At 36.9% G+C, this 72,089-nt stretch overlaps 1 pseudogene across 1 annotated transcript; it reads right to left on the bottom strand.

Moving 5' to 3' along the window:
* Nucleotides 1–36,359: 36,359 nt before the first annotated feature.
* On the bottom strand, nt 36,360–37,754 carry LOC308264335 (heterogeneous nuclear ribonucleoprotein K-like; annotated as a pseudogene). The gene has a single exon. The product of its transcript is annotated as a heterogeneous nuclear ribonucleoprotein K-like (transcript).
* Between the last annotated feature and the right edge of the window lie 34,335 nt (nt 37,755–72,089).

Raw genomic sequence — 72,089 nt, 5'->3', positions numbered from 1 at the left:
TTTCTAGTTCATCCACTCCTGAGACACTAAATTGAAATACTTCAATACCATTCCCTACCAACTTTTAGTTAGAGTGGTTATTGCCCAATTTTTCTAACAGCAGTTATAGTCACTTCATCAGCAGGAAAGAGGACATGGAAATAAAAAAAAAAGCTACCTGCATAAACCTTGAAAAACCTATTCCCCTCAATAGCCCTCATAATTTATATCTTTTCACTCTTTATTGCTTTATCTGATATTTACATTTTTTTAGTCCATACTCTCCATTGCAGATAAAACTGGTTGCTCTAACTCTTTCAGTCTTGAATTGGATACTTTCAATTTTTTTTTTAGCCTATCATTTCTTCTAAAAGCAAGCATATACAGACAGACTAACCATTCGTGCAAAAAATGTTGATTATTTCTAGGATCAAATTTATTCTGCATAAAAATCTATACTTTTTCTCCATGATAGATCAGGAAGCCCTAGGCCCACCCTATTCTGGTTTCTTGTTATCCTAGGTATTCAGCTCATTAAGCTAGAACAGCTTATGTAGAATTGTTTTATGTTTCCTGGTTGAAATTAGATGGAAAATTGCTAGAGCCCATATGCTATAGCCAGTTGCAGGATTTTGATAAATGTAAAGAAGATACTCTCAGACATTATACCTCTAAACCTATAGATTTAAAGCTTCTCAAATAATCCATACTGAGACATCAGATAAGTAATGGGCTTAATCTCATTAAATTTTTCCCTATTATGGGCCTGATAGCTAGGAGCTAACTCCTAACAATGCCCAACTATAGTGGCACCATGATAACTCTTGGTGCTACATTGGTATTGCACTGTTGGACTAACTATAGCTTTTCTGAAGATGCTTTTATATGGACAGATAAGTCTGCTACAGTGTATCAAATGCCAGATTTAAAAACCTAATAAATAAAACCAGAGGAAAAATTACACTTTTTAATCATCTTACCACAGGATACTCTACTAGACACTGATACCTATATATATGTGTAAAATATCAGTGGAAAAAATAACAGTCTACCTAAACAGTATAAATCTCTTGGTCTGATACTTTTACAATATACAAAAACAAAAAACAACAACAAATTTGTCCAAGTTATTCCAAATTTCACTTAGGCTCTCTGTAGTACTAATTTCTGGACATACATGACAGAAAATGTATCAAATATATCTTTCTTCTATATGTTCCAAACAATTCTGCTGAACAGGTGCCAACCTTTTATCTAATTTTTCTTTGACTGACATAATAAGGAGTCCAAAAGCAGATGATTTTTAATCTAACGACCCTCCTAAGTTTTGGGCATACTAATAACAGAGTAAGACAAAGGTTTTTAGAAAGCCACATTTAAATCTCAGTAATTATTTATATAAAGCACTAGTTATGTTTATATAAAGCACTAGAGCAATGTTATCTTAAATTGTGATCACAATGTAAATAATTCAATCTCAACAAAAGAGATGAGCCTACCTTCAGTCTTTTGTTTTAATTTATCTTATTTCACCATTCTCAAGGGATTTCAGTGTTGTTATTATGTTGGAAAACTTGGAATGATTGCAGGTTTTTCATTGTCAACAACTATTTCATCAGTAATAACTCTCTACCCTATGACTGTGGTAGCAATTTACTTCTCTGGTCTACAGCTCTTGTTGCAAAATGGTCAGCCACTTTATTGGCCATTCTTGAATTGATGGTAGTACTTATATTTGAATAAGTCAGCTGGGCTGCCTAATTGTCAAAACTGTTACTGACAGCCATAGAGTTTGTCAACCATTAATAACTAGGTGAGATATATCAAGTAACTCTTGAAAGTTGAAAAATAATCGATTACCTACACTTACTTTATCATTTGGAATGTCAGAAATTTTCTGGGAGGTGTTATTTTAATATTCCCGATAATTAAAAAAAACTAATAACTGATATTTAAAAACCTGACAATATTTACCAATAAAAGGAATATATGGCTATAGTTTCTCTTGGATAACATGGCCCCTACCATTTCTAACTTCTTCACTCATTTTCCAACTCATTCTACTCTTTTGTCATGCATAAACAACCTGATTATTCAAATTCAAAAATTAATAATTCTTCTGTTAAGCTTCTTCTCTTACAGACCACATGCTAATATATCCTCCTCTCCCAAAAGTGTACCCCTAAGATTTTCAGTTTCCGCACCAAAGCTCCTAACGTTAGATCTACCCTCACCTCATTATCAAGAAAGGGATAGAATAATTGAAAACAGTGCCTGACTTCCAAAGTAAATATAATAAAACACCTGAAATTTGGCACTTTGAGGTTTTGTTGGAAAAACAAAGAAACCACAAAAATGTCATGAAATCAGGAAGAAACAGCACTAATTATTTTCTTTTTTCCCCAGCCCATAAATCAACAAAAATCTGGCCCAGTATTATTCCCACCAATTGTTGTGATACATGACTATTCCTGCTCTCCCTTCCTTCCTAAACTTCATAAAAAGCAACAAGTATCTAAGGAATCAGGCTTTTGCTTCTCATGGAAAGTGGTTTCCACTTATCTTTTATCCCTGAATAAAGTTTGATTCTTGCTATCAAGTCATGTTTCTTTTTAATCTTATAATTCCTAAAAACTTTAAACTCCTGAAGGATCTGAATCCTATTTAATAGTCTACAGACAAAAAATACCTTCTTAAGCTAGGTTAAAAACAACATGGTTGGTTGGGTGCCTGGAGAACAAAGCCCAACAGCTCACATGATAACAACTCAAATTATGAATTGAAATTGTTAAAAAGGCATTAGCTTTAAACAACTCAATTTGACCAATTATAAAATATCAGGTAGGAAAACTAAGTCATGAATTAAAGCATAGTGCCCAAGAGTTTTTGTGGCTACCATCTTTCAGCCACCCTCATATGTGTAAGGGGAGAAGTTAATGTCTTTTAATTTTTTCTGACTTAAAATAAGCTATTATGTTTCTATACCTTTTGCTAGCTCTTGAAATTTATTCAACAAAATCCATTGAACAAGAACTCTATAAGGAGAGAATTCCTATTTTATTGGTTTGAGTCACATACTGACATGTCAAAAAATTCTGTTTAATTTTTTGAAATTGTTTGTGCCACATGCTGCCATGTCCAATCAAGTATTTTATGTGTTTCTCAATTTGTTTTATGCCTTATTCACTATATAAGGCCAATTGCCTGATGAACATACATAAACACACTTAGTCAAGAGAGAAAATAAATCTTATTTAGAAATAAAAAAGTAATCTCTGCAGATGATATAATTTTATTAATAGAGAATCTTAAAAAGCTTACAAAATAAATTTAACAAACTTGCAAGATACAAAGACAGCAAACAAAAATCAATAGTAAGCCAAGTGTGGTGGTGAATGCTTGTAATCCCTGTATTTGGGAGGCTAAGACAGGAGAGTCAGGTTCATGGGCAGCCTCAAATACTTAGTGAGGCCCTTTGAAACTCAATGGGATACTGTTTAAAAATAAAGAATAAAAAATAAGGCTGAGGGTGTAGTTTGGAGGTAAAATGCTCTTGTGATTCACCCCCAGTACTGCATAAATAAATAAATAATAGTAATTTTATATGATAATTAATAATCAAAAATCAAGAAAATAATCTTATTTACAAAAGCATAAAACATAAAATTCCTATGAATACATTTTAGCCAAAGAGGTAAATAATCTTTACCTTAAAATTTATAAAACATTGGTAAAATAAGATAAAAACACAAAAAAGAGAAAAATATCTATATTCACAAACTAAAACATTAATGCTGTTTTAATGTTCAAACCAACCAAAGAAATCCAGATTACACAAAACCTGTCAAAATTTCAGTATTTCTCACTGAATTTTTGAAAGCACTCCAGTAAATCCCCAATATACAAAGTAATCTTCAGAAAAAAAAGTAAAGAAAGCACACTATTTAATTATAAACTGTACTATAAAACTATTGTAGCTGAGGATGGTGGCGCATGCTTGTAATCTCTGCATTTGGGAGGCTGAGAAAGGAGGATCACGGTTCATGGACAGCCTCAGCTACTTAGTGAGGGTCTCCACAACTTAGTGAGACCCTGTTTCAAAATAAAGAATAAAGCCGGGCGTGGTGGCACACGCTTGTAATCCCAGCATTCAGGATGCTGAGACTGGAGGACCAAGGTTTGCAGACAGCTTCAGCTACTTAGTGAGGCCCTCTGCAACTCAGTGAGACCCGGTTTCAAAATAAAAAATAAAAAAATAGGGCAGGGAGTGTAGCTTGGAGGTCAAATGCCTCTTGGTTCCTTCTCCAGACCTGCAAAAACCAAACCAAAACAAAAACTATTGTAATCAAAGCAGTTTGACATTAAAAATGAGTTTGGCATTAAAAGTAACCATATAAACCAAAATGAATTAAATAGCTCAGAAATAAATCCATAAATTTAAAGTTAGCTATTCAACAAACACATCAGTAATATCGAATCAGGAAAAGTATGTCTCTTTAATAAGAAGTGTTGCAAAACAGAGTATTTATATGCAGAACAAAAAACTGTATACTTACCTCACAATAAATACAAAAATGAACTCAATATAAATAATAAGAAACCTATAATTGTGCATCACTAAAAGAAAACTCAGATAAAGCTTCCTAAAATTAGTCTGGTCAATGATTTTGTGAAAATGATTTCCAAAATACAGGTTTAAAAAGCAAGAATAAAACAATAGTATAATATAAAATTAAAAATGTCATGCTTAGCAAAATATATAAAAATTTGTGTTCATTTTAATATATTTAATTATATATTTAATTAGTAAACACACACAAAGCTTATGTATATAAAAACAAAGAAAGAATGTGTAGAACTGAGAAAAATATTTGCCTATTATACATTTGATAACTATTTAAATATATGTATACATGTATATATATGTATATATGTATATACTATTTAATATATATATAATGTCAAACAACTAAGTTTCAAGAAAAAAAAACATGATTCAAAATAAGGAAAAGAACTGAATAATAATTTCTACAAAAAGATAAATACTTGGGCAATAAAGATACAAAAATATTATACCATGAATTTTCAGAAAAAAATGCATATTGAAATAACGAGTTATAAACTTACACTTTAAAATGACTATTATTTTATTTTATTTTTTTAATTTTTAATTTTTATACAAATTTTTTATTGAAAATAAATAGTATACATTTACACTGTACTTGGAGCCCTCTGCCCCCTCCCTTGTTTTCCCTTCCCCCCATCCCACCAATGATTGTCTAGGGTAACCATGCCATATTCATACTTTTATACATATTCGGGTGTAGACCCTCATTAATCAAGTTCAGCCTTCCTTCTCCTATCTTTTCATTCAAACTTTGTTGAGATTTCCCCTTCATTATCTGGTATCCCCTATGTTCCCTAGTTTGGGGCATATTAGAGGAAACATATGTCCCTTCTTCTGTGCTTGGCTGATCTCAACATAATGCTCTCCAGAACTTTCCATCTTCTTGCAAATGACATGCTTTTGTTTTTCTTTATAGCTAAATAGAATCCAATTGTGTGTATTTCCTATAATTTTGCAATCTATTTATCTGTTGTTGGGGACCTAGGCTGGTTCAATATTTTGGCTATTACGAATTGTGCTGCTATGAATATAGGTATGCATATGTTGCTGTAGTTCTCTGATTTCAACACCTTTGGAAAAATAAAAAGGAGTGGTAGAGCTGAGTCATATGGTGGATCTATTCCCAGTTTTCTTAGGAAACTTCACACAGAACTCCATAGTAGCTGAACTAATTTGCACTCTTGTACCTTCTATTCTAATACACTGGTCAGTATACCTGTTATTGTGCCAGTACTATGTTGTTTTTACTACTATTGCTCTATATTATAATTTGAAGTCTGGGACTGTGATGCTTCCTGCATGGTTCTTATTGTTGAGAATTGCTTTGGCTATTCTGGGTCTTTTCTTTCTCCATATAAAGTTCAGATTGATTTTTCTAGGTCTATGAAGAATGTTGCTGGTATTTTAATGGGAATTGCATTGAATCTATAGATCACTTTTGGCAGAATGGCCATTTTGATGATATTTATTCTGCCTATCCATCAGCATTGGAGATCTTCCCATCTTCCGAGGTGTTCTTCAATTTATTTCATTATGTTTTATAGTTTTATTTATTTTTTTTAATTAATTTATTTTTTAAATTGGTGCATTGTAGTCATATATCAATCACATTGGAGTACAAGACTTGAGAGGATATACAAGCACACATCATCCAATTAGCCCTCCTCCAGCCCCCGTCCCATTCCCTCCCCCTCCCTCCATCCCACACTTCTTTGGTGATTTACTTTGATACATTTGTTTATGTACCTCCTGCGTTTTAAAGAGGCTCCGTCCTCCAGTATTACATACCCTCTGATTGGTCACATTAGTTGCTTCACTATAGGGCCCTTTCTATAGCTCAACCTCTTCCTGTTGCCCTTTTCCTCCTAGTTATTGCTGATTAAGAGAAGCGTCTGATTTATATTTTCTGCGATATTTCTCTGTGCATGCTGCGTTGCAAGTACCAATCCCACTCTTGATGGTCCCAGTAGTGGCCTGGCTACTCAGTGGACTGATCCAGACCTTGCTGGCTCAAGCAGCGGCCTTGCCTCATGTGAGGACCCAGTTCTGGTCTCGCTGGCCCCTGAACCGGTCAAACCCCTAAGCTGGCTTTGGTCCCGACCTTGGAGGCCCCAACACTGGTAATGTCTCACAGCAGGCTCCGATGACGGCCTCACTGGCCCCAGCACCGGCTTAACCCCTTGGCAGGCGCTTATCCTGGCCTCAGAGGCCCCAGTACCGGCCTTGCCTCAAGGCAGGCTCCGATGCCGGCCTAGCTGGCCCCAGCACCGGCCTAATCCCTCGGCAGGCTCCGATCCCGGCCTCGGAGACCCCAGCACTGGTCATGCCTCAAGGCAGGCTCCGATGCCGTCCTCGCTGGCCCCAGCACCGGCCTAACCCCTAGGCAGGCTCATATCCTGGCCTCGGAGGCCCCAGTACCGGCCAGGCATCATGGCAGGCTCCGATGCCGGCCTCGCTGGCCCCAGCACCGGCCTAACCCCTCGGCATGCTCCGATCCCGGCCTCGGAGGCCCCAGCACTGGTCATGCCTCACGGCAGGCTCCGCTGCCGGCCTCGCTGGCCCCAGCACCGGCCTAACCCCTCGGCAGGCTCTTATCCTGGCCTAGAGGCCCCAGTACCAGCCTTGCCTCAAGGCAGGCTCCGATGCCGGCCTCACTGGCCCCAGCACTGGCCTAACCCCTCGGCAGGCTCTTATCATGGCCTCGGAGGCCCCAGTACCGGCCTTGCCTCAAGGCAGGCTCCGATGCCGGCCTCGCTGGCCCCAGCACCGGCCTAACCCCTTGGCAGGCTCCGATCCTGGCCTCGGAGGCCCCAGCACTGGTCATGCCTCAAGGCAGGCTCCGATGCCGGCCTCGCTGGCCCCAGCACCGGCCTAACCCCTCGGCAGGCTCTTATCCTGGCCTCGAGGCGCCAGTACCGGCCTTGCCTCAAGGCAGGCTCCGATGCCGGCCTCACTGGCCCCAGTACCGGCCTTGCCTCACGGCAGGCTCCGATGCCGGCCTCGCTGGCCCCAGCACCGGCCTAACCCCTTGACAGGCTCCGATCCCGGCCTCGGAGGCCCCAGCACTGGTCATGCCTCAAGGCAGGCTCCGATGCCGGCCTCGCTGGCCCAAGCACCGGCCTAACCCCTCAGCAGGCTCTTATCCTGGCCTCGGAGGCTCCAGTACCGGCCTTGCCTCACGAAAGGCTCCGATGCCGGCCTCGCTGGCCCCAGCAGCGGCCTAACCCCTCGGCAGGCTCTTATCCTGGCCTCGAGGCCCCAGTACCGGCCTTGCCTCAAGGCAGGCTCCGATGCCGGCCTCGCTGGCCCCAGCACCGGCCTAACCCCTCAGCAGGCTCTTATCCTGGCCTCGGAGGCCCCAGTACCGGCCTTGCCTCACGGCAGGCTCCGATGCCGGCCTCGCTGGCCCCAGCACCGGCCTAACCCCTCGGCATGCTCCGATCCCGGCCTCGGAGGCCCCAGCACTGGTCATGCCTCACGGCAGGCTCCGCTGCCGGCCTCGTTGGCCCCAGCACTGGCCTAACCCCTCGGCAAGCTGTTATCCTGGCCTTGGAGGCCCCAGTACTGGCCTTGCCTCACGGCAGGCTCCGATGCCGGACTCGCTGGCCCCAGCACCGGCCTAACCCCTCGGCAGGCTCTTATCCTGGCCTCGAGGCCCCAGTACCGGCCTTGCCTCACGGCAGGCTCCGATGCCGGACTCGCTGGCCCCAGCACCGGCCTAACCCCTCGGCAGGCTCTTATCCTGGCCTCGAGGAGCCAGTACCGGCCTTGCCTCAAGGCAGGCTCCGATGCCGGCCTCGCTGGCCCCAGCACCGGCCTAACCCCTCGGCAGGCTCCGATCCCGGCCTCGGAGGCCCCAGCACTGGTCATGCCTCAAGGCAGGCTCCGATGCCGGCCTCTCTGGCCCCAGCACCGGCCTAACCCCTCGGCAGGCTCTTATCCTGGCCTCGGAGGCCCCAGTACCGGCCTTGCCTCACAGCAGGCTCCGATGCCGGCCTCACTGGCCCCAGCAGCGGCCTAACCCCTCAGCAGGCTCTTATCCTGGCCTCGGAGGCCCCAGTACCAGCCTTGCCTCACGGCAGGCTCCGATGCCGGCCTCGCTGGCCCCAGCACCGGCCTAACCCCTCGGCAGGCTCCGATCCCGGCCTCGGAGGCCCCAGCACTGGTCATGCCTCAAGGCAGGCTCCGATGCCGGCCTCTCTGGCCCCAGCACCGGCCTAACCCCTCGGCAGGCTCTTATCCTGGCCTCGGAGGCCCCAGTACCGGCCTTGCCTCAAGGCAGGCTCCGATGCCGGCCTCGCTGGCCCCAGCACCGGCCTAACCCCTCGGCAGGCTCCGATCCCGGCCTCGGAGGCCCCAGCACTGGTCATGCCTCAAGGCAGGCTCCGATGCCGGCCTCGCTGGCCCCAGCACCGGCCTAACCCCTCAGCAGGCTCTTATCCTGGCCTCGGAGGCCCCAGTACCGGCCTTGCCTCACGGCAGGCTCCGATCCTGGCCTCGAAGGCCCCAGCACTGGTCATGCCTCACGGCAGGCTCCGCTGCCGGCCTCGTTGGCCCCAGCACCGGCCTAACCCCTCGGCAAGCTCTTATCCTGGCCTTGGAAGCCCCAGTACCGGCCTTGCCTCACGGTAGGCTCCGATGCCGGCCTCGCTGGCCCCAGCACCGGCCTAACCCCTCGGCAGGCTCTTATCCTGGCCTCGAGGCCCCAGTACCGGCCTTGCCTCAAGGCAGGCTCCGATGCCGGCCTCGCTGGCCCCAGCCCCGGCCTAACCCCTCGGCAGGCTCTTATCCTGGCCTCGGAGGCCCCAGTACCGGCCTTGCCTCACGGCAGGCTCCGATGCCGGCCTCACTGGCCCCAGCAGCGGCCTAACCCCTCTGCAGGCTCCGATCCCGGCCTCAGAGGCCCCAGTACGGCCTTGCCTCAAGGCAGGCTCCGATGCCGGCCTCGCTGGCCCCAGAACCAGCCTAACCCCTCAGCAGGCTCCGATCCCGGATTTGGAGGCCCCAGCACTGGCTTTGCATCAAGGCAGGCTCCGATGCCGGCCTCGCTGGCCCCAGCACCGGCCTAACCCCTCGGCAGGCTCCGATGCCGGCCTCGCTGGCCCCAGCACCGGCCTAACCCCTTGGCAGGCTCTTATCCCGGCCTCGGAGGTCCCAGTACCGGCCTTGCCTCATGGCAGGCTCCGATGCCGGCCTCGCTAGCCCCAGCACCAGCCTAACCCCTCGGCAGGCTCTTATCCTGGCCTCGGAGGCCCCAGTACCGGCCTTGCCTCAAGGCAGGCTCCGATGCCGGCCTTGGTGGCCCCAGCACCGGCCTAACCCCTCGGCAGGCTCTTATCCTGGCCTCGGAGGCCCAAGTACCGGCCTTGCCTCATGGCAGGCTCTGATGCCAGCCTCGCTGGCCCCAGCACCGGCCTAACCCCTCAGCAGGCTCCGGTCCCGTCCTCGGGGGCCCCAACACTGGCCTTGCCTCACGGCAGGCTCCGATGCCGGCCTCGCTGACCCCAGCACCGGCCTAACCCCTCAGCAAGTTCCGGACCCGACCTCGGAGGCCCTAGCACAAGCCTTGCATCATGGCAGGCTCCAATGCCGGCCTCGCTGGCCCCAGCATCGGTCTAACCCCTCTGCAGGTTCCAATCCCGGCCACGGAGGCCTCAGTAGTGGCCTTGCCTCACAGCAAGCTCTGATGTCGGCCACTGGCCCCGGCGCCCGCCTAACCCCTCAGCAGGTTCCGATCACTGTCTCTGTGGTTATTATTTCAAAGGTTCCAGTTGTAATGTATCAGATCTCTGCCTCCCCCGAATATTGGCCACTGGCATTGCCACTGCCTCCACCGTTTCAAATCCTTCTCAGGCTCTTTTTCCACTCTGAATGTTGTCCAGTGTTCCGAAGCATGCGTGATGGTAGCATTCGACATTTGGTGTAATTTCTCCAAAAAAAAATAAAGTTGGTAAGATCCGGTTTCTGCTTCTCCTGAATACAAGTCTCCACCACCATAGCGAAGAACTCTTTCAACACCGCATTTCTCCTTGGTCTCCGCTAAACTCTCTCCTTATATGTGATGTCTGAGATTCTTAACAATATAGAGAAATAGCAGTCCTCTTTCATGGCGAATTTTTCCATAAGTTCCAGTGCATTTAGATAAGTTTTTTCTGCATCTCCAGTGTCCTGGCATCCATGATGGCTTTCTTACCACCTCTCCGATGTTTTTCTTTATCTTTTTCTGTTCTGGGCCCGGTTTCTCCAGGGGTCTGGCGTGCTACTCGCAGTTCTGCCTGGGGCCCAGAGTCCCGCGACCCGGGCCCCATCTGGCGTGCCCAGCCCGCGACCCCCACCCAGAACCCAGCGTCTTACTGGGCCTGGTTTCTCCAGGGGTCTGGCTTGCTATGCACAGTTCGGCCGGGGCCCAGAGTCCTGCGACCTGGGCCCCATCTGGCGTGCCCCGCCCGCGACCCCCGCCCAGAACCCAGCGTCTTACTGGGCCTGGTTTCTCCAGGGGTCTGGCGTGCTACTCGCAGTTCTGCCTGGGGCCCAGAGTCCCGCGACCCGGGCCCCATCTGGCGTGCCCAGCCCGCGACCCCCGCCCAGAACCCAGCGTCTTACTGGGCCTGGTTTCTCCAGGGGTCTGGTGTGCTATGCGCAGTTCGGCCGGGCCGACCCGGGCCCCATCTGGCGTGCCCAGCCCGCGACCCCCGCCCAGAACCCAGCGTCTTACTGGGTCCGGTTTCTCCAGGGGTCTGGCGTGCTACGCGCAGTTCGGCCGGGGCCCAGAGTCCCGCGACCCGGGCCCCATCTGGCGTGCCCCGCCCGCGACCCCTGCCCAGAACCCAGCGTCTTACTGGGCCTGGTTTCTCCAGGGGTCTGGCGTGCTACTCGCAGTTCTGCCTGGGGCCCAGAGTCCCGCGACCCGGGCCCCATCTGGCGTGCCCAGCCCGCGACCCCCGCCCAGAACCCAGCGTCTTACTGGGCCTGGTTTCTCCAGGGGTCTGGCTTGCTATGCACAGTTCGGCCGGGGCCCAGAGTCCCGCGACCTGGGCCCCATCTGGCGTGCCCCGCCCGCGACCCCCGCCCAGAACCCAGCGTCTTACTGGGCCTGGTTTCTCCAGGGGTCTGGCGTGCTACTCGCCTGTTTTATAGTTTTAGTTGTAGAGGTCTTTTACATCTTTGGTTAGGTGTATTCCCAGGTATTTTATTGGGTTTGAGGTTATGGTGAATGGAATTGTTTTCTTTCTTTCTTTCATTGTGGATACATTGTTGGCGTAAAGAAAAGCCACTGATTTCTTTAGGTTGATTTTGTATTCTGCAACGTTACTGTATTTGTCAATAGCTCCAGAAGTCTTTTTGTTGAGTTCTTTGTGTCTTCCTATAAAGTATCATGTCATCTGCAAATAAGGTTAATTTTAATTCCTCTCTTCCTGTCTGAATTACTTTTATTTTTTTATCTTTTCTTATTGCTGCAGCAAGAGTCTCAAGGACTATAATGAAAAGGAGTGGTGATAGTGGACATCCTTGACTTGTTCTTGATTTTAGAAGAAATTCTTGCAGTTTTCCCTCATTAAATAAAATGTGGGCATTGGGTTTACAGTATTTTGCCTTAATGATGTTGAAGTATGTTCCTTTTATCCCAGTTTTCTGCAGTGTTTTCAACATGAATGGGTGTTGGATTTTGTTGAATGCTTTTTCAACATCTATTGCTATGATGATGTGTTTTTTGTTCTTGGTTCTATTTATGTGATAAGTAATATGTATTGACTCTCATATGTTGAACCAGCCTTGTTTTTTGGGATGAAACCAACTTGGTCATGGTGTATTATTCTCTTAATATGGTTTTTAATGTGTATGCCTAGTATTTTGTTTAGAATTTTTGCATCTATGTTCATTAAGAATATTGGTCTGTAGTTTTCTTTTCATGAGATATTTTTATTTGGCTTGGGGATTAATGTGACTCTGGACTCATAGAAGGAATTTGGGAGAGTTCCATCTCTTTCAGTTTCCCAGAACAAGTTTGAAGTATTGGTATCAGTTGTTCACTGAAGGTTTTGTAAAGTTCAGCTGGAAACCCATCTGGGCCTGGGCTTTTCATTGGTCAAAGACTTTTTATTGCCATTTCTACTTCTTTGGTTGCTATTGGTTGGTTTAGGCTTGCTATGTCTTCTTGGTTGAGTTTAGACAGGTTAACTGTGCTTAGAAATTTGTCAATTTCTTTCATGTTTTCTACTCTATTGGAGTATAAAATTTTAAAGTAGTTTCTGATAATCTTTTGGACTTCTTCACTATTATAATACATCTTTTCAATTTGTTGGTGCTTTCTTTGTGTTCCGGGATATGGTCTATTTTGAAGAAGGTTCCATGTGCTTCTGAGAAGAATGTGTATTCTATAATTTCTGGCTGAAATATTCTGTAAATGTCTATTAGGTCCATTTGGTTTATGGTTTTCTTTAGTTCTAAGGAGTCTTTACTCAACTTTTGCCTTGAAGATCAATCCAGTGGTGTAATAGGCATATTAAAGTCTCCGAGAATTATTGTATTTGGGTTTATTTGAGATCTGATGTCCAGAAAGGTTTGTTTTACAAATGTGGCTAAACCCACATTTGGGGCATAAATATTTACTATCATTATATATTCTTGATGTATTGTTCCTTTTAACAAAAGGAAGTGCCCTGATTTGTCTCTTCTGATTTGTTTTAAATGTCTGTTTTGTTGTATATCAGGGTTGTTACCCCTGCTTTTATTTATTTATTTATTTTTTGTCTCCAATAGCATGGTATATCTATTTTCTATCCTTTCACTTTCAGTCTGTGAATATCTTTGGCTGTAAGGTGAGTTTCTTGTAGACAGCCTATATTTGGATTATGTTTTTAATACACATTGCCAGTCGATGTCTTTTGATTGGTGAGTTCAGTCCTTTGACATTAAGAGATATTATTGAAATATGATTTTTATGTCATTTTGTGTTCTGTCTTCTATTAGGTAGTTTGATCTTTCTTCTTTACTCAAATGGCCCACTAAGTAACTTGCTCTCTTCTCTGGTTCTGAATTCTGCTTCTTTTTTTCTTCTTTATGGTTTATTTCTTTAAGAATTTTCTTTAGTGCTGTTTTTGAATTCATGAATTTTTTGAGATTCTGTGTATCTTGAAACACTTTTATGTCTCCATCAATTTTGAATAGTAGTTTTGCTGGATATAGTAGTTTTGGTTGGAAGTTATTTACTCCCAGGGTCTGAATCATGTTGTACCAGTTTCGCCTAGCATTCATAACCTGGGTTTTATAGGCTGGGCTGATTCTTATTGTTTTGCTTCTGTATATGACCCATTCTTTTTTTCTCACTGTTTTTAAGATTCCTTCCTTGGCCTCTATGTTGGTCATTTTGACTATTATGTTGCATGGGGAGGTTTTTCTTTATCTTGTCTTAATGGTGTTCTGTATGTTTCCTAGACATGAAGATCTAAGTCTCTTTCAATTCTCTAAAATTATTTCTTTGAAGAAATTATGGATCCCTTCGTCTGTACCTCTATACCTTCTTCAATGCCTATTATCCGTAAGTTAGGATGCTTCACATTATCCCATATTTGCTGGATGTTTAGGTTTTGTTGCTGTAATGACTTCTGTATACTGCTGACTATGTTTTCAGTTTTGGAGGTACTGTCTTCTAACAGTGATATTCTGTTTTCCATTTTATCTAATCTTCCAGAATTTCTTTCTATTGCTGTCTTCATTTAATTTATTGACTCTTTCATTTCATTCCAAACCTCTTTCTGATTCTTTCTTAGTGTTTCTAATTAATCTTTCATCTCCTCTAGACTTGTTTTTAATCATTTCATCATATTGTAGATCAAGATTCAGAACACCCCTTTTTGCATTTCTTGTAGGTCAGTATTTGTGACTTCTGTCATTTCTCCACTATTCCTCGTTCTCATATTTTCAAAATTCTCAAGCCTGTTTTTCTGATGTCTTCCCATTGTTTGTGCATATTATGTTTAGTCTAGTCTTAGTGTTAGGGATTTAGAAGAGTTAACAAGTAAACAGCACTTTTTCAAGTGGTGAGGGTTGGGTGATGGTGGAGTAGTTAGGGTGATGGGTGCAGGAGTCAGGTAAGGTAGAGAATATAATTAGGTTGTGGAAGAATTTAAGTATAATAGGGTTGAATCAGGTTGAGAATAGAAGAAGTTTAGATAGTAGAACTCTTGTACTTATTTGAATATTTAAGTATGGAGATGTGAGAAACTTTGTGTGTTAAAGAAAGAGATACAGTTAGGGGAAAAGGGAAAGATTTGAAGGAAGCTAGTTGATCATCTAAATTGTAGACTTTTGTAAAGGGAGTGGGGATAAGGACCACACACAAATGGATAAAGTATCAAAATAAAGTAGAAAGACTATTATACATCAAATATAAACAGCAGAATCAACAAAAGAAAAATCGACCACCGGAAGAGAACACAAAGGGTTAAGAGAATAAACAGGATAATCATAAGGTAAAGTAAAACAACCTAACAACCATGTGATATGAAGTGAAAGATCCAAACAATAATCCCAAATAAAAGTAAAAAGAGAGGAAAGAAGAAGGAAAAAAAAAGAACCCCCCAAAAAACTGAAAATTGAAAAAAAGAGCCAGAAACAAAAAAAACAGAATAAAAAAAAATTGGCCAAAATAAGAAGAAAAACAAAAAGGAAACAGTGCTACTATTTTACTAATATAAGGTGTATGTGCCAATGTCTTGTATTTGCTTGGAGCAACCCCTTGTGGCCCTCTCTCATGACTGGGCCTCGGTTCACCTGACTGGGACTGCACGGGTTCGTACTTGGGCTGGGGCTGTGCTGGAGCCAGAGGTGGCAGCGGCTGGGGTCGTGTTCCTGCTGGGGCTGGGCTGGAGCTGGGTTGGGGCTCTGGCTGGGGCTTTGCTGGAGCCAAAGGCAGCAGCAGCTGAGGCGGCCCTTGTGCTGGGGCTGGGCTGGGGTCAGAGGCGGCAGTGGCCTCGGGGCACCAAGTGGAAAGGAGCCTGAGCCTCCTCGGCCCTGTGTGGTTTAAGGCAGCAGGCAGCCTGGCACAGTGTTGGCACAGCTCCCTGTTACCCTGTATTATTTTTATTTTTATTTAGTTAATTTTTTTTAGAGAAAGACATAAGTTTATTTAGAAAAGAGTGTGGACATTACTTCAAGGGAGAATATGGGGCACTTTGAGAATGAGCGAGCCCCTTTAAAAGTACAGGACTCTTTCTGAAAGGCCCCATTTAGAAGAAAAATCACAAGCCCTAGCAGCCAGCTAATAGTTAAAACAGCCAGCTAATAGTTAAAAAGAAAAAGTATATATTACTGCAGCTTGCAGCTTAAGAAGCATAGCTCAAGAATGGAAAAAATGCAATAAGCCCACCCTGTTCCAGGAACGTACCTAGCATCTTATCTACACTGGCCGGGTCAGCGCACCCTGTGCCGGGAACCTGCTGGCTACACCTAGTGTCTTATCTAACACTTGACTACAAAATGTACTTTTTCAAATGATTTTGTAATATTTTGTAAATGCATGTAACTTAGCCCAACCCCCCCTAACTGATGGTCTTTTCCCTATAAATATCTACACTTTCAGTTGCTCGGGGCCGAACTCCTCTGCTCTTAAGTGAGATACGAGTCGGCCCCAGTGCACTGGCCCCCTAATAAAAATTCTTACCTTCTGCTTTTGCATCAAGTAGAGTTTCTCGTGGTTCTTGCCGTCGTCGCTTATCCCGAGGTTGATTGAGGGTCTCCCCTCTGCGGGGGTCTTACATTTGGTGCATTGGCCGGGAAACGCAACCACCCAAGTTCCACGAGACACCCCCTTGGAGGTGAGATTTTTACCTGTCTGTCTCTGTTTGTCTTGTATGTCTCCTGTTGCCTGCTGTGTTAATTTCTGTAATTCTTGGTTTTTACTTTCGGTTTCTGGTAAGCAGCTGCTTTCTGGTATTTGCAGTCGTCTGCACCAGCGGTGCCTGCTGGCGCGGAACTCCTTGTCTGATTGATTGTGGATTTAAGTTTTATACGCAAGGAGGGTTACAACAGACATGTCCGTGATAACCGACTGCTACGCTGGGAGACGTCCCGGGAAGTCTGGGGGACCTCCGAGGACGCTCGGAAACGTTCCATCTGGGTCTGAGGATCGTGGGTTAGAGTCCCACTCTCAGCCGTCTGGGTGCCAAACGATTGTGGGTTCGAGTCCCACATGAAGGGTGCCATCTGAGGTTCGGAAGGGCCACTTGCCAGAGGTGTTCAATTGTGTCTGGTCTTAGGAGTCTCTCGGAGAGAGGAGGGGCTCCACTTTGTGTGCTAATTGTGTTTCTTTAACTGATTTTTGAAAATCTCTTGGTAAGAGGTGAAGTTTCATTCAGAGTTTGTTTAAGGGCCAGGTGTGTCTCTTTTTCTGGTATGTTGGAGTGTTGTTCTTTGTGTTTCTTATCAGGATGCGTGTACCAGCTGGATTGTAAATAGTTTGCTAGATATTTGTTGTAGTTTAAATTTAGTAGATTAAATTACAGTCTATTTCTATTAACTAAGGGAAACAGCCAAGCCTGGGTGGGGTTAAGCAACGACATCTGTTAAAATTAAATAACAGTCTGCCAGGGGAGTGCAAATAAGGGGTGGTCGCCCAGCACTCCGAACTAGCCTACCTCTGCTAGAGAGGTCAGTTTTTTTTTTACCTGAGACCCTGTGGAAGGCAAACGGCATCACAGATAACAACCTGATGAAGTCCCCTCCTAAAGCAGCACACATCTAACACAAAACACTAGAAACTCCACCCCGGACTCCAGTTAAGGTATACGGACTTCTTGCCAGCTGCTTGGGTGGTTTTCCATCCACCTGTGATCCTTAAGGATCGGGGGAAGTGGCCGGCAAGAAAAGGGGCACCTCGCTACCAGCTGCTCAGGTGGCCTCCTACCACCTGTAACCCGTAAGGATTTGGGGAGCTTCCAAAGGTAAGGAGCCTGGGTGGGGGCTCATACCACCCCCCCTTCATTCCAGGCCAAACTGGAGTCCACCACCATCTCCCTAGACTCATAACTCCCCCATCCAGCTCGGCTGAAAATAGTAAAGGGTTTTAGTTATAAAGCTTTAGTGTTAAAAAGTTGGTGTGTGTGTGAATTTGTTTGGTTTGTTTTCTTTTTGTGTTTAATTTTGGCAATGAGGCAAGAAACCCCGGTTGTCCTTGGGGAAAAATAAATATAATGTTCTGTGTTCTGTTTAAGATGGCATGTTTTTTGGTATGGTAAAAGTTTTATGATACTGTTTTATCTTCTATGGTGCTTTTAGTGTTTTGCTTAAAGTGATAGTGTTGAAGTAGTTGCCCCATGATAATAAAATGTGATGTTTGTTATTAGTTGTATAGTGGTTGTAATATGCTGTAAAAAAAAAAAAAAGGTGTGGGTCGAAGAAAGCTTCTGGCCACTGTTCTGCATCAGATTGCATAGAAAAAAAATTTTTAGTACTGTGCATTTATTTTGTGTGTTTAATTTGCCCTTTACTCAGATCTTGAACGGTGAGCTGGAGGGAGGCTGAGCAAACTGCCCTGGGGGCAGCCACTAAAAGATTTCTTCCAGCCCCAAAGAGAAGTTGTCAGCATTCCACTCCTCACTTGTCCAACAAGAAAGGGGGGAGGAAACTACATCTAGCAGGCCTGTGCCGTAAAATCAGGTAATCAAGTTGTCTTGTCTCTCTTATCAGGCTGAGGCTTTTTGAAAAGGGATCCTCCCCTTCCCCCAAGAAAAAATATTTAAAATCACAGTGGCTAAACAGCACAGATTTAAACCTGATATAAAATCTAAAACCAAATATTAAGGATCCTAGTCATATGTAAATATAAAAAGAACCGGTCTGTAAAAATATAAAATAAATAAAAATAAAAAATATATGCTATTGGAATTGCAATTCCCTTGTTTTTATTATATTTTATATTAAAATACTGGTACCAGTAATAGGAATATTTAAATGTTTTATTGTGAATGGCTTATTATTGTTTTTAAAATGTATTTTAAATAATTTTAGCTAAAAAAAAAGGTTTTTTAAAATATAAAAGAGAGCTTTGAAAATTATACAAGTTGTTTATTTTGTTTTTTAGGATATTTGCTTACATGTTTTTATATATGTATAAGGTTTATAAACTCAATTTACTAAAACATAAGATGGAATTTTTGTAACAATGTAGGTTTTTATTCTTAGTCCCCCCTTCCCATCCTGTTTGGCAAATAGTTTTTCTTTTCCCAAATATTATAATAGGAAAACCTACCAATCATTTTTGCTCCTTGTTTTAGATTAATTATAAAAATGTTGTATTTGGTTAACAAGATCAATGAGGTTTGAAATAGCTTATCCTCGGCTGTTCTTAAACTTCAGAAACCATCCAAGTTTTTTAATGATTGCAGTTAGGATAATTTCTGGGGCACTTAAAGTCTGGCCGCTGAACATCCCCGGAGCAGCTTCAGCAGCCTGGGATCCTCAGGGTCTTAGTGCCACCAGATTAGCCTCCAATTAGTTCTGCCCAATACAATAGAGCCGAGGGCCAAATAAATTCTTGACCCTTACACTTAACACGTGCACTGCCCGGAAACAAGAAGGCACCACCTGGCTAAGGAATAAATATGTCAGAACAAAAATCAGATATAATAAGTGTGCAGGTATAAAGTTTTAATGGTTAAAAAAAAAACTAAGATAAAAAACAGGAAGGTTAAAAACAAGTTGCAGGATGTTTGTGATATGTTTATTTGCATATGTGATAAAAATAAATTATTTAAAAAAAAGTAGGTTTCTAGTAAACCTACCACTTGTGTATTCCCAAAGAAAACATTGGGGAAAAATAATTCTTTAAAACTGGCTTCAAGATTATCAGAGAGCAGTTATGAAAATCAATTCACTTTTCTTTCCTTGTCATGTTGCTTTGTGGCCCTGTCTGCTAACTATTTTATAAATGTTATCTCCTGCATCAGATGGTGTTACAAACAAAACCTAACAGACATCTATCAAAGCCCTTTGGACTGCCATATAAACATACTCACCCATCTGACTCCCTCACCACCCACCTGCATGCCTGTACCCTAAAGCCGGGCCCCCAACTTCGTCCCTGTTCAGCTCAAAGCAGTTTATAACTGAGTCTGCGTCCTTATTCCTTTGCTAAGGGGTACAGGTATGTGGTAAAAAATAATAATAATAATAAAAATTGGGCTCATGATTGTTAGCAACAATTATAAAAATCAAAATGTATTTTCTGTGTTTATCTTTGTCCTGATAGGTGTCAGGAAGTGAATAAACAGAGAGGGAAAATGCACCAGTATTGGAAAGAGGCATCAAAATGTATTAATGTAACAGTATTAAAAATGTAGTGAGAGCCTAGGTGCTGTGGATAATAATACAAATAACACAGGGTACATGCCCACTTTGAAATTTGGAACATGTACTGTCCACATGTGTCCTTAAAAAGTTTTGGGCCATTTTTTATCTGTCTGCTAAAAATTGTTTATAAAAATTTTAAGATACAGAGATATATAGTTCTACAAGGTATAAAGGCTTTGAACTAAAATTCCTTTATATAATTAATAATTAATATTGAATTAATACAGCTTGCTTTTTATAACAATTTATATAATAATTTTTCTAAGTACAGGTGTTTGTGTTTTAACACTTGGTGTTAACTAAATTAAGGGTCAGCTTTAACTGACCAAAGTCAATGCTTAAAACCATATTATAACTCTAACCTAATGGCTCAGAAACAAAAAAAGATATTTTATTATTTGGCCTACATGTGAAAACTTATTCTTGCTAATGACTCAATCCCCAGCAGCTTTTTGTTCTTAAAAAAAAAAAACTTTGTTAAATGTTTGCTAAATGAGTAAAACAAACAATAATAAAAAGGTATCTTGGTTCATGTGGCTTAAATTGTTAAAAGTCTAAGGTCGTTACTGAAAGATTAACATACTTTGTTTTCTTCAGGCTGAAACAACTACCATCATATTGTCTTTCTGGTAATAAATATTTAAATCATAATGTCATTCTATATCTAAAGTTATCTAAATGTGCTAAAAAAATTCAAAAATCAAAAGTTGTGAATTAACCAATAAAATGTTTGTCTTTTGATTCAGAGATTTAGCCTTAAAACCTGGGTTAAAAATCTGTTTATCCTGATTAAGTAAGTGTTTTATTATTAATAATAACATATTTATTTTCACTGTTAATGTTGTCATTTAAAAAATAGAGCTATCTGATTTTTATCAATACTGTTAGCTCAAATAAACTTATAGTTACCAATGTAGCCCAATATAAAATTAGGTCAATAAATTACTAGAGTGAGGCCAGTATAAATTTAAAATCTAACTATTATGTTTAATATAACAAAAAATAAGATGCATATCCTACTGTGTCTCTGGGATGAAGGCTCCCATTAATCAGCTTTTAAGTTTAACCTTTGGAGTGTCTCAACAACAGAAATAGGATAAACAAAGTTAAGCATCAAAATGAACAGATGCAAACACAGAAACAAGCCCATTTAACAGCCCTGCATTGGGTAATAAGTCTTTGCCCCCTCAGAGTTACCAAAGGCTTCTTATACAAAAAGAAAAAGAGCTAAAGGCCTTATACCTGCCAGCATGGCAAAGATGCCTGGGTGTCGTGTCAAGAACTGCCCTGAAAGGAGTCCCATCTGCATGAGATGTGCCACCTCTACAAAGCATGTTGCCTTCATTTCCGGAGGGAGGTAAGGTCAGTCTGCTCCTTCATGGCTGAGAACTAAGGATGCCCAAGGCTCAGCAAAACCCTGATCAGCCCTCTGACCAGCTGATAAAAGCCTGGGTAGCTCTTGAGGTAACAGGCAAAATATTGAATTTCTTTAGATATCAGGCTTAGTTCTCTGCTTGCTCTGTCTCTCCTAGAGTTTTATTCAGTAGAAACTTATTTTGTATCTGGGGTTGACAACACTCCAAGGCCAAAGAAATATAATGTCTTGAGTCTATAAAAGATAATTTAGCCTAAATTTATATGCTAGCTGACAGATCCTGCTGATTTGCCTCTAACCCTAATATAAAGTAAGTAACCAAGAAAAACAGCCTCATGAGTAAAGAAACTCAGTAATCAGGTTATATTATTCAAGGTTGTTAAAAACATTACTATTCTAGCCAGTTCTGATTGAAATGTAAGCATCTAAATGACTAACTCTTTGGGGTACAGGCTACTATAAAATTTAAATTGATGATGTTACAGCATATTGTTTAAGCCCTTAAGATACAGAGTCTGAGAAATGCCAGCCTTGTGCCTAGGTCCTTACAGGCTCTCCAAACGGTGAGAGAACAAACTCACGCCATCGAAATAACTGGAAACAACCCACTACCTGGTGTGAGCCACGCAACGGGAGACAAGTGCAGATCAACCAAACACCCCAGTTGCACAGCCAGGTGACCTGGTCTGAATAGCACCCTGGCTGCAGTGAAGGTAAAAAAAAAAAGCCACTGGATTCATCTCTCTTGAGTCAAGCAATAACTGGAGCAGATAATGGGGACATTTGAACCATAAACAAAACTGTTGATGGGATTAAACTTTGAAAGCACTTTTCCCACGTGCGAGAAGCACAAACCAAAGGAGTGGAACTTAGGCGACATCTTACCAACTCATTAAAGCTGCGCCTCATTAGGAAGTCCTGTGATGGCAACAATAACTGTTTATCTACACCTTCTCTTATTAGGAAAAATGCTGTTATGCTAACCATTCTGGGGTAGTTCAGAAATCTATGGCAAAATTTAGAAAGTGGCTAGAAAATAAATAGTGGGAACAAGACCTGCAAAAAGGATGGTTTAAAGAATAGTTCAATAAGGTCTCCCTAAATAACCACATTACTATCTGCCCTTATGAGGACCACTTTTATTATTACTGCTTTTGCTTACCATAGGACCTTGTATAATAAATAAATTAATTGCCTTTGTTAAGGAACGAGTTAGTGCTGTTCAGATTTTAATGCTATACCAGCAGTACCAAAGAGTTAAAACCAAAATCCTTAAATATGAAGATTCAGAAACTTAGTTCTATGATTAGAACTATTTCCTAAAAGGAGTGGGGAATGAAAGGCCCCATTTAGAAGAAAAATCACAAGCCCTAGCAGCCAGCTAATAGTTAAAACAGCCAGCTAATAGTTAAAAAGAAAAAGTATATATTACTGCAGCTTGCAGCTTAAGAAGCATAGCTCAAGAATGGAAAAAATGCAATAAGCCCACCCTGTTCCAGGAACGTACCTAGCATCTTATCTACACTGGCCGGGTCAGCGCACCCTGTGCCGGGAACCTGCTGGCTACACCTAGTGTCTTATCTAACACTTGACTACAAAATGTACTTTTTCAAATGATTTTGTAATATTTTGTAAATGCATGTAACTTAGCCCAACCCCCCCTAACTGATGGTCTTTTCCCTATAAATATCTACACTTTCAGTTGCTCGGGGCCGAACTCCTCTGCTCTTAAGTGAGATACGAGTCGGCCCCAGTGCACTGGCCCCCTAATAAAAATTCTTACCTTCTGCTTTTGCATCAAGTAGAGTTTCTCGTGGTTCTTGCCGTCGTCACTTATCCCGAGGTTGATTGAGGGTCTCCCCTCTGTGGAGGTCTTACATTTCATTTTACGGAGACTTTCATGAGGGATGTATGTCAGATGACCTAGTCCCATAGTCACAAAAAAATTAGGGGGCTTCCTAGTCATTATAAAACAAACATTTTTTTACTGGGTTTTTATCAATGAATTATGAAGAATGACACTCAGAGACAACAGAAAAGTGAGTGAAAATGTTATAAAAAAGAGAACTGCAAAAGGGAAAAAAGAGGAAGATCATTCATTGGGAAAAAGGGGACCCTTGGGACTTGAAGCTGCCTTCTGGACACTACTTGGGAGCAGCCCAAGCCACATACTATCAGATGCAAACTGCTTTTTCCAAATTCCATGCAATCTATTGAAGAGAGTTGCAGGCAATCCCAAGGGACCTTGGTCAGTTTTGATGTCCAGCCGGTTTCTTCTGGTCACTTCCTGGGAGTTGCCTGGGCTGAATGCTACACTAATTAAACCTTGCTTTCTCTCAAAGCCAGCAAGACCTATATGAGAGAAAAGCTCCCCAAATAAACTCATATTTAGAGTGGCTTCTCTAGGTGTTTGTATGTTTCTTTCAGTTCCCTTTTCTAGTTGGGTTTCCTGGCCTTTGATAGTGTTCTTTCAGTGTCTTCTCTCATTTGGGGTCCAAGGTGCTGTTTTTGTTTGTTTGTTTGTTTGTTTGTTTTATTTCTTGGGATTGCTTATTGGTAGAAAAAACTAGAATTTTGTGGACATCTGGTAACTCTTGAATGCTTATGATATTGTTAGCACTTGACTTTCAGGAGTTTTGGAAATTAGTTAGAATCTGTTTCCTCTCTGGGAATTAAGTCTTTTCACCAAGGTTCCCCAGGCCAATTTGCCTATTTTTTTTTTAACTTTTTTACTTACATGCCCTGTCTTAACATCAGGCTATTTTTCTAAAGGATTCAAGAAAAACCAACAATGTTAAGTATTCTTCTTTCTAGAGTAGTACCTACAGAGATTCCTCTTTATGTGATCTTCTGTCTGATAAACAAACACTACCCGAAGGATGGTCAATGGTGTTCAACATATCTTATAAATTCCTCAGGAATTCTTGAGTCAAAAAGGCCATGTCATAGTTTTCCATATTAAAGTTACATTTTTTTGTTCTCCCTTATGTCTTTATTAATTTCTTCTGCCCTACATCATCCACCTCAGAATTTGATTCATTAATTTTAAGTGTTGCTCAGAGACAAAAGTTTATACTCTATTGTTGCTTTAGCCTGGCAAGAAGCTATTAATTTTAAAGTATATGTGAACTTAAATTTTAAAATGGCACATACTGAATAGTTTAAAAATTACACAAAATAGGAAAATTCAAATAACACACAATAAACAAAACTGGACAATGATCATAAGTACAATTTTGGAAACCACAATCAACAATAATCATAGCATATGGAAATACTCAAAACTATATACAGTCTATTTTTTTAAATGCACATTATTGCAAAGACTATTTTATTCAGGTCCATTAAATTGGCAAAGCTATGTATAACATTTTATCTTGGACTAATTATATATGAATAACATATAAATACATTCATAGTTATATAGAAGCATATATAATAATATTAAATATTTCATAATAAGCTCACTCATAAGTATTATTTCAGACTAATTAGATCTGTGAGAAAAGTCATATGAGAGCATATAGATGTTATGTCTGTTTTGGCTAACAAGTATGGTTGTACTGTATAAAATATTATTTTGATAATAATTATATCTTCTGATACACTTTTGACTATTTTCCTATTTTTTACTAAAATAATAATATTTTAATTTTGTGATTCATTTCACTAAAATTATTATGTTCAAAATATATTCTTGCTCTCTAAACATTATATGTTTTATAATGTTCTTTGGTAGTCAAAAGAAAATAAATTATTGTGAAGAATAAATAAAAAAGATAAATGTTAATGAGAAGCAGAAAAATAGACTTTTTATGCATTAGTGTTGAGGAAACAATTAGCATACCAATTTTGGAAACAGAATGAAGATTTCTAAAAAAAAAATTCTCATCATGTGATCAGGAAATTTGATTTTCAGGTATAAAGTCAAATAAAATAAATTCAATATGCTAAAAATATCTGTACTCAAAATTATTTTAAACTTTATATCCATTTATCAAAACCTGAATCTAATCTAAATGTTCATTTATAAATAAATAAATAAATAAGAAAAATGAGATATATACATATATGAGAGCTCTGGTACACAGAGAAGTATACTTAATTCATGCATATATATGTGTATTTATATACCTACATAGCACTAGAGAGACACACACATTATCCATGCCAACCATTTAGCCTTAAAAGACAAAGATTTTCTGCTATCTGCATAGCTGCATTGAAACTGGATCACAATATATTAAGTGAAATAGCCAGGCATAGATGTACAAGTATTACATAATCTCACTTATATATGTGAAATCTATAAAGATAAGCTCAGAGAATTAAAGAGCAATAATTGTCAGGACTGGGGTTGAACTACTGACCTATTAATCAAAATCTACAAATTTCAATTGGATTAGATAATATCCATCTATTAAAACATAGTATAAGTAATAGTACTGTATAATTAAAATTATAAAAACATCTTTTTCTCTTCACTATGAAAAACATAATTGTGTGATACAGTATCGCTTTGATTATCATTGTTATACAATCAAAATGGATAAAAATAAAATGTATAAAAATAAATTGCAAAAAAAGTAACTGCAGGAACTGAAGTGTTGTCTTAAGTGTTTTCAAGCACTATTATGTATAAAAGCAACATTTGTACCCCTTGTATATATATATATATATATATATTACACACACACAATATTATTATTCCATTTTAATAAATAAACCAACAAAAGGCAATTTGATCTATGCAGAAAAATACAAGCGATTAAAATATATAGCTAATTAATTTAGATATAAACTAATGTATTTTATTCTGGTATATTCACATTTTTAAAATATCTGATATTTTACATATTTAATTTCTTTGCGAAGTCATAAAATTATATTAATAAGTTTCATTATAATATTTTAAATACTTTCACATTCAAATAAATATTATTGCTGCTATTATTCAAAAAATAATTATATTAGTGTGTATATATACTTCAAGATTCAACATTAGAAAATAAATTTTAAAGCCAGGCATGGTGACACACACTTGTAATCCCAGCATTTGAGGGACTAAGATGAGAGGATCATAGTTGGCAGAGAGCCCCAGCTACTAGTTACTGAAGCTCTTTGCAACTCAGTGAGACCCTGTTACAAAATAAAGAATAAAAAAGTTGGGCTGGGGTGTAGCTTGGAGATAGAATCTTCCTGGTTTCTTTCTCCAGTACCGCAAAAAAAAAAAAAAAAAAAAATTGTAAACATATCTAAATCTATATAAAATGTTTAATTTTTAAAGCAAAGTTTTATTGAAAATTTATAAAGCCAATTTCTATATTTTAATTGTATTTTTAATGTAATTTTCACAAAATGTTATAGTCACAGAACTCTATAGATTAAAAGTGAGTCTCAATAAAACGGCTAGTATAAGTAGTTTAAATTATTATTAATGAAATATTATTAATGAAAACATGCTTAACATTAATATTTATTTTAGTTAAATATTAATTTAATTATATTGTATTAAAAGAACTCTATAATATATATTTTACACAATCACATAATATAATCAACAGTATCCATGATATTGTAAATACATTAATGATTGATAAACAAAAATAATAGCAAAACTACAAATGTTGTAGTCTATAATAATATGTCAAAAATTTCCAGGATATTTGAGATTTATTTGTATTAAACAAAGACTTTAAAGAATCATTTGCTGTCAATAGATTTTACCACAGTTATATTTTCTCATTGTAGAGGATAAATAGTATTTCCTCAAGAAAGTAATAGTTTATTTCACTTTCTAATGTTTTCTATAAAATTCCATCATGTTTTGAGTGAAATATGTTTTAATTTCAAATAAAATATAGTGTTATAATGTAAATACATTTAAAATATTTATATAACAGAACTGCTTACTCAAAAAATAATCTTAAATAATTTATATGAAAATAATTCTATTCACCTAATTAATTTGATTACTCTTATTCTTAGGTAGGTCATCTAATGTTACTTAATCTTTAAATATCAGAATTTATGGAATTAATTGAACTCATTAAGGTACTTTAATATTACCTAGCCCTTACCCATATAATTATCTCATTGACCTTATTTGATATGATATAATAAATTTACTCAATATAATAACACATTCTTTATATGAGAAAATTCTTAATTACAATTTTTGTACTATTTTACCACTTACGTTAAAAATGCTGGTTAAATTCTTGATAAAAAAAATCATCATTTTTGTTCCAATCAGAAATCAAACAAAATCATATATTTTAATATTAATACACTTTGTCTCATCAAATAAAGTGTATGATAAAGTTACTATTATGTTGTCCATGTCTTTCCAGCATTTACATTTTTGTTCACACCATACTAAACTTCAAACTACCAGTTTTGTGAATCTTTCTAAGGGTGTCCTCTGTCCTCTGCAACCAATTATACCCACAGCACATGAAAGTGCCAGTGAAATATCCTACTTCTGGGAATATCTTTTAACCAGTGATTGATGAAAAATTAGGTGAAAATACCCCAAGTCTTTTTTCTTCAGATGAGAAATTTTAGCACTGTGTGTTCTAAGTGGTCTCTCATGTTTCCAAAAAGAATTCATCTTTAGTTGCACATCATGAAAACGTGCTTAATGAAGCATTCTGAATTGTATTATTCCTTTGTCTTTCATTTGTCCAAACAATGTTTCCTGAGAATATCTTTCAAACAAGTTTATTGTAAATCTTCATATGACAGTCTATTCTTGGGGAAATTAAGAAAAACTCCAAACAGACCAAGAAAAAACATATATGTAGACTTTATAAAATAGACTTGATATTCATTAATCCATTGAAAATTAATTGTTTCTTATAGAAAAGTTTTGGAAAAATTAAGGCCACCAAGAAACTTTCAGTGTCCATGAAGGAAAGTACTAAAAGAGAATCCTGGTTAGAGGGAATTCTCTCAGAGACTTCTTTACTTGACAAATGACAATAAATCCCGCTAAACAGATTTTCTCTTTAAAACAAGTGTCAAAATATGAAGATTGTGCTGTATTAGCTGTTAGTTAGCCTGCTTATGTGACATTTATATTATAGATTTTAATCTAGAAAAAGGAAATGTTCAGATGTCTTCTCTCCAGCCAGATGTGGTGGCATATACCTTTCATGACAATAATTGTAAGGCATAAAACCCTTAGCAAGATTTCAAAAACATTTAGCCAAACCCTGTTTCACAATAAAATAAAAAAGGCTGGGTATGTAGCTCTGTGTTAAAATGCATCTAGTTTTAATATTCAGCACCAAGCAAACAAACAAGCTTGTTACCACCTCTTCTCCAAATATCCTCCAGTTATTTAATTTGATTTAGTGTTGTGTTAAACACAAAGTAGCTGGGTGCAATTCTTAACTTTCATTTCAATGCAAGCATTCTATTTTTGCTCAAATTGAATATTTCTCTGCTGTTGGGTATGGTGGCACATGCTTGTGATCCCAGTACTTAGAAGGCTGAGACAAAGTATCACAGGTTCAAGGCCAAGCTCAGCAACCTGTGAGCCTTCTGCAACTTTGTGAGATCCTGTTTCAAAATATAGAATATAAAATCGGCTCAAAATTTAGCTCAGAGAAAAAATGCTCCTGGATTTCATTCCTAGTACCACAAAAATAATTTTTTCTCTGTCAATAATAAAAGACCTCTAATTAATCAAAGCCATAAATTTTATAATATAAACCATACATACAAAAGACTATTTGGGAAATTGGGAGAAATAGAGAAAAGCCACTTTGTTTTTTAAGCTCATGATTTCTAGGAATGTGTATTCAGACTATAGAAGAAATAGTACATGTTTTTTTTCTAGATCAGAAAGATTGTATTAGTCAATATTTTCTTTGATAAGTGCTTTTAATTTGTACTATGGTTTTGAATGTCACCTAAGCATCTAGGTGTTCAAAGTTTAGTCCTCATACTCACTCTTGGAAATCAGCCAGTTGTTGCCTTTCTCTTTGCTTCTGAGCTGCCATGATATCAACAGGCTTTCTCTGCCAAATGATCTCATTAAGATGTACTTTCTTTACATAAACCAGAAAGAAATAATGACCACAGCTTACGAACTGAAATTTCTAAAATAATGAGCAACAATAAGCCATTCTTTCTTTTAAGCTGGTTGTCAGATATTTTGTCATTGTGGTTAAAAACTATCATACATGGTTTCTGCATACTTCATGAGTAATTCTACTACTCAAACTGGATTATTTATTGTTAGTTGATCATTTTGGCAAAAGAGCCTATCTATGCAATTCATTTGTAGTACTTTTCATACAAGTAATATTGTAGAAAACCATGTTGAGAAAAATTCAGTACATTTAGGGAAGTGCTGGCAGAACCAGTTTGAGCTGTGGAAAAAAATAATTTCAGTAAAAATAAAATCCTCTAATAGCAAGTCCCTGAACAGCATGTTGATCTTGGTTGCCTTACCTAATTTTTACTTATTCCACAAATAAAATATCAAAGAGGCTTGTGAAGGTATTCCATGCCTGAAATTCCAATACTTTGCAGTTTGAGTCAGGAGAATTGTAGGTAACAGATTCAAAATTACAAATAAAAGAGAGATTTGATGCAGCTCAGAGACAGAAAATTCTAGGTTAAATTATCAGTAATGTACACATATATACATACACACACAGGCACATAAACAACACAAACATATACACACACAACACAAACATACAGACAGACACAATGCACACATACACACACAGAAACAAATGAGTTCAAATGAATTTAGTATTTGATTACTCATAGAAGAGCAGAAAGAAGAAAATATTCACATTAATTACTCCTGTCTCTCAAGACACAAGGGTCTAAATTAAAAGGATCTTAGGTAAATGTTCCATAGAAGAGATCAAAACTGATCTACATAAACCTCCAATCTTTAAATGAGGATAATATTAAATTTGTCATTACTCTGGAGGAAGACATTATCTTTATCATATTGGTAAAATATAAAATCTGAACTCTGACACAGTTAAGTTGTTGTGTTTAAATTTCAAACATCTGTGCTACAGAAATATCCTTGTAAATACAGATATGGAGAAAAGTAGAAAAGTTGTCAAAAAACACATGTAAACATAACATGTTTAATGACACCTTACTAGATAAAAGACCAAATGTAATCACCCTATAACCAGATACTGATAAATTATGCTGTTATCTGATTATCTTGTTTCTTTTCAAAAGATAGGGACTCTTTAATAGTAGTAGATAAATATTGAAGTACAAAGCTCAAAATATTAGCATATGAAGTATTATTGCCATAATTAAGCTTCATTAATTATTTCTTTTCTTTTTTAAATATTTTTAGTGGTGCATTGTAGTCATACATCTCAATGGAATAAACCATACATTTCCCTGTAAATGATGTAATTGTGTTTCTCTTTATGGCTGAGTAAAATTCCATTGTGTACATATCCCACAGTTTTGTAATCTATTTATCTGTTGATGGACATCCTCACTAGTTCCATAGTTTGGCAATGGTGAATTGTGCAGCTATGAACATAGATACACATGCATTAGTTTACTAGTTTGGTTTCCTTTCTTTTGGATAGATACCCAGAAGTGGTATTGATGGATAAAATTATAAGTTCATTCCCATTCTTCTGAAGATTCTCCATACTGTTTTCCAAAGTGGTTGCACTAATTTGCAATCCCACCAACAATGTTTTAGAGTTCCCAACTTCACATCCTCACCAGAATTTGTTGTTGTTTGTGTTTTGAATGATTGCCATTCTACTTGGAGTTAGGTGAAACCTCAGGGTAGTTTTGATTTGCATCTTTCTGATTGCCAATGATGTCAAGCATTTTTTTCATGCATTTATTGTTCATTTGAATTACTTCTCTTATGAAGTGTCTATTTAATTCACTTGCCCATTTTTTATTGGGTTATTTGTTTTCTTAGTGCTGATTTTCTTGAGTTCTCTGTATATTCTAGCTATTAGTCCTCTATCAGAACAGTAGGTGGCAAAAATCTTCTCCCATTCTGATGGCTCTTGATTGAGGTTCTTGACAGTTTCCTTTGCTGAACAGAAGAAGCTCTTCAATTTCATGCAATCCCATGTATTGATTAGCCTTTTAGTTTGTTGTACCTTTGGAGTTTTATTGAGAAAGTTTTTATCTGTGCCTATGTGTTGCAGTGTTGAACCTATGCCCTCTTGAAGGAGCCTCAAAATCTCTGGTCTAACTTCCATGTTTTTGATCTATCTTGAACTGACTCTTCTGCAGGGTGAGAGAGTGGGATTAATTTTCAATTTTCTGCATATGGTTAACCAATTTTGCCGACACCATTTGTTGAACAGGCTATCTTTTTTCAGTGTATGTTTTTGGGCCCTTTGTCAAAAATCAATTTGCTGTAGTGTGTGTATACGTTTCTCAGTTCTTCTTCTGCTCCATTGGTCTATGTATTTGGTTTGGGGCCAGTAGCATGCTGTTTTTATTACAATGGCTTTTTTTAAAGTCAGGTATTGTTATTCTTCCTGTATGGTTTTTGATGTTGATAACTACTTTGGCTTTTCTGGTTTTTTCATTGTTCCAAATGAATTTAAGGACTGATATTTCTGTCTGTGAGGCATAATCTTGGTAATATAATGGGTATTGTGTTGAATCTGTAGATCACTTTTGGAAGTATGGCCATTTTGATAATATTATTTCTGCCTATCCTTGAACATGAAAGATCTTTCCATCTTCTAAGTTCTTCTTTGATTTCTTTATTCAATGTTTGATAATTTTTTGTAGAGGTCTTTTACCTCCCTGGTTAAGTTTATTCCTAAGTATTTTATTTTTTTGTGGAAAATCCTGAGTGAAATTGTTTTCTGAATTTCTTTTTCAGTGGACTTATAGTTGGTGTACAGAAAAGCTTCTGATTTTTTGAGATTGATTTTTTTATCCAGACACTTTGCTGAATTTGTTGAGCAGTTTTATAAGTATTTTGGTTGAGTTTGTTGGGTCTTTTAAGTATAGTTATCATGTCATCTGCAAATAGAAAAGTTTGAATTCTTCTTTTGTACTTCTTTGATTTCCTTTTCTTGCCTATTTCTCTGGCTAGAGTCTCAAGAACCATTTTGAAGAGAAGTGGTGATAATGAACATCCTTGTCTTGTTTCTGTTTTTAAGGAAAATTCTCAAAGTTTTTTTCCTTTTAATATGTTGGCTGTGGGCTTATTGTAGATTGCCTTTATAATGTTGAGGTATGTTTGTTACATACCTCAAGGAAGGTTGTAATGATCTAGAAAGTTGTCAGTTTCCTCCAGATTTTCCATTTTGTTGGAATATAGTTTTCAAAGTAGTTACTGATAATTCTCTGGATATTTATACTGTCAGTTGTGATAACTCCTTTTTCTTCTCTTCTCTTTATTATTTGAGTTGATTCTCTCTTTTTTGCTTAAGTTGGCTAGTGGTTTATCTAACTCATTAATTTTTTTTTGAGAAACCATCTTTTAGTTTGTTCCTATATTGTTTTTATTCTGTACTTCATTGATTTATGCTTTGATTTTAACAATTTTCTGTCTTCTACTGGCTTTGGAGTTAGATTATTCCTCTTTTTCAAGGGATTTTAGGTGTGTCGTTATGTTATTTATTTGATGATTTTCTGTTTTTCTATGTGAGCACACAGTGCTATAAATATAGCACTCAGTGCTATAAATTTTTCTCTTAATACTGCCTTCAAAGTGTCCCCAGAGGTTTAGATATGTAGTATCTCTATTTAGTTTGTTTCTAGAAATTTCTTGATTTTACTAAAAGGCACATATCTTTAAGTTTTTCAGTGTCTCTTATCACATTTCTTCATTCTTGTTCTTTAATTAGACTATCTAGGCCAATCTTTAGTGTTCTTTTTATATAATTATATTAATTTATATCTCTGACCATCTCTTAATTATGAACATCCATTCTAGTTCATCTGTTTTATTTCAGGTTTATCAAAATTCTTCTCATTTTATTTTAGGTTATTCCTTAATTAGGGCATAGCATTTCTGAAGTTTGCATATGTGGTCTAAGCATTTCTTATAAAACTGTACATAGGAAAGCCTCTATGAGGCTAGCAAGGTTGAGCTGAGAGAAGAGCCAGGGAAGGTACAGTGGGTATCCTTACTGCTTAAGACCCTTTATTATGCCAACAAGACCTGCTAAAAACCCAATTATTTATATTTAACTTGCTCATAATAGTTTAACAGGCTATACATATTTCACATTTTTTGAACTGGCCAGTTAATTAAAGGCAGCACTGATTTTATGATTTTTTTGTAGTGAAAACTTAGAAGTTTATTTTTTTATATGGCCAATATTAATCTCGAAATTATATCTTAAATGGAGAGTAAATTTTCTAGAATAAAAGATCTAACTTTGCTCCAAAATCTGATTTTGCTTTGTCTTTCTAATGTCATAGCTTGTTACAAACATCTTGTAAAATAACATCTATTAGTGAACTTAAAAATAAAAATGTATATGCTAAGTTATTAAACCAAAGTGACAAAGCTTTTGCATTATAATGTGGACCTACTGAAGACCTTATTCTTATATGTGTCTCAATAGAAACAATGGTAGTCTTTCTCCACGATCCCAAAAGCTTTTCATATGAAGGCTACACTACACGGTTACATAAACCTCAGTAACACCATAAATATCTTTCTTCCAAAAATATTGCTTTTAAATTGCATACTAGGAAGTCTTATTGAGAAGTCTCAAGTAATATTTTTACTGTTGAAAAATCAATAATTAAAATGAACAGAAAAAATGCTCAATTTTGAATATACTCAACCTTTTAAAATCCCATAATGAGCAGAAAATGAGGGAAGTAAACAGTAACCACTGGGAATGTGTAGAAGTAATTATAAAAGAGCTTCTATTAAAAATGTAGAAAAAAATTTCTACATTTAAATCTTTTGAAGTGAATATGCCATGGTACTTTTAATTTAAAAATACTGAATTAAATAAACAATGGAGTTTGAATCATTTTATACTACAATTTTAGTCAATGAATAGTCTACATTAGTATATAAATGAAAAAGTAAAATGAAAATTTTATTGATCAAAAAATGTGGCCAGAATAATATTTCTGTTATTTACTTATTTATTTGTTTATTTCTTTATTTATTTGAGAACTAGGTGTGGAACCCAGGGCATTCTACTTCCAAGCTATACTTCCAGCCCCAATTTTTATTTTATATTTTGAAAAAGGGTCTCACTAAATTTCTGAGAACCTCACTAAGTAGTGAAGCTGATAGCCAACCTATGATCCACCTGTCTTGGTATCCAAGATAATAGGATTACAAGTGTGCATCACTAGCCTGGCGTGGTGGGGCACGCTTGTAATCCCCGTGCTTGGGAGTCAAAGACAGGAGGATCGCATTGGTTCGGAGCCAGCCTCGTTGGCTTAAGAGACCCTGTTTCCACATAAAAAAAGTTAAAAAATACGTCTGGGAGTGTGGCCCGTTGGAGTGTATCCCGGAGGTAGAAGGGCTTCCAGGAACCCCAGTACCACAAGAAAAAAAAAAAAAAGTGTGCAACATTATGCCTGGAAATATTTTTAAAAGCATATTTTATGTTTAGAAACACAAAATTCTTCACACACACACACACACACACACACACACACACACACACACACACACACACATAAATATATGTATGGCATTAACAAGTTTGAATAAAAGTTAAGCCATTTTAGTCTAAAAAGTATCTAAAAACACTACTAAAGAATATTTTTAACACTGTAAATTTTTTGTAAACAGATGCTTTAAAGTTTTTTATTTATTTATTTTTATTTATTTATTTATTATTTTTTTAGCATCATGGGAGTTTTATTTGGAAGTGAATTTTAAACTATCAATACAAAAAGCCAAGACACTACACAAGACATCCACAGGAATTTTTCATTTTTTTGAATTGTTCACAAACATTTCCTACATAATCCAACATACAACAGAGAAATGGTACATCTTTTCTTTTGATTCGCATACAATGGAAAAACAAGTATATATATTTTTACAAAGTTTAACTAATAGACACTAGCAGGTTGACAGTTTTAAGTCTATAGTTGAAATTATCTAATAAAAATAATCAGAATTTATTCAGCATTAGCCACTTCCATAACCAAGTGTTATTCTGATTAATGAAACTTGCTGCCAATCAGGCTTCTGATATATATCATCACCCAGTTTGTAGTATTGCTCCCCACCTTGGTTCTTCACAACTACTAACATATAAAACTGTTGAAAAGTAGGGGCAAGCATTTGCAAAAACAAAAATTCCCCAGCTTATAATAAGCATGGATATGAATATGATGGAATTTCTTCCCAAACAATAGATTTTCAAACCATCAAGAAACCACTAGAATTGAATCTGTCAATATATTTTGCCTGTATCCAAGATATATATGTACTTATATCCAACAGAGGAGCTGAAAACAAACTTAGTGTTTAGTTTAGGGGTGGGTTGGGAAACTCAGCCACCATTTGAAAAATGTCTTAAAAAAAAAGACCACCAAAAATAGGTTCACTAAATTTATTTTAGAAATCATAAAACGTTTCTTACAAAAGAGCATTACATTCTGCACACTGCTCTGAACCGATACCAGGGACATGTGGACTACTGTTACTTTCCTCCCTGTTCCACCCCCAAAATGTTTACAGTGACCACAAAGCAAGGTGCTCACAATAATTACATGGGGGGAATTATTTTTAACCACCAACAATGAACAAAAAATAGAATTCACTCACTCTGCTGCTGTTTCAAAATTTCAATGTTAGTTTTTGCACGCCCTCCCCCCCCAACCCTGTTTGTAAGGAACTAAAACATTACATCTGGTGAACAGCAAAGATTTCACTACACCTCAAATGCAGAACACCTATGAAGCAGAGGAATGTTGGCTTTATAAACAGAAGCAGATTTAAAAAAAAAAAAAGATGCAGGACTCCTTCAGTTCTTCACTAGTGTTAGAAAAACTTTCCAGAATACTGCTTCACACTATAAAAAAGAAAAAAAATATCTTGCATTAGAATCCTTCAACATCTGCATACTGCTTCACACTGTTCTGCAGCAAATACTGTGCATTCTGTATCTGGTCCTGTGTTCCTGTAATGGTAATGATCCGATCTTCGGATCCTTCTAAAGGCTCATCAATTTTGATCGATGCTCCCAACTCATGACAGATTTGCTTAATCCTTTGACCACCTTTGCCAATAATAGATCCAGCCAAATCTTTGGGAATAGTTACTTGTGTAGTGATAATAGGTCCACCAAGATCACCATATGATCCACAACCCCCTGCATAGGAATGATCATATCCAGAGCCACCCTGTGGTTCATAAGCCATCTGCCATTCTGATGGGTTCCATGTATCTATTGCAGAATCCCAAGTTTCATCAGCACTGAAACCAACCATGCCATCATAGCGGTCTCCAGGTCTCCCTCTTCTGTCATATGCCATCAGATCTCCCCCTCTGGGTGGTGGTGGTGGAGGAAGAGGGAGATTCCGAGCTCGGCTACCACCCCGGCCACCTCAACCAGGAGGAGGTGGCGGTGGTCCTCGACGAGGGCTCATGTCATCATAATCTCTTCTAGAGGGAGGCATGGGACGCCCACCCCAACCAGGAGGCATTCTGTCAAAGCCACCTCGTCCCCGCATGGGGAATCCCACAGGACGTCCACAGCGCTCATCAAACATTATTGTAAAACCACCATAATCATACGTCTCATCATAAAAATTAGGATCGTAAGGCTGTGCCCGTCCTTTGATGGGAGACTCAGATATAAGATCAAGGATGATCTTTATGCACTCTACCACTCTGTCAGGCTTTCCTCCAATAAGAACAACTCTGTCAGTGGAATGAGGACAGCATTCCTGGAAAAGCTTGATTGTTGTCTGAGTGTTCTCTCGAAGTTCTTTGATTTTAGCACCTTTGACCCCAATAATTCCTCCTGACAGACTCTGATGAATCAACAGTCTTAACTCACAATCAAAGTCGCTTCCTTTAAAGTGTTGGTAATTTAAGTATTCCACAGCATCAGATTCGAGCGGGAGCTGGCTGGTTGCAGTGGGTGATGGCGACTGCAGGCCCTCCTCCAAGGTAGGGATGGTTTTATTCAGAATTTCTCCAATAGTTTCAATATCAGCACTGATACTCAATATGCGCTCGGGGCCACTGCTGTCTGGGACTGAAACACTGGCATTGTAGTCTGTACGAAGAGCCTTAATATTCTTGCCTCCTTTCCCAATCACTGCCCCAGCATTCTTGCTCTGAAGCAGAATGCGTAATTCAACCATCTCATCAGTGTTTCTAGATCTTTTAAATGCTTGCTTCTTTTCCATATCTTCTGCAGGGCGCTTACCAAATTCACCATTGGTTTCAGTGTTGGGGAAGGTTTCCTCTGGCTGTTCAGTTTCCATTTTCTTGTATTAAATGGACACACCAATCGCACGAGCCGCCGTCCGCCGCGCCACGCTGCCTCATACCCTTATTTATTTATTTTTAATTTTTATTGGTGCATTATATTCATACATCATATTGGGGTAAAAACGTGTGTACAGACATGTACACATCACTGATTTAACCCCTACCCAATTCCCAGCTCATTCCCTCCCCATCCCTCTTTCCCTTGCTTGGCTTAGTGGTTGATTTCGATATGTTTAACTACATTGTATGTTTTAGAGATTTTCCCCTCCCCCCTCATTTCTCCTCCTTTAGGTTGCCTTGTTTGCTCCTCTATAGGATTTCCTTTTTCATCTAGAGTTCCTCCTGTGACCCATGTCTCCCTAACTCTCACATATTAGGAAAAACATCTGATTTCTTATTTTTTGTGACTGATTAATCTCACTTTGCATAATGTCCTCCAGTTCTATCCATTTTCCTGAAAATTATGTAATTGAGGTTTTTTTTTTTTGATGGCAGAGTAAAATTCCATTGTGTACATATGCCACAGTTTTGTAATCCATTCATCTGTTGATGGACATCTTGTCATACATTTTAGTGGGGTACACTATGTTAGAGGCATCCACACTCATTTATCTATTCTCCAATTTCTACCCCATTTCTTCTTCTCACCCCCTTATGTTTGGCTTAGTGATTAATTTTGATATATTTATGAGTGTACACCATATATATTAGAAAATTTTCCTCTCCCTCCTTTCAAATCTTCCTCAGTTAGGTCACCTTATTTGCTCAACACTTTTTTTATTTCTTTATTTTTGTAGCATTCCTCCTATGACCCCTTTTTATCCCTAGGTTCTGCATATTTGGGAGAGCAACATATATTAGGTTTCATTCCATTCTTCTGAAAATAATCTTTACGGTTTTCCAAAGTGATTATGCTAAGTGAGATTAGTCAACCACAAAAAGTGAAAAATCAGATGATCTTTCTAAAATGTGGAAGATAGGGAAAAAAAGAGTCACAGAAGAAACTCTACACGAAGAATGAGAAAACATAAATGAGCAAATAAGGTGACCTAACTGAAAGGATAAGTAGGTAAGTGGAGAAAATTTCCTAATGCACATGATGTACATTCATAAATATATCAAAGTTAATCAGTAAGCCAAACATGGGAAGAAAGAAGGGGGAGGGAATGGGGTATAAATTGGGAAAGAGCTAAATAAGTGATGTATGCATGTATGCCGGTACTAAATATGTACCCCATTAAAATATATAACTACAATAAACTAATTAAAACATTTTTAAAAGAATAGTCCTAGACTTGTAATCCCTGAGCTTGGGAGGCAGGGACAGGAGGATCATGCAGGTTTGAAGCCAGCCAAGCTGGCTTACGAGACCCTGTTTCCAAATAAAAAGTATAAAATAGGTCTGGCAGTGTAGCTCTGAGGTAGAAGGGTTTCCAGGAACCCCAGTACCACCAAAAAAAAAAAAAAAAAAAAGAATTATCTTATAAAAGACTACAAATGATTATGATTAATGTATTCGATACCAATGAATATCAATCTAATGTTTTATTAGAAAACAATTATAGATACTTTATTTATTTTGGTGGTACTGGGGTTCCTGGAAACCCTTCTACCTCTGGGCTATACTCCCAGACCTATTTTATACTTTTTTATTTGGAAACAGGGTCTCTTAAGCCATCGTGGCTGGCTTCGAACCTGAGCGATCCTCCTGTCTCTGCCTCCCAAGCACAAAGATTACAAGCGTGCACCACCACGCCCGGCAATTATAGATACCTTTTGATTACCTCTTCTTATATCCAAGTCCAAATACCTTTCATTGCCACAAATATAAAATATATTATGCTTTTAGTAAATATGCCTATATTTAATTTGTTTTCTAAACTAATATTTATGCAAGTGTATGAGAAATTTTGCACACATATGTAAATTTAAAATTTTAACATTTCTTTCACATGATAAATGCATAATATTTAAATAAAAGTGAAAGATCTAATGTAAATATAAGGTGACTCTTTTTTATGGATGAGAGAAAAACATAATAGCTATTTATGATATTCAAAGGAATAGCTGAGTATTCATATCCATTTGTGTAGTTTGTGGATCATTGAAACACCATATTTAGAGACCTATGAAACTGGCTTAAAAACTGCTCATGACTAGTGCTTCATAATCTTTATGAATATAGAAATCAATTATATAAACAGATGCGACCACCTGTTTTATGCTCACTGGGCTATCACAACATTTAAATTTGATGAATTGAATCTCTTAATATGTGGTTTCATATATAACAATAGTTAATTCTCATGTATTAATATGCAAATGTAGAAATAGTCTTGGAAAGTCATTATTATTATTATTATTTTTTGACAAATTTATAAAATAATTTGGTGTCCATGAAAGATTCTTTTTTCAGGGAAGCAAAAAAATAAGCAGAAAAGCAAAAAGTAAGTGAAAATTTTTCCCCCAAAATATACAGCATTTTTTGGAATAAGATTTGGTTATTCTTTTTAATATAAAATATTTAAGCAAAAGGTAAATTATTGGCTTGTTAGAATCAGGTTCTTAAGTGATTGTGTTATGCAATATAACAAAATTTATGACTCATTGTATAAAATTAAGTAAAGGTTTTTACATTAATGTAATACAGAACATAAAATCACAATGCTGATTATGACAAATATGGTTCAGCTAATTATATATACATTGTAAATTATGTATGTATTATTTAATGAATTATAACACTATAGGACATCTCATTTACCTTAATTTATTTGTGATACTGCATATTATTATATTTTATTCAAATATTTAAGATGACTTATTTTACTATTTAAAATAAAGAATCTATAAATTTATTTTTATTTTTTATAAAAAGAATCAATATATAGAAGTGGCACAAATTTTAACATATTTAATCCATACTATATGGGTATTCTTTTAACTCAGGCTGGTTGTTCATTGTATAAATAATAAATTATTTCACATATTTGTATCATCATTACAATTTATATGTTTTTATTTATATTGAATTATCTAGGAAATGTTTCAAACTTAAAAATTATATAAAGAATATTATCATTTAATGAATGATTTATGCCACTCAACAAAAGATGAGACAGTATACTTAATAAAATCCTGTCTTTTGCCTACATAATATTTTCACTCCTCAATATAAATATTTTAATTTAGATTCTGAGAAAATATTAACTATATATATTCTCATAATAATATTACATTGCATGTCATAAAAATCTTTAATTGTTTCATTCTATATGCATTTTTCTAAAACATTGTTTCTGAATAATTGGGAAAATAAGATGATGTAAGGAATAGCAATAATATCATTTAATTAATAATATTCAGTTTTATTATTGATATAATTTTTCAAACTATGTTAGCTTTTTCAAAATTTAAACTCTTTATATTTTTTCTTTAAACAATGTATTTTTGCATATCTTTGATTATACATATTAGAGAATTATGGTGGGCTATAATATTGAATAATTATTTTATTTGATTTGTGCATATTTAGGCATGTCATGTTATACTTAACATCATGTTAAATTTTAGTACATCATTCTAAATTGTATCTTAATGTTTATGAACATTAAGTTTTTCCAATTTTATGAGTATAAAATAATATCTCACTTTAGTTTTAATTTTCAGTTTATTTGTTATTAATGAGGCTTAACATAACATAATGAGGCCTAAATTTCATGGTTTCTTACTTGTTCATTAATAATTTTAATTGATTTATTTCTTCCACTTAGATTTTTTTTCAGAGACAAAGACAGAAGTTTATTTGGTTTGGAAAAGTGAGGGACAGGGTATACATTCAAGGAAAAAAATGCATGTTATCTCAAGAAAAAGAGTGCTTTGGGGTCTCAACACTTTTTTTTTTTTTTTTTTTTTTTGGTGGTACTGGGGTTCCTGGAAGCCCTTCTATCTCCAGGCTACACTCCCAGACCTACTTTATATTTTTGAAACAGGGTCTCTTATGCCAGCGCGGCTAGCTTTGAACCTGCGCGATCCTCCTCCCAAGCGCGGGGATTACAAGCATGCGCCACCACGCCTGGCCTCTCACACTTATTTTTTTTTTAAGGAAAACACCATGAGGGGGTGGATAGGGGCACATGGCAGGGGTGGAAGTTTAAACTTTCTTAGAATCCTTAGGTCCTTGACATTTGTCAGTGCTAATAAGGTGTTACCTGAATTTGACCTTTTTTATGAATCTCAGGAATCTTAAGTGTTAAGAGGAGTCATTATGATTAAGGATGTGTGCCTACTGAGGATTTTTGCCTATGAAAGAAGCAGGCCCTGAAGGGTAAAGGTAAGAATTATAAAATATATAGATTTGAAACCTATAATTTCTCCTTTCTTCCTAGTGTGTCTTTTTTATCTATTAACATTTTTCTTCCTTTTATATCTCATAGACTTAGGTCACTTAATCTTAAGGGTTGATGAAGGTGAAAGCATGTCTTCTGTAGCTTCTTTAGGGTTGACAATTTATTGAAGAACCTGCATAGCCAGGGATTTGGAATAAAATCCTAACTAATCTAAAGGAGAAAGTTAATGAGTTGGGTTTGTTACAATTAGTCAGAAGGTAAAATCACTGAGGGGAAAAAAAGACTCAGAAAAATGAGTATCAGTAGGTGGTCTTTTCCTATGTGCTTTAAGTATATTTTTAGCCCATTGTGCCAAGCTTTATGCCAGAGATGTTGAGTCAAATTTCATAAGTCTGATTATTTGTTCAACAAAGCTATTTATTTGCTTTTCATGTCATTACAATTGTAGTGGTGAATCTTTATGAAAAATTGACATATGAATACATACATACATACATAAAAATAACCATGTAATTTTTGGTTTTGGTTCTGTATATGTGATAAATTGCATGAACTGAATTTGAAATGTTGAATCAGCATTTCATTCCTGGAATGAACCCTACTTGGTTATGATGTATGATTTTCTTGTTGTGGTTTTGAATGCATGTTCCTAGTATACAAACAAAGCCATAGTAATAAAAACAGCATGATACTGGCACAGAAACAGAAACAGACCAATGGAGCAGAATAGAAGATTCAGAAACAAATCTGTACATTTATGGCCAATTGGTTTCTGATAAAGGGGCCAAATAATACACTGGGGAAAAAAAGATAGCTTGTTCAACAAATGATGTTGGCAAAACTGGTTAACCATATGCAGAAAAATGAAAATAAACCCCATTTTCTAAATCTGCACAACAGCCAATTCAAGATGGTTCAAAGACTTGGAAATCAGACCAAAGGCCTTGCAGTTACTTGAAGGGGGCACAGAGATTCAGCACTGCAACTCATAAGCATATGTAAAAACTTTCTCAACAAGACCCCAAAGGCACAACAAACTAAAAGGTGGATCATTACATGAAATTGAATTACACTGAAAAGATTCTCTACAGCAAAGGAAACTATCAATAACCTCAACTGAGAGCCAACAGAATGGGAGAAGATTTTTGCCACCTACTCCTTTGATAGAGGACTAATATCTAGACTATACAGAGAATTCAAGTAACTCAGCACTAAGAAAACAAATAAACCACTCAAAAATTGGCAAGTAAAATAGACATTTCATGAAAGAAGAAATCCAAATGGCCAAATAATTGCATGAAAAAAATGTTCAACATTATTAGCAATCAGAGAAATGCAAATCAAAACTACCCTGATATCACCTAACTTCAACTAGAATGGCAATTATTCAAATAAACAACAACAACAAATCCTGGTGAGGATGTATAGAAGTGGTAGGGCAACCACTTTGGAAAACAGTATGGTTGATCCTCAGAAGAATGGGAATAAACTTACCATATGATCCAGCAATATAACATCTGGGTATCAACATCCCCCAAAATGGAAAGCAAACCACCAAGTATATATGTGTATCTATGTTCATAGCCACAAAATTCACAATTGCCAAATTATGAAAAAAAGCCAAGATGTTTATCAACAAATGAGTGGATTACAAAACTATGGGATACTTACACAATGAAATTTTACTCAGCCATAAAGAAGAACAAAATTACATCATTTACGAGGAAATAGATAGAACTAGAGAATACTATGTTACGTGAGATTAGTCAGTCACCAAAAGTAAGAAATCAGATGCTCTCTGTAATATGTAAAAGCTAGGGAAAAAGAGGTCATAGGAGGAATTATAGATGAAGTTGAATTTATTATAGATAAGCAAATAAGGAGGCCTAACTGAGGGTGATGGAAGGGGGATGAAAAAATTTTCTAATGTACATAATGTACATTCACATACATATCAAAATCAATCACTAATAAAAGCATAAGAAGAAAGGAGGGAGAAGGGAAAAGAGGAAAGGGCTAAATGAATGATGTGTGCATGTATACCTCTAACATCTTGTACTCCATTAATATATATGACTACAATGCACCAATTAAAAATAAATAATAAAATTATGAAAGCAAAAGTGAAAAAGCATAACAAGAAAAACCAATTTTTAGAAAGCAATAGAATAATATATTTAAAGTGTTGATAAACAGTAAGAATTTTATATATGGTTAAACTGATCTTAAAATATAAATGATGAATTAGGATATTTCATAACAAGCAAAGGCAAAGAAGCTTCTAACTAATAAATCTACTTTTCCAAAAGAAGTTTTGAGGCTGAAAGAAACAATGGTAGATGATAACTCAAAGCCATGTAAAAAAATAAAAGTCTTGGTTTAAATATTATATTTAAATATAAATAGTATTAAATTATTGATTTATAACTAATTTTATGTGCTATTTAGTTAAAAGATAAAGTATTAAACACTAATCTAAAATAATGTTAAAGAGAATGCAGTATAATGGAACTCATAACAAAAAGATAAAGAAAAGATGAATCAGATTACATAGTTAATATGTTGTTAATATGAATTTAAACTAAATTTGTGTATTTGCAAAGTCTTTACTGAAATACTAACTATTAGAAATACACAAAGTGCTGTGTACATGTATGCCACTATTATTTAGAACTATATTATAATATGGGACTACAAAGTACCAATAAAAGAATATTAAAAATATACAGAAAAATAAATGAAGAGAGAATCAAAATGTTACACTAGAAAACATTAATTAAACACAGAGGGGAAACAAACAATAACCACCAGAAATACAGTAAACAAATGTAAAAATAACAGATCATTATCAGCAATCATTTTAATTATAAAATATTAAACCCATTAATTGAAAGACCAAATTTGATAGAATAAAAATGTAATTCAACTATATGTTACTTATAAGACATCACGTTAACCCCAAAGGCGCATACAGGTTTAATTGAAAGACTGTTATGAAATATTTTATGTAAGTAGCAAACAAAAGAGTGCTGGATGCCTAGACTTGATGACTATAATAATTTCTGGCAGAATAGATTTTAGTCATAAAGTATTAAAAGATAAAAACATGTATTGATAATGATTAAATCATCAAGAGAATATAGTTAAGCAAGAGTTTGAGAATTGCTGGTCTCTGGTCCATTCTGAACAACTGCTCTGACCTTTGATTAGAAGAAGGAGAGAGCTAGAGGAAGTATTACATATTTATGAGGTATATGTGTCCATTATATTATTTTCAGTGAAATTATTCTATACTCATACTTGTTTGTTTCTTATATTTTAATCCTGTAATTATTTATATCACTGTTTTATTGATTTATTTTTTCTTGTAGTCTTCTAAATTCCCAAACTTCAATAAAATACTTGAGGCTGATATTATATGTATTTCTATTTTTATTAACCAGAAGTACTCTAAAGATGATTAAAATTTTCTAATGATATGTATTATGTAATGTAAATGTTGGCTTCAGACATTTTCTATCATATTAATAAAATCAACTTAAATTCTTTCTAGAGTTCGTCCATTCTTTAAATTTGTATTTTATATCCTATCATGTACTTTAATAAGTAGCTATTATAATTTAATACATATTTAAACCTTTTTAAATTCTCCTTTATTTCCCATTACTAAGTAATTATTGCACAACTTAGGTAAGCTTTATTTTACTATAGTGAGCCTCATTACATAAAGTTTTGTTGAATTAGTCTTCTTATTGCTGTTGTTGTTGGTGGTGGTGTTTTTGTTGTTGTTGTTGTTGTTGTTGTTGTTGTTGTTGTTGTAATAGGGATTGAACCCAGGGACCCTCTACCTCTTGGTTACACCTCCAGACCTATTTTATACTTTATTTGGAAAGACAGTCTCACTAAGTTGCTGAGAGCCACACTAAGCTGCTAAGGCTGGCTTCAAACTTGTGATCCTCCTGTCTCTGCCTCTCAAATACTGAGATTACACTGCATGAAATGGTATTTTGATTACAATGCTTTATCCATATTTATTCGAAAGTGCTTTACAGGGAATATTAAATAAATTTAATTTCTAATTAATTAGTCCATTTTCAAGGAATAATTTGATAGTTTTATTCCATGCATTAATAATTTTCTATTTTATTCATTGAAATACTTTGGAGAATAAAGTTATGGAATTGTGTTTAAGAATGTTGAAATAATTTGTGGAAAAATAATCTGAGTGTAAATTTTTTATATATGCTTTTTGTGTGTGAGTGTGGTATTGGTGCTTGAACGCAGGACTTTCTATCTCCAAGCTACATCCTCAGCCCTATTATTTATTCTTTATTTGAAAACAGTCTTGCTATGTTGTAGAGGGTTTCACTAAGTATTTGAGGCTATCTGCAAACCTGTGATCCTGCTGTCTCAGTCTCCTGTGTACTGAGAGTACAAGTGTGTGCCCCCATGCCCAGCGTTTTTATATATTTTTATATTTTGTTTCTTTTGTTTACATATATTAGGCTACTAAGGACCTCTTAGCTATATTTTATAAATTCATATTTTCTCTAGAAATGTTTCCCATTGGATCAAATTTTTCCATATTTAGTATATCCTGTAACCTTATTTTAAAATTTGCTTAATATATCACTATTCTTAATTTATTATGTTCTTATATATTTTTCTTAGAACTTGTAATACTTTAAATTTTTTTAAATAGTGATTTTTCTTTATATTCTCCTCTGCATAAACACCCACAATGTTCTAATAAAATAAATCCACATTTGGTGTTTGTATTCAAGTTATTTTTGTATCTAAATCAAGTTACAATATTTATTTTGTATTCTACTTTCGTTTTAGTCATATAAATTAAGCACTTTTTAATTTAACTCCTTTTCTGTCATCCCATGTCATTATATTAAACAGACTCAAAAGTTTACACAAGTAACTCCCAAGTCCAACTTAGAATCAGTGTCCTGTGAGGCTAATATAATGCCCTTTCTAATAAATTATAACACAGTACAGAAAAGAATTTGATTAATAGTATCTAATGTTCCTTAGACTATAAACATGTACATGTATATCTTTTGTTTAAAATATATGTCTAAGCCAGGGCGCAAGCTTGTAATTCCTGTGCTTCGGAGTCAGAGACAGGAGGATCACACAGGTTCGAAGCCAGCTGTGATGGCATAAGAAAACCTGTTTCCAAAAATAAAAATGTATAAAATAGGTCTGGGAGTGTAGCCCAGAGGTAGAAGGGCTTCCCGGAACCCCAGTACCTACATACATAAAATAAAATACATGTTTGAAAGTAGCCATCTTACTGGGTATGAGGTATATCTAATTTTGTTTTTAATTATTTTCTTTTTTTTTTTTTGAAGGTTTAAATAAGTTTATTAAAAAGATAGGAATACAGAAGATAATTACAGCCCAATGCCATTCAGGTACGGGGGGGTGGTTCAAATGAATTCACCCCTTTAATTATTTTCTTGATGATTAATGTTGAATACTTGTATGTAAACCCACTGGCCAGCTCCATGTGTTTTTTTGAGAAATATGTGTTATGTAAATATGTAATATATGCTAGTCTTTCACTGTTACGATAAAAATATCTAACATATACAACTTAAAAAAGGAAAGATATATTTTGTCTCATGCTTTAGGAGGTTTTTGTCTATAACTTACTGGTTCCATCACTATGGGCTGGTGGTATGGTGGTGGTGTGGCCAAGTTGAACTATTCACCTTATGGTGGCTGTAAAGCAAGAAGGACAGGCAGGAACAACAACAACAACAAAAAATCCCTTTAGGGCAAGCACCAGGAATCTCAAATAGCCTTGCACTTTTTATCACTTCTCTGTAGTTCATTCAGCTAATAATGGATTAATCCGCTGATGGGTTAGAACCTTTTTGATTCAATCACTTCCCAATAGTCTCAACTCTGAACCTTGATAGATTGGAATCAAGTTTTCAGCCCATGAAACTTCAGGGGACATTCCAAACTCAAACTTTATAGCTAAAACCCAAATAAAGGAGAAGAATTTTTATCTAGACAGTAATGGAAGGAGATTAGCCGCAAAGATAGCCTAACTTTTGAAGTAATAGAAGCTGCCAGAGTCTTTTCGGTAGACAATGCATAGAAGACTCAGAATTATGAAGCATCTATCCTCCATCTGACCTTTCTCACTCTTGACCCCAAGCTCCTGTTCCCACTTCATTACAACCTTTCCCCTCCCAATTATTATTGATAACAAGCGCTTAATATTCCAGTTTTAATGTGCAAATAATTTAAGTATGAGTGTTGTTACATCAAATCTAAACAGAAAAATGAAGTTCTCCCTTCAGGGCCCTGGCTGAGCAGGAATGCCCCTCCATGGATCACTGGTACCAAGGCACTATCCAGGTCACTTATGTATGGCAAGAGAAGCAGCTGGCTATTGCTACCTGCTAGATAGCCAACCTGATCTGAGTCAAGTGTTATACATAATCCCATTTTCATCATTTAATCTTTCTTCAAAAGCTTCAAGTGGAAACAAAGAGCACAGCAAAGATCCTTGACTACTGGCTCAGTCAGTTTGCTGTGATCTGCAGAATCGAATAAAGAATTAGGCTAATCATCATTTTCTAGAAAAAAAAATCTCTATTTACCTGAAAAGCTTTTCCATTTGCTTTATACTCTGATCCATGAAATGTCTTCACATTTGTTATATATTCCATCTACTTCTCATCTATACAACTTATGACACCCTTGTAAACACTCTTGTCACAATTCAATCACTAGATTCAGATACACTCTTGGGGATCCTCTACATCTGCCTTTTCAAAAGTGATGGTGTAATCCTTTATTTATCAAAGCCTCTGTCTCAAGGAACCCATCTTTCACAATATTGCACTTAGCAAGGTATCCTGAAAACAATTTCAGGGCACCAGTGAATGCAAAGAAACTGCCACCAATTAATTCCCTGGACTGATTGTTAATACTAATCACCTATGTCTGAGAGTTTCCGTCATCATTCAGTACACATGCAAGGTAAGAGTAAGAAGTTTTCTATTTCTGGATGAGAATCCCAAACAAGTACAATGGAGTTGGAAGTAACAAATTTTTTAATTGTTTTTCTTTTCATTCAGAACATCTAGATCTTTACTGGCTTTAATTTAGCAAGCTCTTTTTATCCAAGAACAGTTCTTCATCTCCTCTGGGTCAGAAGAGGGGTGGATAGGGCACAGAATAGGTATTGCTTGAGCTTCCAACCTTCACTGTTCAGTGTAGTGGCCATGCTGGTTGGAAGTCAGAAGTGAGCAGCTCCTGGGCCTGTCACTAAATCATCCACTGAAGGCAAAGGGCATCCTGTGGACATTTGCACGAATACACAAGTCTCCAACATCAGTCAAATAGTAGTCAAAGTCATCAATGAAGGTACACTAGTGGCTGAAGGGTGTCAGCAGGTGTCATACATTTTCCCAGGCAGTGGAGGCTCTGTGCGTTTGTGCTTCAAAAAGCTCTGAAAACACCAGATTCTTACCTATCATAATCATCTGCAGCATGTTGGGAAAGTATGGCTTTGCAAAAAGTTTTAGGGTCTACTGATCAGAGGAGATGTTTGTTAGCTGCTCCAGACTAAAAGGTTGAAGGAGGTTAATAATATTCTTCTCTGAAGGCAACTCCTTCAGTATGGCTCTGTGTTGGTGAGCATCTGTAGTGTACCTGAGGGAAAAGAATGATGCAGACACAAAGCAGAATAAATGTGCAAGACAGGGGACATTCCTCTAGGTGAAGTCCCTGCTGGATACTGATCCACAGCTTTTATTAACTCTAAAGGGAGGAGTTTAAGGTATGGATGCTACTGCATAGAGAATAATATTTAACTAGTAGATGTGCAGCAAGAAAGAGGGGCAAAGTCAAACCCGGCAAACTACAGAACAACTCTTTGAGATAGCTGTCAGCAATAAAAATGCTGAGGATGTGCAGAAAATCCTTGAAGCAATGTTTGACAAGAGGGATGTTTGGGAATAGGCACCAGAAAGAGACACAGGAACATTTGCCTCTGAGGAGCAGGCTGCTCTGTTAAAATGAGTACACCTCTCCACACAGTGATTCTGCTACTTCAAGCTTCCATTGGTGAGAAGTATATCTATGGTTTTGGCCTTCATTTCTTTAGAAAATAGCTGATCTGCTCTAACCTTTTAAAACAAAATTGCCTCCCCACAGTCCTCCATTTGTTTCTCTCCAAACAACTTATAGCAGGAACTGGGGCTGGCTATCAGCAACCAGAAGCCTTTTTATCTTCACTCTGGTCATTCACAGGGATAAAGCACATATACTCATTCACATGACCAATCAATAGCCAGTTAGAGTAGGGCTCCACTGGTGCCTGGACCTGTTGGAAACAGAGGAAGTGTCTGTCTCCTAGGGCCTTACTCATGGCCCAGCCCTCCTGCACTGTGGTAAAAGCTGCTGCCAATGAGAGCCTTGCTTAAAGGAAAATGTTTTTCCTTGGGTCTTAAAGGGTAGGGACAAGATCAGGTTCCAAAATGAATCCAGGCTGGGCACTTTGTGATTCTCAGCCAACACAGGGCTCAATATTTTAAGTATTTCTATTTCAATTTTAGTTATTGAGTTTAGAAGTGTGTGTGTGTGTGTGTGTGTGTGTGTGTGTGTGTGTGTGTCTATGGATGGTTTGGAATTTTTTTAAGTTTGGTATAATCCTTGTCCTTGGTGATTCAAGTAAGAAATCATTGCTAAGACCAATGTCAGGAAGCTTATCCCTGTGTATTTTTTCTGGGATGTTTATTGTTTTAGGAATTATTTTTAATCCATTTTAAGTTTGTTTTGTTTTGTTTTTGTTGTTGTAAGAAACCAATTAAAAAAGATAACAAGTGTCAGAGAGAATATGTAGGAAAGAGAACATTTAGCCACTATTGAAGGTAATATAAATTGGTGCAAGAATTGTGGAAAACATAATATTAGTTCCCGAAACATTAATAAAGAAACTTAAATAAGACTCAGGAATCCTATTTTTGGATATATACCCAAGGAATACATCCTTTAAATCAGAATTGCAAAGAGATACCTTCATTCCCAATATTATTACAGCATTATTAAGAATAGTCAAGATATGAAAGCAAACTCTATTTCCACTGATGGAAGAAAGGATATAGAAAATGTGACACTAACGAATAATAGGACATTATTCATTTTAACCATACAGGAAAATCCTGCTGGAAGATGAATCAGTTTGGAGGATCTTTCACTAAGTGATATTAGCCATAAACAGAAGGATAAATATATATGATTCCATGTACTTGAGAAGAATATAAAATACAAAACTCATGGAATCAGATAGTAGAATGGTAGTTTCCAAGGGCTTTGGAAAGGAATAAGTAGAAAATTATTAGACAAAGAGTACAAATATTTATTTACACATAAGAAATAAGTACTAGAGATCTGTTGTACATCATATTGCATACAATTAAGAATATTATATTGAATACTTAAAATTTGCTAAAAGAATAATATATGTTGTTTTCTTTTAGGAATAGTAATAACAATAAAGGTGAATGGTTAGATTTTGGCAATGGTTTCACAGGTATGTACTTATATCCAAATTCATTTTGCATACATTAAATACATATTTTTATATGACAATCATTGTTCAAGAATGTAGTCTACAATTAAAATGTAAAGGCATACATTTGGCAATTTAACTATCTATATAAACATGATGTTTTTATTTCTGTATCAATAATATTCATATTAGCTCAATACTATTGCCAATTATTAAGTTATTCAAACATAAAACTACTTATGGCTTTTGCCTGAAATATCTGGATGCTACAAGAAAATCAGTCTTTGCCCTGAATCATCAATTTACTTAGAGCTGTGTGTAACAGACCATAAAATAAATTAACAAATGTTTTTCCTTTGATCAATCACTCTTTCTTATTTGTATGCAAAGTATTACATACTGTGTTATATGGGTCATTTTATCTTTAATGATTCGAGGAGAGAATACACATAAATATAGAACATAAAGATCTCTATATCTTTATTCTTTTTATCATACATTATTTGTTTTTAATTAACATTTACAGACCTCTCACTCACTTTAGTGAGAGGCTTTGCAACTCAGTGAAGCACTATGGAACACAGTGATATCCCGTTTCAACATAAAGAATAAAAAATAGGGCTAAGGGTACAGCTAGAAAGTAGAAGGTCCTGGGTTTCATCCATAGTACTGCAAAAAAAAAAAAATTAGACTTCCGGGAAGATGGCGACCGAGAAAAGCGGGGCTTAAGAGCCCCGCTAACAACAAATATCCATTACCACAAAATCAGTGCCTTTCAAAGTCAGAAAACAACATCACCAGAGAAACAAAAAAAAAATCACCAGGCTCCAGAGAGAAAGCAGACTGAGAACAGAGCCACAGAGGAGATCCTCACGCCCGAGGATGCGGCAGACGCGGCAGCAGCGCCATACTGCCGGCGAATTCACGGGACGGCCACAGCAAGCCGAGGGGAGCCGCTGCGGAACAGCCAGGCGGGATTTCTCGGCGCAGAGGACATCTAAAGCTCCCAGTGTCTGAGCTCATCACACACTGCAGGGATTCAGAGTGGAAATCAAAACCAAGAAAAAAGAAACGCCAGCCCAACAGCTGAGGGCGTAGCAGCGGCGCCATATTGCCACCGGCGGCAGCAGCACCGAATTCACTACAGCTACATCTGCGTACTCAAGAATAGTGAGTCAAATTGCAGGCCACAGAGGAGAAATCCCAGTACTGTACTCCCTGCGACTTGACCCAGTGGGAGAGGGGCGGTGGCAGTGATATTACACCATAGGAGAACGTGCAACCTGGCACCCCCCACGGTCTAAAGCAGCCTCTATCGACTCTCTGGGTCGGAGACTCTGTGATACAACCCAGTAAAGGAGTAGTGGGGTCTGAGATACTACTGACTTGAGATCCAGAGCACCTTAAGTGAAGTCATAGTGACCCAAGGGAAGAACCCAGAGAAGGCACAAACTTCCGAAATCATGGGAAAGAGGAATAATACTGGAGCAATGAATGCTCACAACCCCACAACATCAGAACCCTATAAAACAGAAAATCAGAGATTTCTAGAAGATCAAATCAGAAAAATAACTGTAGAAATAATAGAGGTGCTTTGAAAAGAACTCAGAGAGAGCCAAAAACAGATAAAGGATGCAATTAATGAAGTAAAGGCCTCAATTCAAACCACAAACAACCGATTAGAACACATGGAGAACAGAATCTCGCTCTTAGAAGATGATCATTCCAAAAATGAACGCATAGTTTCTAATCTAGGAAAAAATATCCGACAGCAGGAATCTGATATTGAAGAAATATGGGCCCATTTTAAGAGAGCTAACCTAAGAATAATTGGAATAGAGGAGGTAAAAGAAAGTGAAACTAAAGGGATCAACAATCTCTTCAAGGAAGTAATAGCAGAAAATTTTCCAGACATAGAGCAAGAGGTCGATACGCAGGTCCAGGAAACTTATAGAACTCCCTTTAGACAGGATCGGAGAAGAGGATCCCCACGCCACATAATTGTCAAAATGACCAATGTGTAAGCCAAGCAGAGAATCTTAAAGGCAACAAAAGCAAAGGGCCAAGTGACATTCAGAGGCAAACCAATTAGAATCAATCCAGACTTCCCAAACCAAGTTATGAGAGCCAGAAGGGCTTGGAGTAACATATTCCCAATTTTGAAAGAAAACAACTTCCAGCCAAAAATTTCCTACCCAGCAAAACTTTCTATCAAATTAGATGGAGAAATAAGAAGCTTCCATGACAAACAGAAACTGAAGGAATTTATGTCTTCAAAACCAGCACTAGAGAAAATATTCAAAGAGATTAACTACAAAGAAGAAATAGGTAACACACATCAGAACTAGAGAAACAAGATTTTCCATCCAACAGACAACTAAGATTGGTTATCTGTGGAGATTCATTATGTTAGTCTGTTACCTATCTCTAAAGGGTTTTGTTTGCCTTTATTGTTGTTAATTTTTAGGATTTCTAGTTGGAATATTAATATACCTTCAGATATAGCATTTGGAAATATTTTATCCCATTCTATTATTAACTGTTAACTCTGTTTACATTGTCTTTGGATATACAATATGTTTTTTATTTTTTAGGGAGTTTGTATACTCTTCTGTTGCCTGTGCCATTGAAATCATAACCAAGAAATCACTGCCAATTTCAATGTTGTGAGGTTTTATGACCCAGATTTTCTCCTAAAAGTTTATAGTCTTATGATTTATATTTAGGTCTTTTATCTATTTTGAGTTAATATTTGTATATGGGATTAGGGGAGGGTCCAATTTTATTCTTTTCCATGTAATTATTATGTTTCAACAATATTTAGTTAAAAGATTATTATTTCTACCACCAAATGTTCGTGGAAACCTTGTCAAAAATAACAACAATATAGGGAATAATTTAGGTCTAGGCTTTTATTTAACTCCAATGGTTTATATATCTGCCTTTAGAATAGTACTACACTGTTTCAATTATTGTAGCTTTATATGGTTTGAAATCAGAAAATATATATCTTCTAGCTTTGTTCTTTTTCAAGATTGTTTTGGGTATCTAGAGTCCATATTCCATATTAGGATAGATTTTTTTTTCTGAAAAATAAATATATAAATATATGATAGTTTCACCTAAAAAATAGAAAAAAATAGATTCTCTGGTAAGAAAGAAAGCAAAAAGAAATAATGAAATGTTATCTTTAAGTCATCAAAAGCTTAGTATCAGACAAATGAAACTGTTATGTGAGATTATCATTTTTAATTTTGGATAAATTGCTATAATACTAGATGTCAACTACTAAGCCAAGCATAGGAGGGGGGGATAGGGAGAGAACGGGGTGGGGATCGGGTGGGGGCTGACCGGGCAATGTGTGCATGTATGTCTACAAAAGTATGTATCCCACTATGATATATGAATACAGTGCACCAATTAAAAATAAATATGAAAAAAAGAAAAAAAATTAGACATATTTTGGAAAATAAAATGAGGAATATAAAATTTTAAAATAATATTATTTATTAATAAGCATTTTATATTTTTCCAGGAAGGCAACTTTTACATGTACACAAATCACCATTTTTTATATTTTTCACAGAGTTCACAGCTTTTCATCATGTCTCATACTTTGACATTCCTTCTTTCTCTTGTGTGTGTGCATGTACATGCACATGTATGTTTTCTCTAATAAAGAAGAGGATTTTCAAACCACACTTTAAAGGCTATGGACAAAAAGAATAGTGAGAAAATTACATAAATAGTGCAAATTTTATAATTATTTTAAAGTATATAAAATACAAATAGAATATGTACCATTAGTTTAATTACCTACAAAACAATTATAATACTGGCCTTAATTATATTCAGTGTTATACATTTAATTATATTAAAAAGTTATTATCATGAAAGGAAATTGAGCAATGTATACTGAACAGAGTGCAATATTGTTTTGGTGCAAAATTTTGAACTGAAATCTAGTTAGTTTTACAAACAAAAACTTCTTTGACCATAATCAAGATAACACATCTTAACTTTAGATTGCTTATTCTAAATTAGAATTTAAATAGTATATATGTATAATTCTGGAAAATTTATAAAATTATAACATTTGTAAACATCAAAATGAATAAAGCTTTATATTTTTCCCAGGATGCCATTTATTATATAAAACAAAAATAGTTCTTAACATAAATTACTGTCTTTTTTTGTATGTGTAGTGACAGATGAATTATGTAATAATTTCATGATATATAAAATTATATTTTACATTCTGAATTGTAATTAAACAAATAATAAAAATAAGATATTAAGCATAAAAACTGTACTATGCTACTATAAATTATATACTTTTAAAATTTTTATATCTTCCTGTATCATCAAAATAAATTTATGGCTTATTTAAAAGGAATCTTCAAACATGTTGAAAAAGTTATTTTAAAAATTATGGAGCTGGGCATGGTGGTGTATGCTTTTAATCCCAGCATTCGGGAGGCTGAAACAGAAATGATTGGGGTTGGTGGGCAGCCTCAGCTACTACTTAGTGAGTCCCTTTGCAACTCAGTGAGACCATTTTAAAATAAAGAATATAAAATAGGGCTGGGGTTGTCACTCGGAGGTAGACTGCCCCTGGGCTCCATCTCCAGTACCACATACACACACAAAAAAAATATGGGTTTCAGAAATTTTCAGAAATGATTTACAGAACAATTCTGCCTTTGCCGAGTATAGTAGGAGTAAGAAAAACATAAAATATATATTGTCTTAGAATGTTATAAACAAAGGATGATAGGTAGGTCCTTATCCGAACAAACATACCTTTGCTCTTACCCAATCAATATACATATAGATTTCATCAATATTCAGATAAAGAGTGTATTTTTGTGCTTAGAACAATAATATATCAGTTTAATATTTATAATGTAGTCTAGGTTTTTGTTATTGTTAATTATACTCTATGGAAATGACTCATCTTTTGGATAAATTTTGGTAAATGATCTCAACAATGCTAAGGTAAAGACAATTTTCAGTTATTAATTAATTAATTAGAAGTACCAAAATTAACCAAGTAGTCACCATACTTTAATTTCTTTGATAAATTTATATTTGCAATAGGAATCTGTAAGAATATAACTGAACATCTGAATTTATATAAAATGCTAGTTATTAAAATAAATACTCTCATTTTAAAGAGAAAGAATTTATTACAACAGCAAAATCATAGAAATAAATACCATACTGCTAATACCATAAAGACTGACTTAATTATAATTGTTTTCTAAACAATTAAAACTTAAATGATTACATTGCAAAAATTAAAATTAGGTAAACATGACTAAACTATATATATATATATATATATATATATATATATATATATATATATAATTTGTTTATATATAAACATTTATTATATATATAAATATATAATATATAATATAAATATATAATATATAATATATAAATATATTATATATATAAGTGTGTGAGTATAAATACCAAATTGCATATTGATTTTAATTTAGGTTGAATGTCATAATAAATATGTGTTTGTGAAACCATTATTTTATTTCTTTGCAAATTTCCTTCACAAACTGAAGCTCTTCATACATTCAGGTAAGAAACAATGTTCAATCTATAATTATATTTTTATAAGATGATTACCAGGAGCTTTTGAGGTACAATTTCCATACTGAAACCTAAAGACATAACTCAATGTGCTTAATATAGAGCACTGGGGGAACACTGAAAATGATTGAAGTTATCTGACAAATATTAAAATAACTAAAGAAAACACAAGCTCACAAAATTACAACTTCAACATATTTATCAGTATATACCCAAGGAATCAAACCAAATATTATCCATTGCAAAGATGATGCAAATATCATAGAAAAAAGGTTTTGTAAAATATAGATATTCAGATCATATTTCAAATTTTTTGATATAATAATGATTAGTTATTTGATTCTTTTTAAATAACACATAAAAATTTGTTGAAACTACTTTATGTCACAGTATATAATATATATTTTACATACCTTTTAGATATTTTAAACACAAAATATATTTCAAGTTATACATCCTATTTTGAAAAAATAGATCAGCAATGAGTATAAGACATGGTTTTGACCAATTTTTCTAATATTTTGTTTTTATAATGTTTAAAATTTTTAGAGTTCATAATGATAAAAATTTTTCGAATGAAAACTACCTGCTTTATAATAAAAAAAAAAAAAACTGAAGTAGAACACATGAACAATTTACACATGAAAGAAAAATACTTTCAGCCACAAGATGTCACTGTAGTTCAAGCAAGATGTTATTTACCTTGGAAATAGTAAAGACAGTACACTAGATTAAATTCACTAGATTAAACTCTTTTTAGCAGTTTCAGTGTATATTAGAACTTAATTTACAAAAAAATTGAAAAAACAATTATAATAGTTGTAATTTTTATAAATTTATTACTATTCATATAAAATAAAATAATTTCAAGGTTTCCAATAAAGATTTAAACTTTTGAATATGTTCTTATACTTTTTCAGGAGTGTACATTATTTCTTAATTATATATAAATATATATTTATATTTATAAATCCCAAGTATATTTTAATTTTTTAGTTTTTATTAAATATACACTTATTTACTTACTTACTTACTTACTTACTTACTTTGTATAGTACTGGGGATTGAACCCAGGGACCTTTTGCCTCTGAGCTACATCTCTAGGCCTTTTCAAAATATTTTAAAACAAGGTTTTGTTAGGCTGCTGAGAGTCTCCCTAAGTTGCTGAGACTCTTTGTGAACCTGTGATCTTTCTGTCCTATCTTCCCAAGTACTGAAGTTGCAGCTGTGCTCACCACACCCAGCTCAATCTATTTACTTTGTTACTCTAGTCCTACACTTAGTTTCAATTAAAATTTTCTGAAATTACAAATGTGCCTCTATCACTAAAGTAAGATTTTGTGATCAGGAAGCCATATTAATAGTAATGAAATTCCTTAATAAATTAATTTTTCAGAGCATTTTCCACAATATTCTGATTTTAAGTTTAGCTTTGACCATTGGTCTATGTGTCTGTTTTTGTGTCTATATGATTTTTTTTACTTTTATTAATGCATTATCATCTTCTTTATAAGGTACTTTTATAGTCATAGTGACAGACATGCACAGCACGTGGGCTTTCCCCCAGCTCCATCCTCATTCCTCCCTTTCCCTATATAGGGTGTTGAGATTGGCAATGGTATATGTTCATGGAAGCAATTCCTTCATTTCTTCATTGATTTTTTCTTTCCCAACTGTCCTTTCCCCTGGAACACTTCTCTGGCTCCACTAGAGTTTCATCTCCATTAGAGTCCCTCTGGTATTCTGATTACTCAATTGATTTGATTCAAGAGAAAATGCATAATCCTTCATTATCTGTGTCCAGATAATCTCATTAATATAATGTTTTCTAGAATTATCCATTTTCCTGCAGAAAGCATCACGATTTGACTTCAAATTATACTATGAAGCTATAGGAATAAAAACTGTGTTGCAACCAAAACAGACACATAAACAAATGGAAGAGATACATAGACAAACCCACATATTTATAGCCAATTTATTTTTCACAAAATGTCATATGTATACATTAGAGAAAAGACAACATTTTCAACAAATTGTATTGGGAAAGCTTCTTATCCACTTCTAGAAAAATGAAATTATATCCTTCTCCCCCTGCACAGGAGTCAACATGAGATGAATCAAAGACCCAAAAATAAGACTAGAGACTTTGAAGTTTCTAGAATAGGACATAGATTCACTACTTCCACATATGGGCACAGGTAGATATGTCCTCAGTAGAACCTCCAAAGCTCAGAAAATTAAAACAAGAATTAATAAATGGTGTAGCATTAAGCTGAAAGATTTCTGCTCATCAAAGAAAGCCAGTTGGAGTCTACAGAGAGATCCTACTGAATAGGAAAAATATTTGCTAGCTATTCTTCTAAGAGAGGACTAAAATCTAGAATATGCAAAGAATTACAAAGATGTGACACTCAAGGGCAAATAACCCAATCACAAAATGGGCAATTGACACTTCACAAAAGAAGAGATATAAATGGCCAGTAAGTACATGAAAAACTGTTCAACATCATTAAAAATCAGGGAGATGCAAATCAAAATTATAATAAGATTCCATCTAATCCCAATAAGAATGACAATCATCTGGAAGTCAAACATAACAAATGCGAGTGAGAATGTGGGAACATAACAACTCTCATATGCTGTTGGTTTGACTACGGATTAGTGCAGCCACTATAGAGATCCATGTGAAGATTCCTCAGAAAGTTTAAAATGGTTTCACCATATGATCCATCGAAATCACACCTAGGTATCTTTCCAAAGGGACTGCTATCAGAATAATATAGAAATATATGCACATCAATGTTGCCATATTTATGGTAGCATAATTCACAATAGCCAAATTATGAAACAACCTGGTCCTTTAATAGATGAATAAATAAAAATTATAGGATATACATATGATGTAATTCTAACAGTAAACAATGCTATTTTTGTTTTGTTTTGTTTTCACCAAAACTCTTAGTATAGTTTGAAATTAGTTATTGTAATACTTTCAGTATGATTTTTATTACTAAGAAAAGCTTAGGCTATTCTGGGTCTTTTGTTTTTCCATATGAAATTCAGAACTGATTTCTCAATCTTTATGATAAAAATGTAAATCAAAACTACAGTGAGTTGCAAAGGGCCTGGTACCACCAAAATAAATAAATAAATTCACTGATACTCCATTTAACTCTAGTTAAAATTAAAGTTATCAAGAATAAAGTAATAAATGCTACCTATAATGTAAGTAAATAGGAAGTCTTATACACTGTTACTGGGATTGTAAATTAGTACAATCACCATAAAGAATAGTATAGAGGTTCCTCCAAAGATGAGGAATAGAGCCATAATTTGACCGGCATATTTCTGATAGAATTAAAGTCAATCATAATGCTATATCAATATATGTATATCCATGTTCATTGCAGCACAATTCACAATAGCCAAATTATGAAACCAACCCATTTCTCTATCAACAGATGAATAAGAAAATGTGGTATAAACATATAATAGAAATGAATTAAGCCATGAAGAAGAAAATTACATAATTTACAAGAGCATGAATAAAACTAGAGAATATTATTCTGAGATAACCAGTTTCAGAAAATTAAAGATCCTATGTTTCTCTCATATGTGGAAGCTAAAGAAAAAATAGGAAACATAAAGGATTTTAAATAATGTGCTGAGAGAGCTGAAAATTAGTGGAAATTGATTGGAGAAGAGGTTTGTTGAAGGAAACTGTTCAATTAATGTTATGTCCATATAGAAAGATATTGCTACCAATCTCACTAGCATATATGTGGATGGGGGAATAGGGTGGGATCTAGGTTTAAATGCCAAATGCTATGTGCATGTATGTTTATGTCACTTTGGACATTACAATAATAAATAATTACAATACCCTAATGATTATTTAAATAGTAAAATTTTAATACCTTTAAAAATATGCAAATGCCTTTTATATACAATTATCTTTCTCATTTAACCAGGAAAAAAATCTGAAATGTCCTCACTAATCATTCACACTCTATAAAACAAATATAAGCATTGATTACTTTTGTTTCAGCATCAAATGCCAAAGTTCACACTTTAAAATAAACTTGTATTATATATTCTAAAATATATTCTGCTTTATATTCTTAATTTTCACAGAATATTTAATAGAAAAATCTATTATTCTATTATTATAAATATTTAATTTTTAAATCTTCTGTAGTGTATACAAATATTTTGCTTTATTTTTCTTTATGTTATTAAGCTAAAATTAATATTGACTTTATTTTTGAATTGTATATGATTATAGCCCTATGGTGTGATATAAAACAAATATTGGCATTGAAAATCCCAATCAAGAGAAGCATATGCTGCTTTTATCATTTTATATGTAATAATTTTAATAGTTTTGGTTCCAGATTATTTTCTTAGAATTACTGTGATTTAAGGAATAAATATCACTTTTATAGAAAACATATAAAAGTAAAGCTTAGTCCATAATGATTTCATTTTAAAGAGACAATTCTCGAGTTATAACCCTATTAATTTTAAAAGATAGGAAGTTATATAGTACCAATTAGGCATTGTGCAAAATTCTATTATTCAAATGACAACTAATTAAATCATATGATGTATTTCACATTATAAAATGTGTACATGTTGTTGCGGGGTGAAATGTGTGCGTGGTGTGTGTGTGTGGAGAAGTAATGCCCCCATCACCACCACACAAACAGAGAAATAGAAAAACCGTGGATTTTTGTCTTAAGCTAAGAATAAGTATTCATCGCTTGGACAGCTGCTGAAGATTTAAAGAAGTTTATTAAAAAGATAGAAATACAAAAAATAGAAATACAGCCCCATGCCAAGATGGCATAAGGGGATGACTTGAATGAGTACACCAAAGGGCTTACACGTGGACTTGGCCTTTTTTATACCCATGACCTCCATCTTGTTTGCATGACTCTGATGTAGTGAACGTCCCTGTAAGGTACCTTCCCTAGCAAGGTGTGATGAAGTGTCTCCTTTCATGGAGGGCAAGGTCAAACCCTGCCCCATCCCCCCCAGATCATCATGTAGATCTGTCTTTAGAAAGAGGAAGCCCTAGCTCTCTTCTATTGACTTGTTAATTACTTTGAGCTAGGTTGATTTACATTGGAATAGCTGCCTGTTTTTAGGCTGAAACCAAGTCCTATCTTTATCCATGTCTGCCTCATTTTGACACAACTAATTTGAAATATACCAAGTATTTTCTTTTGAAATATATTAATAATCAGAGCTTTCCCAAATCTTCCTAGGCCATTCCCCATACTGGCATATTCCCCCCTTTGTCTAGTAACTTCCTGACACCTGTCAGGCCAAAAGTAAGTATAGAAAATACATTTTGACATTTACAATTGTATAAACATTGGACATGAGCTAAGTTCCCATCAGTGTTACCCCATTATTATTACATACATACATGTACCCCTAGCAAAGGAATCAGGGCAATGACTCATCGAGCTGCTTCAAGCTGAATAGGGGCAACATAAGGGGGCCCTGGCTTAGGGTACAAATGTATGTAATTGGCATGGGGATATCAGATGGGTCCATGCAGCATGTGTCTATGACCATCCAGAGGACTCCGATAGATGACCTTGTCAGGGTCTGTCTGTAACACCATCTGGAGTCTGAAAGCTTCCAGCCTATGAGAAATGAAATTTACCACACAATTTAGTATACATGGCCCAAAAAGTAAAATGACAAGGATGATGAGAAGAGTTATAAATGGCATAAGCCATGCCATCCAGAATGAACCATATCCAAACAAACCTTTATATTGTTGAATATGTGTTAATTCTTTCTGCTTGTCTGTTACTAGATTGGTTATCTTTTTTGAACTATCTGTAATGTTAAAACAACACATTCCAGGGAATTCCTGATACCCTATATGTTGAAGTAAAAGCAAATAATCTATGGTGGCTCTGTTCTCTAGAGTGGCTTCACCCAGTTCTGTATTGATAGCTGCCAAAGCCAAAGCTGAAGTATTAATTGTTTTAGTGAATAAACATGCAAGTTTATTGATTTGCATATATGCCCCTAACACTAACCCAGGAATGGCCAATAAGGTGACTGACAATCCTGCAATAAGGCCTGTGACCGAGTGACTCGTCCACGGGAGGGCACTGGTGGAGTGGGTAAAATCATCCCAAGTTTGCCTATATAACAACAGCCTTGAAAGCCTTGAGGGATGACAGAATAGGAAAAATTAAAGCAGAAAACTGACCAGCCTAAGGGGAGATGTAAGTTTGATGTTGCAATAGGACTGGTTATCATATTATTACATTCAAGATTACATGGCACAGGCCCCACACACAAACAGTCTCCTGGGACAACTACTGAGGTTGGAATAGGATCTTCTACTGTCTGAATATTCTTATTAGATGTATAACCATGAAAACTTAGAAATGATGTTATATTAAGATTTGTTTGTCTCTTAATATATTTTTCAGTTAGCCCTAAGCCAATTAAATGAGACGTTAAAACCTGTTTTGCTGACTTCGGCTTAAACATACAGAAGTGGGATGTGTTTAGTATATTTTGTGCCATGTGAACCCAAAAATTAATACTACGGAGACCTGCAAGAGGTTTTGGGGTAATTTGTATAAAGATTTTCAAAGATTCCTTATATGGTATATCATTAGGGTATTGTTTTTGGATTTTAATGCACTAATAATTGCCAGTATCTAGCATAGTGGCTTGAGGTAAAATAATAGAAAAATTGGTGTTAAAAGGCTTTGATCTGTTAAATTTTTAAATCTGGACTGTTGAATTGTATGAGAAAATATTGTTTTAGAATCTTTTTTCTATATTACCGGGCCTATGGGAGAAGTGCAATTTGTCCAGCAGTGTAATATCACAGAATTTCCTATCGCTATCATATCACCGCTGTAGCTGGAGACTATCAGCATCCTTTCATGAGTGAACACATAATGATTGGAAGAATACCAAAAATGAATTGCCTTATTTTTTAAAATTAATTAGTCAAGAAAAACAAGTATAATTAGGAAGAGTGAGAAGACACAAATCTGAGTGTCTGTATACTCCTAGAAAGTCCCCTGGAGCCACTCCTCATGAAGCACTTGTAAGAGTTGTTCTGGAGTATCCAAGGGGCCACAAGGGAACAGAGTAAGTTCTTGGGTAAAGTCTAAGAGAAACTTATGGAATTCTTGTGGTGAAAGGGGCATACTAAAGTGTTCCCCTTAATGGAGACTACTTATCAGGAGATGTCTTCTTGAACAGAAGTCTGAGTCCCTCCAGTGGCTCACAGGGATAGTCTGGAGTGGTCTCTGGAACTACAGAGGTCGCAGCTGGGGCAGGCAGTGGGCTTTCTGCTGTCCTGGTATGATGTATCCACAAATCAATGCCAGGTACCTTAGCAGCAGTGGGAGTAGAAATGATCACCGGATATGGGCCCATCCAGGGGCTGTCTCTTCTGTCTATGGATTTGACTAGTACCAGGTCTCCTGGACAAAACAAAGGGTCCCCTTTGCCCTCCGGTGCTGTTTGGAGTTTACTTAAGACCTGTTGATATGTTGCCAATTGGGTGACATAGTCTGTCAATATTTGAGACTGTGTCTAAAACTATATCTTGAGTTAGGAAAGGTCTCCCATATAGCTTTTCAAAGGGAGTTAGCCCTAATTGGCTAGGCATATTCCAAATCCAAATTAAGGCCACCAGAAGTAATTGCCACCAGGGGGCCTGTACCTCTTGGGTTAGTTTGAGAAGATGTCACTTTAAAATCCCACTTGCTTTTTCTACCTTTCCTGAGGACTGGGAGTGCCAGGCACAGTGTAAGTTAAAATCTATTCCCAAAGCTTGTGTAATACCTTGCATCACTTCTGATTTGAATGCTGGCCCATTATCACTCTGTAATGAGCAGGGAACTCCAACATGGGGAATAATTTCTTGGAGTAGTACCCTTACATCCTCCTGTGCCTTCTCAGATTTGAAAGCAAAAGCTTTAACCCACCCTGTAAAGGTATCAACTAAAACCAGCATCACCCGATGTTTTTTACCCCCAGCCATGTGGGTAAAGTCAAGCTGCCAATCCTCACATGGATATGTGCCCCTCGCTTGTTTTCCCAGCAGGCTTAACAAGCTATTTTTAGGGTTGACTCTAAGACAAATCTCACATCCCTGTACAATGTGACTCATAGTTTCTTGTAACTTGTCTCCCGTTAATAACCGTGAAGCCAATTTTAAGGAATTATCCCTTCCCAAATGGTGCATCTGATGGAGCGGTTTAAGTATATTCCATTGCATGCTCTGGGGAACCCAGAGTTTATTATCAGACGTGACCCACCATCCTCTATTATTCATCTTACATCCTTGCTGCTGGGCCTTTACACTCTCTTTGTGAGAATACACTGGACACACATCAGGCAGCAAGGACCCTTCCCATAGGACATGGCAAAGTGTCTGACATGGATGGATGGCCGCCTCCCGTGCTGCTCTATCAGCTAAGTTATTACCCTTAGAAACAAGATCTGTTCCCTTCTGATGAGCCTGACAATGTAAAATACCCACTTGCTTGGGCTTTTGAACTGCCACTAATAAGTCTAGAATTTGGGACTTATGTTTAATGGGGGATCCTGATGATGTAAGCAGTCCCTTTTCCTTCCAGATGGCTGCATGAGCGTGGATAATCAGGAAGGCATATTTTGAATCTGTGTAAATATTTGCCCTTTTTCCCTCTGCCAGATTAAGAGCCCTAGTTAAGGCTATGAGCTCCACCAACTGAGCACTGGTGGAGGGGGGTAAAAGTCCTGCTTCCTTTACCTCAAAGGGTGTGGTGACTGTATAACCTGCATACTGTATCCCTTCCTTTACAAAAGCACTGCCATCAGAAAATAACTCTTCATCAGGGCTTAGAAGAGGCTTATCTGAAAGATCTGGTCTAGGAGTCCAGAGATGTGCTAATGTTTCCTCACAGGAATGGACTGGGCCCTCGGACTCCTCAGGCAAAAAGGTGGAGGGGTTAAGGGTGTTGCATTTCTTTAGTGTTATGTCTGACCCCTCCATAAAGATAGCCTGGTATTTAAGAATACGGCTGACAGCTATAAATGCCCCTTGGATTTTAATAAGCTTCGGAGGTCATGAGGGGTCTGTACCATGAGGGGTCGCCCTAAGGTTAGTTTTTGGGCCTCCTGAATTAGAATCCCAACTGCTGAGATTGCTCTGAGACAGCAGGCCATCTCCGGGCCACACAGTCAATTTCCCTGCTGAGATAAACCACTGGCTATGGAATTTCTCCCTGGCTCTGTATCAACACTCCTAAGGCCACCCCCTTCCTCTCTGAGGTATACAATGTAAACTCCTTTTGGGTAGGCAATCCCAATGCTGGAGCTCAGCTTAAGGCTTGTTTTAAGTTTTCAAATGCTCACTTTGCTTCCTCAGGCCACTCGAAGTTTAGAACACTCTTGACATTCCTTAAGAAGGTGGTACAAAGGTCGGGCCTTTTCAGCAAAGCCTGGTATCCAGATACGACTGTATCCTGCTGCTCCCAAAAATCCCCTGAGCTGCCTCGGGGTACAGGGGAGGGGGAAGCCTAAAATAGGCTGCACTCTCTCCAGTCCCAAGGAACATGAATCCCCTTCGAGTATGATGCCCAAGTAACTTTAGCCTTGCAGAGTTGAGCCTTTTCTCTTGAAACTTTATAACCCTTCTCTGCAAGGAAGTTGAAAAAAGACCGTGTTGCTCTCTCACAGCTCTCTTGGGAGGGGTCAGCAATCAAGAGATCATCTACATACTGAAGGATTGTGACCCCGGGAAATTCCCAGTCTTCTAAACCTTTAGCTAACACCTGTCCGAATATGTGCGAACTGTCTCTGAACCCTTGAGGTAGTACTGTCCATGTTAACTGTCATCCACTCCCCCTTGGATCCTCAAAGGCAAAGAGTAATTGACTTTCCTCATGGAGAGGAACACACCAATACCTGTCCTTAAGGTCCAGCACTGAGTAGCATTGTGTCCCCCCTGGAATTTGGGTCAATAAATTGTAAGGGTTAGGGACTACAGGATGGAATGGAATTACAGCTTCATTTACTAGTATGAGATCCTGTACCAAACTCCATTTGTCCTTTCCTTTCCTTACTCCCAGAATAGGAGTATTATATGGGCTGGTGCATTCTCTTAATAGACCCAAGCTGAGTAAACAATATACAATGGGCAACAATCCGTCCTTTACCTCTGGCCTAAGGGGATACTGTTTTTGCCTGGGAAAGGCAGATGAATCTTTAAGCTTAATTAGTACAGGCTTAGCTGACAAGGCTCATCCCACCGTCCTCCCATCTGTCCATACTGCTGGATTAATATCCACCTCTAACAAAGGGAAGCACCCACTTCCCTGAGGGAAGGACCAGTTTTACCTTTGCTTTTGACATTATATCTCTTCCTAGCAATGGGGCTGGGGTCTCTGAGATAACCAAGAAACAATGGGAAAAATGCAAGTCCCCCCAGGAGCAGGGGAGCTCTTGGGTAAAAAAATGTTCTAAGGGCTTGCCAGATATGCCTCAAACTGTTACTTTACGAGAGGATCTTGGGCTGGGAGAAAATGGTAAAGCGGAGAATCTGGTGCCTGTGTCCACTAAAAACCAGACAGTTTGTGAGCCCACCATTAAGGTCACCCAAGGCTCCTCCGTCTTTACCCATGAGGTGGGGATCTGGAGAGGCGGCCCTGGGGCCCATCATTGGGGGTCTGGTGCCTTCGATCCCTTTGGATCCAGGGGCAATCAGACTTCCAGTGCATCTTGGGCAGGGCTTTTGAGGCCGACCAGTTCCTCGAGGGCACTGGCTCTTATAATGCCCTGGCTCCCCACATCTGAAGCAGCCATTCACCTGGGTTTTCATGGGGGCCTCACACCTTTGTCTCGGAGTTTTTGTGGATTTAGCATTTGAATACATCACTGCCAAGATTTCTCCATGGCGCTTCTCTTCCCATTTCTCCCTGTCCCAATCTCTATTGTAATAAACTGAATTGGCAGCCTGTACTAATTGTTCTAATGTGTATTTTCCCAAATCTGATGTCACTTTTTGCAATTTCCTTCTTATATCTGGTGCAGATTGAGTTAAAAATTTGTCCCTGAGAAGAGCCTCGCCTTCTATCGAATCAGGAGCTATGTTTGTAAAATTTATCATAGTCTCTTTTAATCTTTCTAAGAAAACCATAGGGGCTTCTTCAGGAGTTTGATGTATAGCTGCCAATTGACTATAATTTAGGAGTTTAACCTTTGCTCAATTCAATCCCTTCTGTATGCAGTACAGGTAATGATTCCTATCCCATTCATTTTTAGAGATATCAGGGTCCCACTTGGGGTCTACAAGTGGCACTGCTTGTTCCCCTGTAGGAATATTCCATCTATCATCCAATTCCTCATTCGTGGAGTCCGCAAAATAATCATCCCCCACTGCTTTAGCCTCTTTATATACCCTCTCCCTTTCTATAGAAGTCAGAGTTTATTCAAGAAGTAATCTCACATCTCTCCAAGTAAGATCATACAATGAACTGAGTAATTTGAATGCCTTTATATAATGGTCAGGGTCAGTAGTATAACTTCCCAAGTCCTTTTTAATTTCTTTCAATTCTGCTGGCTAGAAAGGCTGGTGGACTTGCTTTGACCCTGTTCTCCCCGCCCTACCGAAATGAGAGGAAACATTCCTCTTTGCCCCCGAGCATCAGGCACCCCCTGGGTCTCCCGCATATCAGGGTTGCTACCCTGATGTGGAGGGGCCTTAGTCTGGTTTGGTCCCGTGGGCATGAGAGGGGGTCCTGTGGCTTCTATAAGGCCCTCTTCCTGATTGTTCTGTCCCATTTGCTCTTTAGATTTTGTTTTAGCCAAAGCTGCCACAATAGCCTCAACATTGCACCTTTTAAATAACTCTGGATGTTCACAACTGAAGATAAGTTATCTCTGTCCATTTACCCTCCTTTCTACAGAATAGATCTAATTGCCTTAAAGTATTGTAATTGAGACTTCCCTGTGGGGGCCACAAGTTTTCGTCCCCTAGCGCATACTGTGGCCATACTTGAGTGCAAAAAAATATGAGAGCTTTCTTCTTTAGCATCTTAGGGTCAAGCTTTTCCCAATTTTGGAGAACACATGCGAGTGGAGATCCGGATTTCACCTTGGAGTGCTGAGAACTCATCTGAGGGGAAAAAGGTGTGGTTTTAGTGTCCTTCTGGGCGGAGGTCATCCCCCCTCTCCCAGAGCTGTGCACTTAAACCGATTTATCCTAGCATTTAGGACATGCTTGGAATCTCATCTTAAGATGGAGAAGTGTTCTGTGTTCAGAAGGTCATCCTCCTGTCCCTGCACCCTGTTTATGTGGGGGCCTTGTGGGTGGCCTCATTTCCCACACTTTGCTGCCCACTGGGAGGGTATTAAATGGGAAGAGGCCTTGCCACCCTTTCCCCTTGCCCATATTTCCCTGTCCGATTGAGCTGCATGGCCCGTTCTCTGTCTGGATAAAATTTCCTGTCCTAAAGCCATTGGTCCAGCTGTGGACATCCAGCTGTCTCGTTCATGGAGAAGTACAGGGCAGTGCCTTCCACCAAAAAGCCAGAATGGATATGAGGTTAAGCCCGCTCACCTCTGTTCCATCTTCCACGCTTTCACAGTGCCTTCCGTTTTCCCAATGGGGTGTCTAGTTGAAATTATTGCCATTTTTCACCCAAAAAAATGGTCTTATTAATGTGTTTCTCTGCACTTACTTCACTCCTGCAAGGCCTAAAAATCCCCAAGCCAGCCAGCCACTGGGCATTGCCTTTCTTTGAGCTGTCTCCTCAGAGGACTTTTTCCAAGAAAATTGAGCTTTCCCTGCCTGTTGAATGTCAAACAATTCCACCACCTGGCAGACTTGCCTGACTGGAACTTTTTCCTTTTTGACCTCTTGAAAAAGCTTATGTTTTCATGCTCTGAAATTTAGAACTATTACACGTGGCTCTGGTTGCCAATGACAATGCTATCTAAATGCTGTCTGTAAAAACAAAATGGGCTAGCTTATCTTCCTAGAATCTGTTTCAAACTACAGAAAAAAAAAACTACCATTCACAAGCTTGAGTCTCCTGTTTGGAGAGCTTTCTCAAGGTGGGCCATGGGCATTTCTTTTTTTAGATTTAACTTTGTATAGGGATTTTAACAGTGTCCCATCCGTGATGTGGGCATAATAGATGGGCACTCATTGGGCCTGACAAGACAATAGCGGTTTCTGAGAAGCCTCAATAAGGACCAAGCACTGGCCCTGCACCCCTTACGTAGGCATAGGCAGCAAAGATCTTACCCCCGTAGGGTACGGATCTCAGATTGCTTACTGGCCACCACTAAGCCTTGTAGTAGGCCGGGAGGAGGTTCTCAGTCCTCTATTGTCCCCTACACTATTTAATGGGAAATTCTCCCTTCCCCTGGAGATTCTGCCATAGCTAGGCCATGGCAGGGGGGGGGGGAGGTCTCCATGGTTCCAGAGAGCTCATTGGCGCCGGCAATCCAGTCATACTCTGAGATCTGGTCCCATTTTGGGGAAGGTTACTGACCTTCAAGATGCAGTGGCTTTAGAACCGCCGTTGGCTGGAGTCACCTGCTGCTGTATAGATAGCCCCGCGTGGGCGCATTGTATTAAATACTATATGAACTGCACCAATATGTTTAGTTTTGATGTAACAGTTTAGCAAATTAATAACAATGTCTATATTTTAAATTAATTTATAAATTATCTTAACAACATGAGAAACCTAGTATACAGAATATAGATAAATCCTACATACATATACCTATATATGTACATATGTATATGCATATGTGTGTGGTATTTTAAAATGTTAACAAAAATGAACAAAGCAAGGAAATTTGATAAATATATGATGATTAATTTTCTTTTATATTGGGTATTAACCCAGAGACATTTTGCCTCTGAGTTACAACTTCTGCTTTAATTTATTTTTTTATTTTGAGTCTGGTTCTCACTAAATTGCTAAGAGCCCTGCTAAATTTCTGAGACTGATCTCAAACTTGTAATCCTCTTGTCTCAGTTTTCCAAGTATCAGGATTACAGGCATGTATCACCATTAACAGATTTTATAAAAATTTATGAATAATTTGTGAATTAATTCATTTAAGTAAATTTCCCAGAATAATGTAACTAATAAATTGTTCTGCATATATTTGGCTTCCCACAGAACCATGATGTTCAGAGATGTATATGTCAAAATGTATACACTGTTCCTTCAGAACAAATATTTAGTTTTATTATTTTTTATATGGTTCAACTAAAAGTAATATTGATCTCATTGTTGGTTATAAATCATCCATATTGACCACAGGTACTTTGATACAAACAAATTCACATATATAATTATATTAGGATTGCTGTAAATATACACATTTTTGTTTATATTTCAATCTATTTTTTCAATCTTTTACGTATAAAAGTATGTTTAATTTTTATTTATACGATTTATTGGTTCAATGTTATATATAACAATGAAACTCAATGTAATATAAACATAAATGCACACATCTCTTTGTGTATTTTCCTCAATATAACTATCCCTCTTTCCTTCTCCATAAATGTTAGTGAGATTGGTAGTGAAATCTTGAATATTTTGAAGCTATTCACTATTAAGAAATAGGTAAATACCAACACTACAAATATAGTCACCTCAAGACAGGTCAAAATTGCAGATTCATTAACTTAAACACAATAGTTGCAGTCAAAAAGGGTAGGATAATTTGACTGGTAATTTCCATTAATTACCAGAGGACTACTGTGAACAATCTTTAGGGTGAAAAAGTACAGTCCAATGGGA

The sequence above is a fragment of the Muscardinus avellanarius genome (assembly GCF_963383645.1).
Source record: "Muscardinus avellanarius genome assembly, chromosome: 6".
In the NCBI taxonomy this organism is placed as follows: domain Eukaryota; kingdom Metazoa; phylum Chordata; class Mammalia; order Rodentia; family Gliridae; genus Muscardinus; species Muscardinus avellanarius.
The sequence above is the reverse complement of the archived record's forward strand: the minus strand, read 5'-3'. Positions and strand labels throughout refer to the sequence as shown.